Source organism: Ornithorhynchus anatinus, chromosome 2 (assembly GCF_004115215.2).
Source record: "Ornithorhynchus anatinus isolate Pmale09 chromosome 2, mOrnAna1.pri.v4, whole genome shotgun sequence".
Lineage (NCBI taxonomy): Eukaryota > Metazoa > Chordata > Mammalia > Monotremata > Ornithorhynchidae > Ornithorhynchus > Ornithorhynchus anatinus.
In genome coordinates this window covers 88,454,575-88,515,522 of record NC_041729.1, presented here as the reverse complement: position 1 = coordinate 88,515,522, position 60,948 = coordinate 88,454,575, and the positions used below count along the sequence as shown (strand labels likewise).

General features: G+C 43.6%; 2 protein-coding genes and 3 non-coding genes across 5 annotated transcripts in view; 1 reads left to right on the top strand and 4 right to left on the bottom strand.

Annotated features, from left to right (window-relative positions):
• The first annotated feature begins 215 nt into the window (after positions 1-215).
• SLC35D3 (solute carrier family 35 member D3) lies at positions 216-7,204 on the top strand. The gene is made up of 2 exons (XM_029083407.2): positions 216-666; positions 5,226-7,204. The coding sequence occupies exons 1-2, from the start codon at positions 231-233 to the stop codon at positions 6,044-6,046; spliced, it is 1,257 nt and encodes a 418-aa protein (XP_028939240.1). The 5' UTR covers positions 216-230; the 3' UTR covers positions 6,047-7,204.
• Positions 7,205-15,078: 7,874 nt separating this feature from the next.
• LOC114809360 lies at positions 15,079-15,216 on the bottom strand. Its single transcript, XR_003757147.1, has one exon. It is a non-coding gene; the product is annotated as a small nucleolar RNA SNORA7 (small nucleolar RNA).
• A 31,746-nt stretch (positions 15,217-46,962) lies between these two features.
• LOC114809363 lies at positions 46,963-47,095 on the bottom strand. The gene has a single exon (XR_003757150.1). It is a non-coding gene; the product is annotated as a small nucleolar RNA SNORA7 (small nucleolar RNA).
• A 265-nt stretch (positions 47,096-47,360) lies between these two features.
• The window catches only part of IL20RA (interleukin 20 receptor subunit alpha), a 19,793-nt gene continuing 6,205 nt past the window's right edge, over positions 47,361-60,948 (bottom strand). The window contains exons 3-6 of the mRNA XM_029050323.2: positions 57,411-57,586; positions 56,314-56,458; positions 50,579-50,718; positions 47,361-49,178 (exon numbers count right to left, since the gene is read on the bottom strand). Coding sequence (XP_028906156.2) covers positions 48,384-49,178; positions 50,579-50,718; positions 56,314-56,458; positions 57,411-57,586 — 1,256 coding nt within the window. The 3' untranslated portion in view covers positions 47,361-48,383. The remainder of the gene's footprint in view (positions 49,179-50,578; positions 50,719-56,313; positions 56,459-57,410; positions 57,587-60,948) is intronic.
• Positions 51,214-51,351, bottom strand: LOC114809748. Its single transcript, XR_003757526.1, has one exon. It is a non-coding gene; the product is annotated as a small nucleolar RNA SNORA7 (small nucleolar RNA).

Below are 60,948 nucleotides of genomic sequence, written 5' to 3'. Positions count from 1 at the left end.
CTCTCCCCCCCCCCCTTACTCACTCTCAGTGCCTTACTCACTCTCACTGCCTTACTCACTCTCCTCTTCCTTCCTCCCAGCCTCCCTGCCCCCCTCTCCTCCTTCCCCATCTCCCTCTCCATCCTCCTCCTCCTCGCCCTTACTGACCGCCACTGACCTCCCCCTCCTCCTCCTCCTCCTGCCGGCCTCCCTGCCTCCGGCGGCCCCCGGCTGGGTCCGCGGGGCGGAGGATGCCTCTCTGCAAGGGCCGGCTGCTGGGCATCTCGGTGGCCATCGCGCACGGGGTCTTCTCGGGCTCCCTGAACATCCTGCTGAAGTTCCTCATCAGCCGCTACCAGTTCGGGTTCCTGACGCTGGTGCAGTGCCTGACCAGCTCGTCGTCGGCGCTCAGCCTGGAGCTGGGCCGGAGGCTGGGCCTGCTGGCCCTGCCCCGCTTCGGCCCCGGCCTGGCGCGCCCCTTCGCCCCGGTCACCGTGCTGGCCACCCTGCAGTCCGGCCTCACCCTCTGGGCCCTGAGAGGCCTCAGCCTGCCCATGTATGTCGTCTTCAAGCGCTGCCTGCCCCTGGTCACCCTGCTGCTCGGAGCCCTGGCCCTCAACGACGGGGCGCCCTCGCCCGGGGTCTCGGTGGCCGTTTTCATCACCACCTGCGGGGCCGCGCTGGCCGGTGAGAGACGCTGACCACACCTTTCCCTCCCCCCGGACCCCTCCCTCTCACCCCGACCCTCCCTTCCCTGCTCTCCCCCCTCACCTGTGGCCGGACTTGGGGTGGGGAGGGGGGCAGCAGAGACCAGGGGTCACTCCAGACACCCCCCCCCTCCCCAGGAGACCCCTAGGAGGACGGGGGCGGGAAAGCCAGAGGGGAGAGGGAGTCAGAGAGGAAGGGAATTCCTAACCACAACGACAACGATGGTCTTTCCTAATTATTATGGTTATTATGGTATTTCTTGAGCTCTCACTAGGTGCCGAGCACTGTTCTAAGAGCTGGGGTCATGATAATGACGACGGTGTCTGTTAAGCTCTTACTCTGTGCCGACCACCGCTCTAAGAGTTGGGGTCATAACAATGACGACGGTATCTGATAAGCGCTTACTCTGTGCCGACCACCGCTCTAAGAGTTGGGGTCATAACAATGACGACGGTATCTGTTAAGCTCTTACTCTGTGCCGACCACCGCTCTAAGAGTTGGGGTCATAACAATGACGACGGTATCTGTTAAGCGCTTACTCTGTGCCGACCACCGCTCTAAGAGTTGGGGTCATAACAATGATGACGGTATCTGTTAAGCTCTTACTATGTGCCAAGCACTGTTCTAATGCGCCGGGGGGGAATACAAGATCATCAGGTTGTCCCACTTTCTAAGAGCTGGGGTCATAATAGCGATGACGGTATCTGTTAAGCGCTTACTATGTACCAACCACTGTTCTACAGTGCTGGGGGCAGGGGGAGAGAGAATACAAGGTCACCAGGTTGTCCCACCTAAGAGCTGGGGCAATAATAGTGATGATGGTATTTGTTAAGCGCTTACTATGTGCCAACCACTGTTCTAAAGCGCTGGGAGGGAGTACAAGGTCATCACGTTGTCCCACATGAGGCTCACAGTCTTCACCCCCATTTTGCAGGTGAGGTAACTGAGGCACAGAGAAATTGACTTGCCCAAGGTGACACAGCTGACAAATGGCAGAGCCGGGAGTCGAACCCACGACCTCTGATTCCCAAGCCCGGCCTCTTGCCACTGAGCCACGCTGCTTCTCTAGATGCAGGGTGATCAGGTTGTCATTCGTGCATTCATTCAATTGTATTTATTGAGCGCTTACTGTGTGCAGGGCACTCTTCCAACGGCTTGGAAAGTACAATTAGGCAACGGAGACAATCCCTACTCTACAACGGGCTCACACTCTAGAAGCGGGGAGACAATATTGGCACTTTTTAAGCTCTTACTATGTGCCAAGCACTGTTCTAAGCGTTGGTGTAGATACAGACCAATCAGGTTGTCCCACGTGGAGCTCACAGTCTTAATCCCCATTTTACCAGCGAGGGAACTGAGACACAGAAAAGTTAAATGACTTGCCCAAAGTCACACAGTAGACAAATGGCGGAGCCGGGATTAAAACCCACAACCTCCGACTCCCAAGCCCGGGCTCTTTCCACTAAGCCACGCTGCTTTGGGGCTCACACTGTTAATCCCCATTTCACAGATGAGATCACTGAGGCCCAGAGAAGTCAAATGACTTGCCTAAAGTCACACAGCAGACAAGGGGAAGAGTCGGGATTAGAACCCACGTCCTCTGACTCCCAAACCCGGGCTCTGTCCACTAAGCCACGTTAAGCGCTTACTCTGTGCCAGGCACTGCTCTAAGCAATGATACAAGATAAACAGGCAGGACACAGTCCCTGTCCCACATAGGGCTCACAGTCTTCATCCCCATTTATACAGAAGAGGAAATTGAGGCACAGAGGAGTTGAGTTGAATTAATTAATTAATGATGGTACGGGTCGGACACGACTCGACAGCGTAAGGCAACAAGACAACCAAGTGTTGAATGCTTCCTCCGTGTCAAGCACAGCTCTAAGCGCTGGGGTGGATACAAGATAATCGGGGTGGACACAGTCCCTGTCCCACATGGGGCTCACAGTCCTCATTCCCATTTCTACAGATGAAGGAACTGAGGCACAGAGAAGTTAAGTGGAATTAAGTAATGATGCTATGTGCTAAGCGCTTACTATGTGCCAGGCACTGGTCTAAGCGCTGGGGTAGAGACAAGTTCATCAGGTTGTCCCACATGGGCTCACGGTCTTCATCCCCATTTTCCAGAGGAGGGAACTGAGTCCCAGAGAAGTGAAGTGACTTGCGCGAGGTCAACCCGCAGACAGGTGGCGGAGCCGGAATTAGAACCCACGTCCTCGGACTCCCAAGAGAAGCAGCGTGGTTTAGCGGAAAGAGCATGGGCTCTGGAGTCAGAGGTCGTGGGTTCTAATCCCGCCTCCTATGCTTGTCAGCTGTGTGACTTTGGGTAAGTCACTTAACTTCTCCGTGCCTCAGTTACCTCATCTGTAAAACGGGGATTAAGACTGTGAGCCCCATGTGGACAACTTAATTACCTTGTATCTACCCCGGCGCTTAGAAGAGTGCTTGGCACATAGCAAGCGCTTAACAAATGCCAGCATTATTATTATAACTAAGGCAGGATCTCTTCCGGGGAAAGGAGAAGGGGCAGGCTGACAGCCTCAGGGCTAGTGGGAGGAAGAGGGAGGGGAGGAGGAAATGGGGGGGAGGGGGTTTGGGGGAGGGGATTGGTCGGGAAGAAGGGAAAGGGTTGGAGGTTGGAAGAGGAAAAACTGGGAGGGAAAGGAGGGGAAGAGGAGGATGACTGGGAGAGGAAGCTCCAGGGGGTCCGGGGCGAGGGGCTGGGGGTCTAGAAGGGGGAAGGGAGGAGCTGGGGAAGGGGAGATACGGTGGCACAAATCCAGTTTTTAGTTTCCAGAACCAAGTTTCTGAGCCCCCGACCCCAGCCCCATTTCCCAGGGGCCGGGATGCTGGGGGCTCAGGGAGCTGGCAGGCTGGGGGCTCAGGGGGCTGGCAAGCTGGGGGCCCAGGGGGCTGGCAAGCTGGGGGCCCAGGGGGCTGGCAGGCAGAGAGCTCGGGGGGCTGGCAGGCTGAGGGCTAGGGGGGCTGGCAGGCTGAGGGCTAGGGGGCCTGGCAGGCTGAGGGCTGGGGGGGCTGGCAGGCTAGGGGCTCGGAACTTGCAGCCTGGGGGCTCAGGGGGCTGGCTGAATCCAGGTGCCCCCTATCCGCTTTGGGGCGGGTACACAGGCGAGGATGGCCTTGCCCTGGGAAAATTGGCTCGGCCGGGCTCCTGGCTCCCGACTCCCAGCTCCAGGCATCCAGCCGAGAAGGGAAGGAAGGGAAGCGGGGCCGGGAATGGGGGATTGGGAGAGGGAGGAGAGTCTCCCCTCCCCATCACTAACTCGGACTGGCTCCACTTTGTACACCAGCCTCCTCCTCAAACCCTTTTTCCTCGGCTCCCCGGGAAACTGGGTGGATGACCGACCGGCCCTTAATAAAGGGAGGAAACTGAATAATAATTACTATTATGGTATTTGTTAAGCGCTTACTATGTGCCAAGCGCTGGGTAGATACAAGGTAATCAGGTTGTCATTCATTCAATTGTATTTATTGAGTGCTTACTGGGTGCAGAGCACTGTAATAAATTCATTCATTCATTCAATAGTATTTATTGAGCAATTACTATGTGCAGAGCACTGTACTAAGCGCTTGGAACGTACAAATCGGTAACAGATAGAGACAGCCCCTGCCCTTTGACGGGCTTACGGTCTAATCGGGGGAGACAGGCGGACAAGAACAATGGCAGTAAATAGAATTTGGAGAGTAAAATTCAGCAATGAAGAGAGACAATCCCTGCCCAAACCAAGCTTAGAGTCTAGAAGGGGAAAAGCCCACGTGGGGCCCACAGTCTTAAATCCTATTTTCCAGAGAAGGTAACTGAGGCACAGAGAAGTGAAGTGGCTTGCCTTAGGTCACACAGCAGACAAGTGACAGAGCCCATATTAGAATCCAGGTCCTCTGACTCCCAAGCATGTGCTCTTTGCACTAAGCCACGCTGCTTCTCTACCCTAGTCTCCGGGAGACTTTTCCTCATCTGCCTTCTCCTCACCACTCCCTTCATCTCCCCAGAGCCTCTCTCTCTCTCTCTCTCTCTCCTCTCCCCTTCCCTTACAAAACCCATCCAGCCCAAGCTGCATCGCTCCCCTCCTCTTTCACTGATTCATACATTCAATCATATTTATTGAGCGCTTCCTGCATGCAGAACCTGAATTGAGTGCTTAGGAAAATATGATAATAATAATTACAATATTTGTTAAGCGCTTACTATGTGTCAGGCATTGTTCTAAGCGGTGGGATAGATACGAGATAATCAGATGGTCCCATGTGGGGCTCACAGCCTTAATCCCCATTTTGCAGATGAGGGAACTGAGGCACAGAAAAGTTAAGTGACTTACCCAAGGTCACACAGCAGACAAGTAGCAGAGCTGGGATTAGAACCCGCGTCCCCTGACTTCCAAGCCTAGGCTCTTGCCACGAGGCCATGCCGCTTCTCTACAGCAATAAAGAGAGATAATCCCTGCCCACAATAAACTCACAGTCTAGAGGACTTGGTCGGCTCTCTCGGGCCCGATTCATCAAACCCTTTTTTCTCCCGGCAGGAGCTGGGGATCTATCGGGAGACCCCATGGGCTACGTGACCGGAGTGTTGGCAGTGCTGGTGCACGCGGCTTATCTGGTGCTCATTCAGAAAACCAGTGCAGAAACGGACTACGGGCCGCTGACCGCCCAGTACGCCATCGCCGTCTCGGCCACCCCCCTGCTCATCATCTGCTCCTTCGCCAGCATGGACTCCATCTACGCCTGGTCCTTCCCCGGGTGGAAGGACCCCGCCATGGTCTGCATCTTCGTGGCCTGCATTTTGATCGGTTGCGCCATGAACTTCACCACACTACACTGCACCTACATCAACTCAGCCGTGACCACCAGCTTTGTCGGGGTGGTAAAAAGCATCGCCACCATCACCGTGGGCATGGTGGCCTTCAACGACGTGGAACCCACCTCTCTCTTCATAGCCGGAGTGGCGGTCAATACCTTCGGCTCTCTCGTTTACTGCGTGGCCAAGTTCATTGAGACCCGAAAGCAGAGCAACTATGAGGATTTGGAGAAAGAGGCCGGAGAAGATGAGGAGAAGGAGCCCGGTGGCTATCAGCCGCCTTTTGTCTTGGAGGGGTTGTCCCTGGAGAAGGGACCCAGAGAGGCGGCAGGAGGGGAGGCGGCCGGTGGGGACAGCCAGCAAGGAGAAGAAGAGCAGAGAGACAGCTTGGCCATAGTCAGCAGCGGCCAAGAAGCGGTCGGTCCTGAAGGGGTTAACAGGAGCTCATTAAAGGATGCCTACCTTGGAGTATGGAGGTTAGTTAGGGGGGCTAAATACCTGAAGAAGGATTACTTGATAGAAAATGAGGAGTCCCCCAGCCCTTGACATGCCCCCTTTTAAGATTACAGTTGTATATTTTCATGAGGGAGTCATATGTTTTAGCTCAAGTTAGGGGTCTTTAGAAAGGAGAGGCCCGAAGGAACCTACCTATAAAATGCAAATTTTTCACATCTGCACTGACAAAACTGGTACCCCTCTAAATTATTTAAGGAGATTTCACCTGAGTTATCACCCGGAGATCATCTCCAAGAGAGGAAAGGGTACGAGAACTCTGATTCACCAAGTAAGGTCGTCGTGCTGGTTACAGGTTGCCGACATTATTTTTTTCCCTTAGGAATAAGCAGATCTGCATGCAAAGCCACCTATCACCAAGGTAGAGTACGCACATAATGTTGTCACATCTATCTGGAGAAGTTTGAGGAATAGAGAGTGTGGCTACACTCTCAATAATCTGCTGGTGAAGAGAAACACCGGTCGGTAAGATAGCGTATGATTTGCACTGAAAGTAAGACTTTTTTATGTTTTCAAATTACCTATCTAATAAAAGGAAAAATTTATCTTGAAATATCCTCAAATTTTAAAGCCATAGTTTGCAATTGACCATGAACAATTACAAAAAGATGTTTTCAAAACTGATGTTAGCTCATTACTTTGTAATATTGGCTTTTAATCCCACTTTGTTTTGGGATCGTTACCCTCCGTAGTCAACATTTTCTCTAGCAAACACGCTTAGTTGGGTCGAATTTCAACTGACACGATAAAGGACACACAATCCCGTGTCTTGTATTGCTCACTGGAAAATATGCTGTAGAAACCTCTACACCTCTGTTCATACTGGAATGCTTTTCCACATGCAGTGTGGAAGAAGTACGAGCCTGCTGCTTTAACTGTTAAAATGGATATATTTAGGAACTCCGGTTTTAAGTGTTTGCTATCTAATGCCTGCTGTTCTAATTTCATTTATTCTGCTATAAACCGGGGTTTATATTGTATCCGGTCTTCGAGAACCACTAGGCTTGGGAATTCCCCTGAGTGAAATTGGACATTTATTAAATGCAACATGGCTTTCCAATGAAGGAGACTGTTGTAAAGGAAAATAAAATACTGCCTCGTGCTGAGGTGTTTTAATTGCATTCACAGAGGACTTCAATTAATATGGAGAATGAGATGTGGTAATAAACAGAGTGTGTTGATTTGCAAAAACCTCAGGATTTTCTGTTTTATTGCTCCTATAGTCGTTACACGGTACGTTTCCTTTGGTGGCATCTAGCCCATATGTTGTACATGTGTTTCCTTATCTTGACTTAGGTTAACTAGCAATCCTAAACGATGTTAAACATGAGAGCAACTGCATATATAATTTGTGACAGTGAGAAATACGAACATTGTGGACTTGCAACAAACAGCAGCTGTGAAGTCTTCAGTGACTGTTTTATTGGACGGTAACTTCCGTTACTCTTTTGACTTGTACTCTCCCAAGTGTACAAGGTACAGGCTCTGCACACAGTAAGCACTTGATAAATACAGTTGATTGACTGACTGATTATGAATTCACTGCTACACTTTGTCTCAAATGCCAGCGTTTCCAAGTTACACTGGGGCATTCCCATGTTCTTTAATTTCTATTCAAAACATGAAATTACAGTGCAGATGACATTAAAGTACAGCCTTTGTGACGATTTAAGCTAAACTAGCTGATGAGCCAGTGTAATTCTGATATTTTTTAGCCAACCCGGTTGGCTTTTATGTACAAAAAAAGGTGAACTGGACAATGATGGCATTTAAGCTCTTACTATGTGCAAAGCACTGTTCTAAGCGCTGGGGAGGATACAAGGTTATCAGGTTGTCCCTTGTGGGACTCATAGTCTTAATCCCCATTTTACAGATGAGGCACAGAGAAGTTAAGTGACTTGCCCAAAGTCACCCAGCTGACAAGCGGCGGAGCAGGGATTAGAACCCATGACCTCTGACTCCCAAGCCTGTGCTCTTTCCACTGAGCCACACTGCTTCCCTACAAGAGACTGGAGGTATAGGAGTACTTGTAGAACTGCAGTTATAAATAGTAGAATTTGGGGGGAAATGTCTTCTTTAAAAAATAAACCTGAATTTTAATGTCACTTTGCCAGGGGTGTTTAGGAAAGTTGTAAAAGTGAGAATAAATGCAAACCAGGCCAATAGAATTAGACCTTTGACAGTAAAGTAAAACCGATGCCAGAAAAATGGGTTTAAAGTACACAGTTACAGCAATACGTTAATAATTAAAAACACACAATCAATATCTGCCTTTGTGTGAAAAGTGAATTATTTCCTGGGAAAAGGGAGCCAAGGACTTAGGTGAGAATATGTTAGTCCATTTTGAATGATCACCTATTCAATATCCACCACTAGTTAGACAAATCCTTCCAAAATAATATCACTGCAGCAAAAGAGTTGTGAGTTGAGGCAGCTCAGTCGTTCAGCTAAACTACATAAATAACTGTTTAATCAGACCAAGGTTTTAACCTCCAAATCCCAGATCCAGTATCTTTTGGCTTTATCCTCCAGTAGATATATTTCTCCTTAGTTCTTTGATGCTTCTCTTTGGTTTGCATCACGGGGCTTCCGCACATATAGATCAGACAGTGAAATTGGGCATCAATTAGCTCCCGCATTCATGCTTTATGAGCTAGCTGGAGGTCATGGTTAAGAGACTCACTTCACACCTGCTCATTTCAGTAAATCATGATCCGGCCATGGTTGCCTCAGTTATCCGTCTACATTAGGGGAGAGGTTTTTATCTGTCTACATTAAGGGGAGAGGTTTTTATCCCTCTACATTAAGGGCAGAGGTTTTTAAGCGTTGAAGGATTTGGGAACAAAATGCCTTATAGTTTTAAGTAGCTCAACTAACTCGAACACCACAATGGCAACTTGGCCACCTACCCATCAGATGGATGTTGGATGGATTGATGATAAATGGATAGATGGTAATAACATCAGATCTCAGGAAGACGTCTATAACAACCAAGAGCAATCTTCATACCCCAGGTAAACCTTTTCAAGTTGGGGAAGAAAATGGCTAAACAAAAAAAAAATTCAAAAATATTCTAAATTGTAAGTCCGTTGTGGACAGGGATTGTCTCTATTGCTGAATTGTACTTTCCAAGCTCTTAGTACAGTGCTCTGCACACAGTAAGTGCTCAATAAATGTGATTGAATGAATGAATGAAGACCACCCAAGCCATCCTATCTCTGGGTTTAAAATGTCCCACATTAAAAATATCACAGAACAATAACAGTACTTTTTTTCTTAAAAATCTCTAGTAGGAAACACCATAGTTCCTTTGAAAGAACATTCCAATTTGTACATATATACACTTTAGTTGATACTTTGTTTCCTCAAAAAAAACCAAACCACTCCATGCCAAAAAACCCTTATCTCACTACATCATTTTAAATGTTAGTGATTTTGTTTTAAACTAAGTTAGAAGAAATGGAACAAATTTCTAGTTTTGGATGAGATGAGCAGATTTTGAAATGGTATTCTATACTATTGATACTTCAGTCTTTTCATAATTTGAGATATTTTATTCTGTCTGTGTCCTTGATAGTTCATATATCTTCATATGTATACATATTCATGCATACAATCTATTATATGTATTGAGCATTTAGTACATGCGGAGCACTGAACTGAACTCCTTGGCATTGCATAGCACAAGACTTAGCAGACACGCTCCCTGGTCAAAAAGAGCCTACAGTCTAGAGGGAGAGACAGACAGTGTAAGTAATTTGTAACATATAATTTAAAGATTCATGCAGAACTGCTGTGTGGTTGAAGTGGGGGGGGGGGTGAATGTCAAAAGTTCAGAGGTCACAGATCCAAATGCATAGACACAAACATAAGCTCTTAACAAGTACCATCATCATCATCATCACACAAAACCTTGACTGTCCAAACAACTGGTTATCCAAACTGAGGTTAGGTCAGGTAAATAAAAAGTTCTAACAACTGTACAGAACTGAAGCAAATGCCTGTTCACCGTATCCAAACCTAATTTTGCTTATCTGAACTCTGATGATATGAACTAATTTGAGTCCCAATTTCTATGTGATTTTGTCAAAGCACACTCTCAAACATGTTTCTTTTGGAAAACTAACTCGAATAGACACCAACATGGTGTAAAACCATCATCAGTGGTATTTGAGCTCTTGCTATGTGCAGAACACGTAATAATGTAATAATAATGATGGTATTTGTTAAGTGCTTACTATGTGTTAAGCACTGTTCTAAGCTCTGGGGGGTTGGTTACAAGGTGATCGGGTTGTCCCAAGTGGGGCTCACAGTATTAATCCCCATTTTACAGATGAGGTAACTGAGGCACAGAGAAGTTAAGTCACACAGCTGACAAGCGTCGGAGCTGGGATTAGAACCCATGACCTCTGACTCCCGAGCCCGGGCTCTTTCATTCATTCATTCAATAGTATTTATTGAGCGCTTACTATGTGCAGAGCACTGTACTAAGCGCTTGGAATGAACAAGTCGGCAACAGATAGAGACGGTCCCTGCCGTTTGACGGGCTTACAGTCTCCATTGAGCCACGCTGCTTCCCAAGTGTACTATGCACTTGCTAGAGTACAATACAACAGAGTTAACAGACACATTCCCTTGCCCACAGTGAGCTAAATCATAGAATACTGGATCTGGAAAGCACCCTGAGAGACCATCTGGTCAAACACCCTGCCTCCGGGCAGGTACCCCACCGCACTTATGTACAGATCTGTAATTTATTTATTTATATTAAAGTCTGTCTCCCCCTCTAGACTGTAAGATCACTGGGGACAGAGGGTATGTCTGTTATACTGTTGTGTTGTATTCTCCCAAACACTACTCTACACACAGTTAAGCGCTCAATAAATACAATTGGTAGTACACAAGATTATCTCCACTGTCTTCATTCTTACCAAACCAAACTCTAGCTGTGCTGCATTTCTGACAATAATCCCTCACTCATACTGATCAAAGAATGGAAACCCTTCCCTCCCCACATCAGATAAGACCACAGTTCTCCCCATATTCAAATGCCCCTTAAAATCCTCCTTCCTCCAACAAACCTTCCCAATTTATTTCCCATGTCGCCCCTTATTTATATCCTCCTTAGAACTCATTTGTATACGCCTGCTGAATTAACTGACTTTGTAGTTGTAAATATTCTTCTGTTGGTCTCACCATTTAAAGTGTGAACTCTTTGTGGGCAGGAAAGATGTCACTTTGTTATCCTGTACTCCCCAGGCACCTAATATGATCCTCAGCATCGTTACACTCAATAAATGGTATGACTCTTCCGTCTACCACTACTTTAAAATTTAAGTAATTTAACTAATTTAAAATCTGACTCACCACCGATGTAAAAGCACATCATGGTATCAGCCTCATCTCAGACAATTTAATGATCTTTCCTGAGGCTGGTGTCCTACTCACTAGATGATGTCCTTCTAATGTTCTCAGATCTTTTCCTGAACTTCACTAAATCGATCCTGGACTACACAATTAACACAAGTAATTTATGGATCCAAAATGTACTCGACGCCCAAATAAGATAAATTCAGTCGTGTGTGTGTGTGTGTGTGTCTCCAAAGCTCTCCCTACCGATGCTACAAGGCTGTTGGTGTCTAGTGGCCACGGTGCCTGTCTGCACACATATTTATGGTTTGACTATGGCCTAATCTACTATGTGATTTCATACAAACCAGACTGGTTGTAATTCTCCACCTAAGAACATCCTAGGGCCTGGATTAGTGGGGGTTAACTCAGGTCAGAAGTGGAGTTCGAAGACACAGGTGTATTTGGGGAGCTTTCAAACTGATTGCCTAACTTTTCTAACTTTTCCAGACACCATTCTCTCTGTCTTTCATTAATAACCCATGGGCTCATGGATGTTAAAGTATTCCATTATAATACTGGCAAATGGCTGGTCCATTGTTTCTTAATGACTTTCCGTATGGAGTAACAGCTAATTCCCAGACGCTTAGTGAACACTGGAACCGATGAGTTTTCAGGTATATGGCTTTTAGAACTTGCAGTCTGGTGTTTTTTACTCGTTAATTTCTCCATTTTCCTGATGCGCTCATTCAGTAGGCAGATATTCTCCTCACATTAAAATGGGAAAAATGAAAAAAAAATAGGTTTAAACCCAACACTGTTCAGATAAGTCAGAGCTAGCTCTGAGAATAGAACTCAGACCCTCTCTCTGCCTCAAGTCCAGCAATCTAGACACCAGGCTGTACAATCTTTTTCACATAATTACCTTGTAATGAACATTCTCTATTTTATCAATATATAGGTATATTGGATGCTATAAGATTGATTCTAGAAAGGGAAATCGAAGTCAACTTGGCATTCTGCAAGTTTGGAAGAGCACTGCACCGTTTCAGGAGCTTTTTTTTCAGCTGACTGGATTTTGACATCTTTACAGAACCCTCTTCTTTGAAAATGAAAATGCTATAAATTTAGTCTGGTAGATAAGAAGCCACCAGCTCAGTCAGCCCAGGGTACAAAAGACATTGATGAGAAGAAGGCCAGGACGCAATCTGCCGAGAGGGCCATCTAATTTGGATAAGTGCACTTTGAGCATCCTCCTCCCGGCAAATCTAGATTCTCTGGAGTCACTTGCCAGGAGACTCATGTTTGATTAATTCAATAGAAATATTCATCCAGAAATAAACATTTACTATTGCTAAGATGCTCATCTTGGGAAATGATATCGAATATTATTAACCTTCCAGGCTGGAAGTGTAGAAATAACTCTTGCCCAAAATGAAGGGTGCAGGTGTTGGCCTCTCTTGGATTTGGTGAACGTTCATTTGGCTTGGAATAGCTAAAGCAGACCCACCCATTGTGCACTTTAATGCAGGTGTCAGAAAAACAGCCTCTGGGCAGATCTGCTCTGGGTTTCTATCCCAATTATGGAATGATGACAAGGAGGCTCACAGAGAGGTTACTGACTTAGAGCATAGCTGCTTGTGAGAAGCAGCATAGCACAGTGGATAGAACGGGTCCAGGAATCGAAAGGTCATGGGTTCTAATCCCAGCTCCACCACCTGTCTGCTGAGTGACCTTGGGCAAGTCACTTCACTTCTCTGTGCTTCAGTTACCTCATCTGAAAAATGAGGACAGACTGTGAGCGAGCCTCAGGTGAATGCTTCACAAATTTTGTTTCTGTTTGGGTCTTCTCTGCTTCAATTTGTCCCTCTAGAATATGAGGACCACAGCATATTCCAGACAGGGGATTTAGGAAATTTTACTAAGGATTCATGGCTGCATAAGTGAAAGAACTTGGAAATGGGCAGTGCATAATTATTTTTTCTGTCATGAATTAGAATCAAGTTCTTTAAATGTCCCCTTTCTTCAATTCCTCCAAGTCTGTGGATAATGATGCCTCCAATGTGGACTAAAGGACAGTTAGAAGAGCCTGCACAGCTCAGTGAAAACCTTTAGTTAGAACAAAATTAGTATTCATTCAATAGTATTTATTGAGCGCTTACTATGTGCAGAGCACTGTACTAAGCGCTTGGAATGAACAAATCGGCAACAGATAGAGACAGTCCCTGCCGTTTGATGGGCTTACGGTCTAATCGGGGGAGACGGACAGACGAGAACGATGGCGATAAATAGAGTCGAGGGGAAGAACATCTCGTAAAAACGATGGCAACTAAATAGAATCAAGGCGATGTACATTTCATTAACAAAATAAATAGGGTCATGAAAATATATACAGTTGAGCAGACGAGTACGGTGCTGAGGGGATGGGAAGGGAGAGGGGGAAGGGCAGAGGGAAATGGGGGGAAAAGAGGGTTAAGCTGCGGAGACGTGAAGGGGGGGGGGTAGAGGGAGTAGAGGGAGAAGGGGAGCTCAGTCTGGGAAGGCCTCTTGGAGGAGGTGAGTTTTAAGTAGGGTTTTGAAGAGGGGAAGAGAATTAGTTTGGCGGAGGTAAGGAGGGAGGGCATTCCAGGACCGCGGGAGGACGTGGATATAGAGCCCTTGGTTTCAACAGAATGGCAACTAAAGACGTACAGAATAACTGCCCGGGAACTGAATGGGGTTCAAGAACATTATTCTAGGAGTCAGAAATCCTGGCTTCTAGTCACTGGCAGCTGTGCGACCTCCATCAGGGCACTTAACCTCTCTGGGCCTTAGTTTCCTCAAATGTGAGTTGTGGAGGAATACCTGCCTCTTCCTACATCACAGGGATGTTAGGAGGATAAAATAATTAGAGAAGCAGTTTGGTGTAGCATGGAAAGAGCACAGTCTTGGGAGTCAGAAGGTCATGGGATCTAATCCCAGTTCCACCAGTTGTCTGCTGTGTGACCTTGGGCAAGTCACTTCACTTCTCTGGGCCTTAGATTGAGACTATGAGCCCCATGTGGGACAAGGGGGTGTGTCCAACCCAATAATAATAACGATTATTATTATTAAAATGGGATAGTTGTTGTGGAAGCAAAGCACTACGGGAAGATTAAAGCACCATACATACTACCGGAGGCATTATTATGATTACTTAGTAGGAGTCACAAACATCTCATTGAGAAGGACATGGTACTAAAATCTGCTAGACCATATCATTAGCTCTCTAAGAATTCTCTCAAGGCCAGAATCAGATTTAAGTCATCAAATCAATTAAGCGTCAACAATTCCAAAACAAGCTCAGGTTTCTAAGAGAAATTCAACACTGCAAACCAATAATACTTCGATTTATCACAATGTTCTAGGTAATTATTTTTGCAATTGAGTTATAATAATTATACTGAATTGAAATAGAATCAATATCATGTCAAAAGGCAAACTTTATGTTCTATTTTAAAATATGCAACTCCTGTCTAATGCTGTCGGTTCATCTCCGACCCATAGCGACGCCAAGGACCCATCTCCCTGAGAACGCCCCCACCTCCACATCTACAATTGTTCTGGTAGTGTATCCATAGAGTTTTCTTGGTAAACATATGGAAGTGGTTTACCAATGCCTCCTTCCATGCGGCAAACTTCAGTTTCCATCCTCAACTCTCTCCCTTGCCGCTGCTACCCAGCACAGGTAAGTTTTGACTTGTAGCAGATTGCCTTCCACTCACTAACAACTGCCCAAGCTAGGAATGGAACGGGCATGCCTCTGCTTGACTCTCCCTCCCATAGCTGAGATAGGTAGAGTCCTAAAAACTCTCCAGGTGCAACCTTGAGAGGGGAAACTATGCAATATTAATATTAATCCATCCCTTATCTGAGAAAGGTCAAATGTTCCCTACTCACTACTTTAAAATTCAGGGTTGGGTGGTCATTATTATCCTTTTTATTAATTATTTACTATTTGTCAAGCACTATTCTAATCTCTGGGATACATGCCAGTTAATCAGGTTGGAGACAAGCTATCAGTACTATTAGTCTTTTGTTCACATCTTTCTGTGGATTTTAAAAAAGGACAAATATATTCTATCCCTGGTTGTCACTTAGCCTCCCTTAACCTATAAATGTTATGAAAAATAAACATGCTTCATTCGCTTACTGTTTACTGAAAAAGCATGACATAGTGGGTAGAGATGGGCCTGGGAGTCAGAAGGTCATGGGTTCTGATCCTGGCTCCACCACTTGACTGCTGTGTGACCTTGGCCAAGTCACTTCACTTCTCTGTGCTTGGGTTACCTCATCTGAAAAAGGGGGATTGAAACTGTGAGCCTCACAGGGGACAGGAACTATGTCCAACTTGATTGGCTTGTATCCACCCAAGTGCTTAGTACAGTGCCTAGCACATAGTAAACACTTTACAAATAACATTACTATCAAAAACATTTAGACCATGTTTCCCCACTCTTCAACAACTCCAGTAGTTGCCCATCAACCTCTGCACCAAGCAAAAACTCCTCACCACTGGCTTTAAAGAACTTAATCTCTTTGGGCCATCTTACCACACATCGATACTCTCTTACTACAATCCAGCCCGCACCCTTTGTTCCTTTAGTGATAACCTCTAATGTTTAGTACAGTGCTTTGTACACAGTAAATGCTCAATAAATCCGATTGAATGAATTATCATTATTCATTTCATGTTTTTGCTGTACTTTTGCTATTGCCAAACATATCTATATTTTCCCTCCTGCTCCACTGTTTGCTTAAAAGTCATATCCGCTCATCTCCCCAATTGATTACATGATCCTCCAGGGCAAGTATCATGTCTTACTTTTACTGGCCATTCCCAAGTACTTCATATAAGTGCTCAGCACACAGTAGGTGCTCAGTAGATATTGCTGAATGAGTGAATGAACTGCACGCCGATAGACAGAAATCTTAGAAAACTCTGTAAAGTTCTCTGTCCCCAGGCAACACAAACCGAGTCAGAACAGAGCAACAAATGCAATTTAAAACACTGAATAATGCTGAGAAACGGAGCCTTGAGTTGATGATTCCCTGGGGCTCATCTATAGCTGTTATAAAAGTTGTGGGAGGATGTTGATTTCTCTCGGCGATGTTCTCCCTTAATGCAATTAGATGGTTGGTTCGTTTTTATCTGCTGGAATGTTTCAACTGGGAAAAGTGCCTGAAGTTTCTGGATATCCTGGTCCTAGAATAATTTTTAAGAAAGAAAACCATACTAGTGGCTTATTCTTCACCTTCAATATGCCACATGAGACCAGACAACGAGATGTAGAGTCAAGAAATAGTATATAAAGCCAGATTAAGTTTGGCAATGGCAAACCACGTTTCCACATAAACTTCTAAAGGTGAAACATCCGAGGCCTAATTGGAAAGAATAGGAAGAGTTTTTTTCTGCATTCAGTAGAAATCAAGCTGGAAAAAAAAAACTCTCAGTTTGGAAGAGAATCGAGTCCTCCCTTTAGCAGCTGCATAGGTATGTCATTCTTCTAGGCTTTTCCTAGAAAGTAGAGGCAGGAGAAGCTTTTCTGAGTTGATACGTATTCTGGGATCTTTTAGGAGGGTGGGACACTTGAGCATGTGCTTTAATGATGGCACATACTGCCACTTTATTGGGGGTTTGGGACAATGCTTAGTTTGGTAGATTTGAGTCCCATCACAGTCCAACTGAGTTCTGGAGTGGGGCTCGTCTTTGGAAGGTCTGGTGTGACCCCATCTTGGACCCAATTCAGAGAATCCATGAGGGGCCAGAATGATTTTGGGTCTCCCTGATGGAATAAAATTAGAAGGCATAAGAAAACCAGAAAGTGACCCAGCCTGCCAGGGCCCATCTGAACCAGAAGTATCCTGAAATTCAACCACATGGGAGAAGGGAGGCATGTAATACTGTAAGTTTGTTGGGAGCAGTGGAAGTGTCTACCAACTCTGTTAAATTGTATTCCTCCAAGCACCCAGTTCAGTGCTCTGCACACAGAGTTCAATAAATAGCACTGATTGATGTGGTATGGCTGGGGATGAGGCAGACTGGCCTGTGAATCTGTGACTCGAGACCCTGGCATTAGTTCGGCTCTCTCTTAATATGACTCAAAAACCCCCCGACACTTCACCCATCATATCCAGTGCTGCGCAAGAGAGCAGAGACCTTGTAATGCTCTGCTGCTGAAGTGACCACAGTCCATGTTCAGGACCTGCCCTGAGGGGTCAGTTCCTTCCTGAAGCTTTCTGAAATGTAGACAATGAGAGAATCTCCTCATCTTTTCACAATCGCCCCGGCTTTCCCCGCTTGACAGTTATCCCAAAATGTATTTTATAAAATCTCCAAGTTTTTCTCCTTCTGGAGCAATATTGCCTTGAAAAGAAAGGCCATGGGTAAAAACAAAGTGCAGCGATACCTAGGAAAAATAGAACATAAAGGAACAGCCCAGCAATCTGATTATAAAATTCAACTTGAGAGAAAAAACGGGGTGGGGTGGGAGGTGGTAATTTGTCTGAGAGCCCAGGTACATTTTAAAGGAACCAAATATGAGCATCTGGACTACACATGTAAATCTCAAAGCCTACACTGGATCGCAGAGCTGAATAGTAATATTGCATTGACAGAGCATGAAAGCATCTCTTTCCTTTGAAGTCAGGTAAGTGCTAGAAATAACAGGCTTTCAACTTCAGGTCCCCTTCTTCAGAGAGCTTGGCTAATACAATATAAGGATCAGAATCCAGATCACATGAGCAAAACTAATGATTGAAGTTGGATTTCTGTGCACAGATAAAAATCACCAAACTGTCAATTCAGACCAAGGCCTCAGAGTCACAAAGTTCAGACCAGAGGAGAATGTTTTATTTAGTTCAAGTTTTATGATCAATCATATTTACTGAGCATGTACTGTGTGCAGAGAACAGTACTAAGCACTTGGGAAAGCACAATATAACAGTTGGTAGACATGTTCCCTCCCCCTGACAAGCTAACAGTCTAGAAAGGAGGAGAGACATTAATATAAGCAAATAAATTAAATAACAGACATATACATAAGTGCTAAGGGGATGAGGGAGGAGTGAATAAAAGTTGTAAAACCCACTGCAAGGGTGACCGCAGAAAGGAGGGCTTAGTGGGAGAGGGCCCCTTGGAGATGTGCTTTCAATAAGGCCTTGAAGGTGGGGAAAGTGATCATCTGTTAGATATAATAATCATTATTATGGTATTTGTTAAGCGTTTACTATGTGCCAAGTACTGTTCTAAGTGCTGGGGTAGATACAAGGTGATCAGGCGGGGCTCATGTGGAGCCCATTTAGGGTTCACAGTCCTAATCATTTTACAGATGAGATAACTGAAGCACAGAGAAGTAAAGTGGCTTGCCCAAGGTCACAGAGCAGACAAGTGGCAGAGCCAGGATTAGAACCTGTGACCTTCTGACTCCCAGGCTCTCTATCCACTATGCCATGCTACTTCTCATGAAGAGGGAGGGTGTTTCAGTCCAGAGGCAGGACATGAGTAAGGGGTTGGTGGCGAGATAGTCAAGATAGAGGTACAGTGAGTAGGTTGGCATTGGAGGAGTGAAGTGTACGGGCTGGGTTGTGGTACGAAAGCAGTGAGATAAAGTAGAAGGGGGCAGGATGATAGAGTAATTTAAAGCCTATGGAAAGAAGTTTTTATTTTATGCAGAGGTGGGTGGGCAACCACTGGAGGTTCTTCAGAAGTGGGTAAATAGGGACTGAATGGTTTTGAGGATAAAATATCTAGGCAACATAATGAAGTATGGACTGAATAATAATACTGTTGGTATTTGTTAAGCTCTTACTATGTGCAGAGCACTGTTCTAAGCTCTGGGGTAGACACAGGGGAATCAGGTTGTCCCACGTGGGGCTCATAGTCTTAACCCCCATTTTCCAGATGAGGTAACTGAGGCACAGAGAAGTTAAGTGACTTGCCCACAGTCACACAGCTGACAAGTGGCCGAGCAGAGATTCAAACCCAAGACCTCTGACTCCAAAGCCCGTGCTCTTTCCACTGAGCGATGCTGCTTCTCCAAAGTGGGACGGGACAGAAGGCAGGGAGTCTGAAGGTGGGATAAGTGCTTGGATTAATTTAATAACTGCTTGGATGGAGAGGAAGGGGTGGACTTTGGAGATGTTTTGAAGGTTGAACTGACAGGGTTTGGTGACAGATTGAAAATGTGGGTTGAGTGAGCAATATGATTCAAGGATAACGTCATGGTTACAGGCTTGTGAGACAGGGAGGATGAGTAGTTCTGCCTCAGTTCCTTCACCTGTAAAATGGGGATTAAGACTGTGAGCCTCAGGTGGGACAGGGACTGTGTCCAACTTGATTTGCTTGTGTCTACCCCAGCACAGAGTAAGCTCTTAACAAATACCACAATTATTATTACTACAGTGATGGGAAAATTAGGGAAAGGACAGGGCTTGGGAGGGAAGGGAAGGCATTCTGTTCTGGACACCACAATTATTATTATTACAGTGATGGGAAAGTTAGGGAAAGGACAGGGCTTGGGAGGGAAGGGAAGACATTCTGTTCTGGACACCACAATTATTATTATTACGGTGATGGGAAAGTTAGGAGAAGGACAGGGCTTAGGAGGGAAGGTAAGACATTCTATTCTGGACATGATAAGTTTGAAACGTTGGATGGACATCTAAGTAGAGATGTCCTGAAGGAAGGAGGAAATGCGAGGCTACAGAGAAAGAGAGGATCAGGACTGGAGATTAAATCTACATTAAATGATAGAGGGAAGTTATAAAATCATGGCCTAAGGACCCAGTCCCAACTTGGATTTTTGGCTGTGAGCAGGTACTGTCAAGCAGGACATCTGATTGACCCAGGAGTCCTCCTGACTGAAAGTGGCTAGTTGAGCAGGCACAGACATTACATGGTAAGTTCCTTGAGGGTAGGAACCTTATCTTTTACTATTATTGAATACTCCTAAGAATTGCCCCTACTTCAGTGTTCTGCACACTCAGTAAGCCAAATTCCTTCAATCAATATGATTCATTGAATGCTGATTGTGTGCAGAGCACTTTATTAAGTACTTGAAAGAGGAAATACAATTGGTAGATGTCCTCTTTGTCCTCAGGGAGCTTAAATACGGATGATAATGAAGATAACGAGAAGCAGCATGGCCTAGCACGCGGCCTTGGAGGCAGGTCATGTGTTCGAATCCCATGCCCACCTCTTGTTTGCTGTGTGGCTTCGGGCAAGCCACTTCACTTCTCTGTGCATCAGTTACCTCATCTGTAAAATGGGGATGAAGACTATGAGCCCTGTGTGAGACAGGGACCGTATCTAACCTGATTTGCTTGTATGCACCCCAGCGCTTAGTACAGTGCCTGACAAAGTAAGCCCGTTGTGGGGAGGGATTGGCTCTATTTGTTGCTGAATTGTACTTCCCAAGTGCATAGTACAGTGCTCTGCACACAGTAAGTGCTCAATAAATGCAATTGAATGAACATAGTAAGTCCTTAACAAATACCATAAAAAAGAGGGGGACTCTATATTGCCCCAGTCACTCTGATGCCCATTTCTTGGAGGTTGGGTATAGCTATAAAGCCTCTCCTCCCCTTGGGGGCAGTCAGGGTGGAGAGATCTAAACAAGACTTGAGAAAGGAAAGGCCTAAAGTGTCATCAGTCAGGTATGTGTCTGCTGGTGCTGGAGTTTCCCAGCTGGCCTCTGAGGGTACTGTGCCTGCTCAGGGAGATCAAGTCATAAGGGATTTCCTCCCAGAAAACCCACTTGAAAAGTAGGTCTTTCTACTTGACACTTCAAAAGGGGACTCTGCCCAAGATTTGACTCAGGGGATCCTCCCTGCTGCTGACATTTCATTGATACTTGTAGGGAGGCAGTTGGGAAAAAGTCCGGTCCAGCTCTGTGTCCACAATTTCATTCATTCATGCAATATTTACTGAGAGCTTACTGTGTGCAGAACACTGTACTAAGCGTTTGGGAGAGTACGATATAACTATAAACTGACACGTTCTTTGCCCACGATGAGTTTATGGGACTCCATCAGTGCAAGGCTGAGGCCTTGAGCCCCAGACTCCCTGGACTCTAGTTACCTGCCCAACCCAGGCTGTAAAATCCCAGTTACCTCCCTAATTAGGCCTTTCCCAAAGGAAATGGGGCAGTCGGGCTGCCTTGCCTTCCTTACTTTCTCCTGGTTAACTCCATCCAGCTTGTGCACCCCAGCACTCCCAGGTAAGTGCTGCCATGGTCCAATACTCAATGAATCTGAGCCCCACAGATAAAAATAAAAAATCTGAGCAGATTCTGAGGATCCCCCAGAGCTTGTGGATGTGCACTGATGGATTGCATAGATGCCCTTCTTCTTTATAGCAAAGAGATACAAAAATCGATATTTACCCTATTTACAGGAAAAAAAGAAGCAAGTTTCAGGTTCCCTTACCTGGGAACCAAAATACCAACAAGTATTATACTAGAGTGATCTGATAAATAAAATCTAGGTGGAACTACAGTCTGACCTTTGCCTGCTCTTAAACCACCATTTCACCTGGGTTCTCCCTAGAAGTTGCAACATCCACAATTTATATTCTTAGAGTAGAAACCTTCCAACATAGGTTCGGTGATCTCCATACACCCCTATGACTTCCCAGTATAAGCAAATACAGACTAAGTGCCTATACAAATAATGTTTTCAATATTGACAATATATCACTTACAATTTTACATCTAGACACAAGCATATTCAGAAAAAATACAAGACAGAAAAAGTCCTTGTTAAATGTTTCTATCTCACCTCAGTGATATAAACACAACTGTCTCTGAAGTGAATAGTGAAGCTTTTAAATCAGAAAATGAATTGGAACTCCTAAAGGAAGGTGATTGTCTACTTTATGTCTGCTAATTTCACAACTTCTCTCTTCTCCCACAACACAATCAGTTTGTTACCAAATTTCATCCTAATGACAGTTCATTTGTAATTTGATAACTGCTATAGTTACAAATCTATCAGGATTGCTAAGCATGCCTCTGAAAATTTCTGAAAGCTATTTAAGCTGTCTGAGATATACAATAGGGCAGTTTCAACTTTTAAAATAATGTTTTCTCTTTGTTTTCACATCTTCAAATTACTCCCAAGTTATAGGATATGGGGAGTTGATTCTAGGACTCTTACCAAATGTTGAATTCTAGAGTAATTCCTATTTAATAATGAAACTGGATACATCTTTTGCAGCTCTTTCCTTTAAGCTGTGTTTTCCTTTCTTTTTCTTGAGGTGAGCAATTTGAGCTTCACTCAAGGAACTTGATGTTATGAGCGAAAGGGAGAGGAGGAGAACTTACTTTTGTGATATTAAGCGTTTACTATATGTCAGGAACTGAACTAAATGCTGGGATAGATACAAACTGATCAGGTTGTACATAACTCAGTCCCACATGAGGCTCACAGTCTTAATCCCCATTTTACAAATGAGGTAACTGAAGCACAGAGAAGTAAAGAGACTTGCTTAAATCCATACAGCAGACAAGTGGAAGAGCCAAGATTAGAACCCATGACCTCTGACTCCCAAACCCCTGCTCTTTCCACTGAACCACACTTCTTCTTATGCAGAACAAGATTTTAGAAAGATCATCCGAGCAGCAGAATGAAGGGGAGAGGCTGGAGACAGGGAGATCAGTGAGAAGGCTGATGCAGAAGTTAAAGCGGGAGATGATGAATGCCTGGGTCAGGGAAGTGGCTGCTTGAATGGAGGAATTGTGAGGTGTTTTGAAGGACAGCTAACCTCCTTTGCAATCTTGCATTCCCTTCTACCTCCGGAATGTCTCCGCATGGATATCTCTCTGGTATATAATATCACTATGTCTGAAACTGAAGTCTTCATCTTCCCTCCTAAATCCCCTCCTCCATTTAACTCTCCCATCACAGTTGACGGAATCAGTGAGCTTCCCTGTCTCCCAAGGTTGTAACCTATAATAGACTCCTCTTTCAACCGTCATAGTCACAATACTGGTCAAGGAATGCTGATAGATCAAGGAATAAAAAAGCAAATCAAGAAGACCAGCAGACCCCTTGTGTGGCTGACACATGGAAACAAGGAGTGCAGTGTTCGTTCATTCATTCAATAGTATTTATTGAGCGCTTACTATGTGCAGAGAACTGTACTAAGCGCTTGGAATGTACAAGTCGGCAACAGATAGAGACAGTCCCTGCCCTTTGACGGGCTTACAGTCTAATCGGGGGAGACGGACAGACAAGAAAAATGGCAATAAAAGTGTTAATCCAGAATGAAATTCTAGAGTGGCGGAGAACATCCAAGTTTCTTTTTGTTGACTTCTTATATCTGCCACACTACAGATTGAGCAGATCAGTCAATCAATTTACTGAGCACTTACTGTGTATGCAATACACTGTATACTTGGTAGAGTACAATATAACAGCCACATTCCCTGCCTACAACGAGTAGATATCAACACACATAGGTCTTAATTAAAACTAAAGATCAAGATGCATAATGCCCAGTGGTAGTGGAAGAAAGAGTCTTTATTAAATGCTTAATAATAATGATGATGGCTATTGTTAAGTGCTCACTATGTGCCAAGCACTGTTCTAAGCACTGGGTTAGATACAAGGTAATCAGGTTGCCCCACGTGGGGCTCACAGTCTTAATCCCCATTTTACAGATGAAGTAACTGAGGCACAGAGAAGTGAAGTGATTTGCCCAAAGTCACACAGCTGACAAGTGGCAGAGGTGTGATTAGAACCCACAACCTCTGCTAGACACAAAACAGTGGAATGAAAGTCATTCATTCATTCATTCAATTGTATTAATTGAGGGCTTACTTACTAAATGAGTGCAAAGTACAATTCAGCAACAGATAGAGACAATCCCTACCCAACAACGGGCTCAAGCAGCACGGTCTAGTGGAAAGAGCACCTGCCTGGGAGTCAGAAGACCTGGATTCTAATTCTGACTCTGCCAACTGTTTGCTATGTGACCTTGAGCAAGTCACTTCTCTATGTTTCAGTTATCCTGTTCTACCTTCTACTTTGACTGTGAGCCTCATGCGGGAGAGGGACGGTGTCCAACCTAATTATCCTGTATCTTCCCCAGCACTTGGAATAGTGTTTGACACATAACAAGCCTGTCAGCCAGTCAATCGATTGTATTTATTGAGCCCTTACTGTGTGCAGAGCACCGTACTAAGTGCTTGGAAGGGAAGGATATAATAATAAACAGATACAATCTCTGCCCAATGCCTAACAAATACCATAAAAAAAAAAGATGGGATCAGAAACAAAAAAGGACTTAATCCCAAGTAATCTTCGGAGGCAAATTTTTTTCTAAATACAGCTCTGCTGGACTGGATGTGGGCATGAGCTCCTCTCAAGGCAACCGACTCTCTCTGTCTCATTCTCATCACTTCTTGTTGAAATACTCCTCTCTGCCTGGAACTCCCTCCCCCTTTACATCTGGCAGATGACTGGTCTTTCATTTCCAAGGCTTTTCCGAAATCGTTATGTTGAGCTTCTCATCTTCCCTTCCAAACTCTCTATTACCCAAGACTTTCTAGTCACCATTGACAAAAACAAAATCGGTATCCTTCCCATCTCACAAGCTCACAATTTGTCATTATCCTTGACTAATCTGTTTCCTTCAACTCTCATATTCAATCAGTCTCTAAATTTCATTGATTCTGTCTCCACAATACCTCCAGAATTTGGTCTTCCCTCTCAATCCAAACTACCATACTGGTTCAAGCACTTGCTATATCCTGTCATGACTACTGCATCAAAGTCCTCACTCCCTTGATACCTGTTCCCCTTCCTACTTAGACTGTGAGCCCCATTTGGTACCTGAGTATCTTTTATCTTTTTGCAGCTGAGGGAATTGAGGCACAGGGAAGTTAAGTGATTTGCCCAAGGCCACATAGCAGGCAAGTGACAGCGACTGGATTAGAATCCAGGTCACCTGACTCCCAGGCCCCAGCTCTTTGCACGAGACCACACTGTTTTCCTTCAGTACCCGTTCTCCTTCCTATTTAGACTGTGAGACCCATGAGTGACCTAATTATCTTGTATCTATCCCAGAGTTTAATATGGTGCTTGTCACATACCCTACTGAAAGCTCACCTCCTCCAGGAGGCCTTCCCAGACTGAGCCTCCCTTTTTTTCTGCTCCTCCTCCCCTCCCTATCACCCCGACTCCCTCCCCCTGGTTTACCCCCTTCCCTGCCCCACAACACTTGCGTATATATGTACATACTTATTAGTCTACTTTTTAAGGATGTATATATATCTATAATTCTATTTATTTATATCGATGCCTGTCTACTTGTTCTGTTTTGTTGCCCCTTCTAATAATAATAATGTTGGTATTTGTTAAGCGCTTACTATGTTCATTCATTCAATAGTATTTATTGAGCGCTTACTATGCACTGTACTAAGCGCTTGGGATGAACAAGTCGGCAACAGATAGAGACAATCCCTGCCGTTTGACGGGCTTACAGTCTAATCGTGCAGAGCACTGTTCTAAGCGCTGGGGTAGATACAGGGTAATCAGGTCGTCCCACGTGAGACTCACAGTCTTAATCCCCATTTTACAGATGAGGTAACTGAGGCACAGAGAAGTGAAGTGCCTTGCCCACAGTCACACAGCTGACAAGTGACAGAGCCAGGAGTCGAACCCATGACCTCTGACTCCGAAGCCCAGGCTCTTTCCACTGAGCCACGCTGCTTCCTCTAGACTATGAGCCCGTTGTTGGGTAGGGATTGCCTCTATTTGTTGCCGAATTGTACTTTCCAAGCGCTCAGTACAGAGCTCTGCACACAGTAAGTGCTCAATAAATACAATTGAATGAATGAACATGTCACAATGATGGTTTATTCCCTCCTTCTCTAATTTATTTTAGTGTTGGCCTCCCATGATGGAATGTAAGCCTCTTGAGGGCAGGGACCACGTCTTCTAGATCTCTTACACTTTTCCAAGTGCTTAGTACAGTGCTCTGCTTATAGTAGGTGCTCAATACACACAACTGATTGACTGATTAGGGTTTTAGGGCTTCTTCAAAATCTTTCTATTTAGTCCAGTGACGCTGCTTACAACCCCTATGGCCACAAGGTGGCAGTAGCGTCCTCCAGACTTTATGAAGTTTTAAATAAATCTCGGTTTGCTCATTTTCCACGTGTTCATAATCCATCAGTCATATTTTTTTGAGAGCTTACTGTGTGCACAGCACTAAATGCTTGGGAAAGTACAATATAACTAAGCTGGTAGACGTGTTCCTGGCCCTCGACAAGCTTACGGTCTAGATGGGGAGACAGACATTAATATAAATGAAAGCACAGATCTGTATCTGAGTGCTATGAGGCTAAGGGAGGGGTTAATAAAGGATGCAAATCCTAGTGCACACGAGCAACACAGAAGGGAGTGGGAGAAGAGGAAATGAGGGCTCAGTTGGAGAAGGCTTCTTGGAGATGTGTATTTAATAAGACTTTGAAGGTGGGGAGAGTGATTGTGGGATTTCAAGAGGGAGGGAGTTTCAGGCCAGAGGCAGGGCAGGGGTGAGGGGTCAGTGACAAAATAAATGAGGTAAAGTGAGTAGGTTGGCGTTAAAGGAGCGAAATGCGTGGCCTCTGTTGAGGTAGGAAATCAGGGAAGTAAGGCACGTCAAAGTACTTGAGTGCTTTAAAGCCAAAGGTACGAAATTTCTGTTGGATGTTGAAGGTGGATGGGCAACTACTGGAGATTCTTGAGGAATGAGGAAGCATGTACTGAGCGGTTTTACAGGAAAAAAGTGTTTGCTTCTTCCTAACTTTCATGATGAGAGTGGTAATTTTAGGTGGCTTTCGCGTACTGAGAACCAGAAGTTTTATTCAGGTTTCTCCTTTAACTTCCCCAACTTGAACATTTCCTTCAACTTAACTGATCACTAGATTGAAGCTCTTCAAAGGTAGAGATCAAGACTTTCCTTCTTCTTTATCATCATCAGCGATATGTAATGAGCACTTATGGTGTGCAGAGCAATCCATCGATCAAGCAGTAGTATTTATTGAGTACTTACTATGTGCAAAGTACTGTACTAAGCATTTGGGAAAGTACAGAATTAGCAGATACATTTCCCATCTATAATGGGCTTAGTCTAGAGCACTATACTAAATGCTTGGGAGAGTGCAGTATAAGAGTTGGTAGACGCATTCCCTGCCCGCAACAAAACTGGAGTCAGCTCCAGACAGGAGGGAGGGAGAATCCTTGTCGTTGGCTGCAGGAGAGAGGAGAACTAAGCACCTTGAGTAGGCTTGAGAGGAATGAAAAGTTGAAGCAGGGGTTTAGTAAGAGAACAGTGTGACCAAATCTGGTGCATTAACATAATTGGCCTAATGCTGCGCACATGAAAATCATTACTAACCAATTCTAATGACCTCTTCACTAGCACTAATGAACTTATTTATACCCTCCTTTGCACTCATGCGTCTATGTATATTCAATTATTTATTTCAACCACACTAGTAAATATTTTCATGTTTGTCTTCTCTATTAGAATGTTAACTCCTTGTGGGCTGGGAACATGTCCCTTCTTTATTCTTTACTTCTCAAGCCACCCAGTACAGCACAACACAGTTACCTCAATTAGCCTGGCTTCTAGTAAGCTTAACAAATACCACAATTATTATTATATCCATCAAACCACTGCTCTTACCACCTCCAAAGTCTTTCTGAAATCACATCTCCTCCAGAAGAATTCCCTGATTAAGCCATGTCCCCTCGGTGGATCTTGCCCTATGTTATTTCAACATCTTCACATCATGGAAGTCCTTGGGCTCTCACACTTCCCCACTGAGCTTAAATACACATCTTTATACTCTGTTTCCTTTCATCTATAATTATTGTTTCCTTTTATCTGTAATTCACTTTAGTGTCTGCTTCCGCAGGCTGGATTTTAAGTTCGTTCAGTGGACTCTCCCATATGCTTAATACAGTGCTCTCCACAGAGTAAGTGCTCGGTAGATACGATGGATTAATTGATGTTGGAAAGTTGTATCTCCATATGCTTAAGTATTCTGGATCACCTGACCTGTAAACCACAGAGATTGCTGGAGCCCTACCTAACATCTTAATTATAAATCATGGGTGTTTCCTAAACAGAGAATTACCAGGCGTGGCATCCTCTTGTTATTCTCAACTGCATTAAGCACAAGGTTCTATTATTTCTAAAGAACAAATTCAGTTTCAATCATCTTCTACTTTCAGGGCGGAGTAGTTGAAATTCAGCCAAATGCTTTTTTTGTTTTTTTAAAGTACTGGGACCTAAGGTAATAATGCATGCTCTCAAATACATTCCAGAGAGATGAATATTTACATTCAAAAATGTACCATAGCTGAGGGACCATCCAGAATCACTTTGGGGGCTTAAGGGGATTCAAATATGCCCAATTAACCTAATTATAAGTATGCTCAAATATGCCTAATTAACATGTACCTACCGCAGAGTTTAGAATACCGACACATAGTAGGTGCTTAACAAAAGTCATTAAAAAAAAACATGATTTGCTCTACTTTACTCTGCATTCCTATTTTTCCATTAAAAAAAGTTCACACGCACACCCTGTTCTTTCAGGGGACAGCTCCCTTCATTATTACTAGTTATATTGTATTTTTTATAGTACTTACCAAGGCATAAAATGTGTGGCTAGATGCTTTAGTCATTTGCATCCCTGTGTTTCCCAACGGCTCTGTGAAATTACTTGGTATTATCACCCTCATATTGTATTGGTAGAAAAGGTGAGACACAGGGTCGAAGTATCTTACTCAGCAACCCAGTGTGAACACCTGAGGCTTCTCATTCGGATCCTACAGGCATCAGACCCAAGAGATGAAGAAACAATGTGGCAGCACATGAGAAGCAGCATAATAATAATAATAACGTTGGTATTTATTAAGCGCTTACTATGTGCAGAATACTGTTCTAAGCACTGGGGTATACAGGGTAATTAGGTTGTCCCACATGAGACTCGCAGTCTTAATCTCCATTTTACAGATGAGGTAACTGAGGCCCGGAGAAGTTAAGTGACTTGCCCACAGTCACACAGCTGACAAGTGGCAGAGCTGGGATTCGAACCCATGACCTCTGACTCCCAATCCCGTGCTCTTTCCACTGAGCCACGCTGCGTGGCCTAGTAGATAGAGCATGGGCCAAGGAGTCAGAAGGACCAGCGTTCTAATCCCAGCTCTGGCACAGGTCCGCTGGGTGACCTTGGGCAAGTCGCTTCAATTCTTTGGGCCTCAGTTCCTCATCTGTCAAATTCATTCATTCATTCATTAGTATTTATTGAGCGGTTACTATGTGCAGAGCACTGTACTAAGCGCTTGGAATGGACAAATGGGTAACAGATAGAGACAGTCCCTGCCCTTTGACAGGCTTACGGTCTAATCGGGGGAGACAGTGGGGATTAAGAGCATGAGCCCCATGTGGGACAGGGATTGTGCTCTACCTGATTAACTTGTATTTACTACAGCTCTTAGAACAGTGCTTGGCACATAGTAAGTGCTTAGCAATTACCATAATTACTATTATTACTGTTCCACTGTGGCACATGGGAAGTCAGCTTTGGGTAGACCAGCCCCTTCCTGATTCCAGTCTCTCCATCCTCCTGAGCATGGGCAGTTTGTGAGGCGGGCTGGGGGAGGAGGGAAGGAAGAGGGTTTTGAAGCCACCAGAATGCTGTTCCGGTGTTTCCTCCACCCCTGCTGCCTGGACTGAATCCTAACACTCCCTAGGAGCTCCACCACTCCTAGTGGGTCAGAGCCTGCTGGGCTCTGTTTCCCTCAAAGATGGTAAACTCACTGTACGCAGAGAACATGTCTACCAAATCTGTTATATGGTACTCTCCCAAACGCTTAGTACAGTGTTCTGCAAACAGTTAGCTCTCAATAAATATGATTGATTTTCCAGGCATTGCTGGAGTGTGGCCATCACCTCGGTCTGGGTTTGTGAGGGAGGCATCGAAGATGGGTGGTGAAATCAGAGGAGTAATCTCTGCTGTGAGTTGGGGGCTTGTGCCTGGGGCTAGAGCCAGGCAAAGATCCTCACTGTGGCCATGGACTTCCTCATGCCCTCTTCTTCCCTAATCAATTGATTGATCAGTACTCTTCATGAAACAGTGTGGCCTAGTGGAAAGACTGCAGGCCTGAGAGTCAGGAGACCTGGGTTCTAATCCCAACTCTGCTACTTGCCTGGGGCAAGTCATTTAACTTCTCTGTGACTCAGTTTCCTATGTACAATGGGGCTTAAATACCTGTCCTAAACTGTCCTGCTGAGATCTCAAGTTCAACATGTCTGAACCTCATTTTTCCTTCTCTTAAGTGCACAAAGTCGGCATTATCCTTGTTCCCTCCCCGAGCTCACATCTTCTAGACCGCACTGTGGGCAGGGAATGTATCTACCTCTTCTGTTATATTCTATTTTCTGAAGCGCTTACATATATTGCCCTGCACATAAGTGCTCAATTAATACAATTGATCGATTCATCTTACTATTTTCCCTCTCTGTAATTTATTTAGTTGCTTGTCCGCACCTCTAGATGGTAAGCTCCTTGTGAACAGGGATTGTGTCTGAGTCTGTCGTATTGTACTTTCCCAAGCACTTAGTTTAGTGCTCTGCACTCTGTTAAGCAGTCAATAAATACCACTGATGATTTATCATGTAAATACCGGTGGGGTGTTGCACTTACGTGCACTAGTGGAGAAGCTCTCACTGCACATGTTATTTGCTATTTTGATGCTATTGATGCCTGTCTACTTGTTTTGTTGTCTGTCTCCCCCTTCTAGACTGTGAGCCCGTTGTTGGGTAGGGATTGTCTCTGTTGCCAAATTGTACTTTCCAAGTGCTTAGTACAGTGCTCTGCACACAGAAAGCACTCAATAAATACGATTGAATGAATGAATGCACATGCTCATCTCTGGGACCTTGCATTCCAGGAGGGGTGGGGAATGTGAAGATTGCAGGCCACCCCTGGATGCTTTTCATTTATGTGGTGGGGCTCAACCTGTGCTGTGGTAAGCAGTTTAGAAGAAAGGTGCAGTTCAGGGTGTTTTCCCAACTGCCCGGAGTTGTCAGATAGTGTTGAATTTTGCTAACCTACCTAGATCTCTGGCTTGAGAGGCCAATACCCTGCTGAGAAGCTATCATGGCTCACCTCTGGCAGACTTTGTTTCTTTGAAAAGTAATTACTTCAATCCCGTAGGCAGTCTCCATCACTACCGTAAATCACAGAGAACTTGGCAGAAGATCCTTCCCTGTCCCCACTCTCCTACCCTGTCAGCTTTCATGGCTCGATTCCTGAGCTGCTACTCAACTTTTCTCTCTGAAATATGCCTAGCAGATCTCTGCCTGGAGTCCTGCAACCCATGGCTGCTAAGAGGGACCACTTCAGGAGATTCATGAAAACCCCGACCCTGCTCAGTCTTCTCCCGATATGAAGCATCTGCCTGGAGCTTTCCAAAGGTCCCTCTGCTCCAAGAAACTTGGTGGATTCTTGGCTTTCATCTCTCCCTAATCCAGGATCTCATCTGGAATGACATGAATTGGAGCAGCTCTTATTTTCTCTGGCAGGGCATCCATTTCATTTCTCATTTCTGCCATGACTATCAGAGTTTAAAACCTTCATGTGGTGAAATAGTGATAGCCATAAATCAAAGCTGGGATGGTCAACAATCCACCAGATTGCTAAATATATATGGGTAATGAGATAAACATACTTTAGGAAGGAGGTGGAAGGTGACTCTTAAGATTCAAGATAAACAATTCGAGTTCTGTACTGTTTGGGAAAGAGCTGCCAAATCCTTTCTTTGCAGGTGACTGTTTTTCTGGATTTCTCTTCTCCTTAGTGATCCCACCGGGACCTCTAGGTGAACATACAAGTCGAGAGGAAGATGGTCAGAAAAATGATCAATGCTGTAAAAGGCTCTTGGGTCAAAGCTGCATCGATTATCAATTATATCAATTATTTATAACACCTGAGGAGCAGCATGGCCTAGCAGAAAGAGCATGGGAGCTGGGAGTCAGAGGACCTGTGTTCTAAATCCAATTCTGCCAATCACGCTCTGTGTAACCTTGGACAAGTCACTTCACTTCTCTGTGCCTCAGTTCCCCCATTCTCCCTCTTAGACAGTGAGCCCCATGCTGGACAGGGACTTTGTCCAACCTAATTAACTTGTATCTACCCCAGCACTTAGAAAGAACAATGTATGACACATAGTAAGCACTTAATAAATATCATTAAAATTATATTATCCATAAAAAAGGGGTAATTTATTGCCATTGATTTAATGGCCTTTGAGAGCATTAACCTGATCAGAAAACATCTAATCAAACAATGATACCTAAACAATGGTATTTATTAAGCTCTTAGTATTCACAGAGCACTGTACCAAGCGCTTGGGAGAGTGTTGGGAAACACAATCCTTACCCTCAAGGAGTTTACAATCTAATGTTCACTAGGACATTCTTTGAGAAAGGTGTGTTGGAATTAGAAAATATCATTGCTAGTTTCCACATCTATGGAACTGGAATTAAAAAATGGGGAGTAAATTGTTTTTCAAGTCAAAACTAAGCCATTTCACTAAGAAAAAATTTCTTTCCAATGTCTAACTTCTCCAGGCTACAACTACCAAGGGTAACTCCATACATGATTTCCTCACTGTCTGAAGCATTAATGAGTGCCACTTTGGTCACTGTATGGTTCACAGATAAATATTGCTTCTTTGCAGAGTTCATATCTAGACCTGGGACTGGGAGTCAGAAGGACCTGAGTTCTAATTTCAGCTCTGCCACTGACATGCTGTGTGACCTTAGGCTAATCATTTAACCTCTCTGTGCCTTTGTTACCTCACCTATAAAATAAGGATTAAGACTGTGATCCTCATATGGGACCAGGACTGTGTCCAACCTGATTAACTTGTATCTCCCCAGTGCTTAGTACAGTGACTGCACATAGAAAGCACTTAACAAATACCACTGAAAAATGGAGAGAAAGAGAGAGCGAGAAAGAGTGAGAAAGAGCAAGAGAAAGAGAGAAAGAAAGAGAGAGAGAGAGAGAGAGAGAGAACATTGTGAAGCATCACAATGATACCCAAAAAAGTTATTTGATCCAAACATATGGACCACATCTTTTGCCACAACCACAAATTCCAGCAACTGATAGGCTAACAAGAGTGCATTGACCCATAAGAATTCAGGCCTTTGGGTCCACCTGAGTCTCCTCTGAGATATTTTCATGGCTAAGAGGGAAATCAAGAGCCTAACCTTCTTTACTTAAATGTTGAATTGTTTGCAATATATGTAGATTTGAAAGATTTCCTAACATCCAGATATTTATGGGTGTGCAGCTATGTATTTAGAAACACACACATACATATATATATATCTCCATAATTAAAAAATAGCATAAATTATTAAAAAAACTGTTCTCTATATTAGTTTTCAACTCCATAAAATATTATTGTTCTATCAAGTGTCTCTGCATCATTTTTTGCATTGCCAGAGCCAAGCATATCCAATAATTGTTCCCTGAGGAGCTGAGAGAAGAGGCCAGAAAATAGGTCCTTGTCTGGAATAGATTCTTTCTTCTTTCTTTTTCACCAAATGTTATCCTCCATGTTTTAGTCCCAGGCACATTGAAAGAAGCTTCTTCCACAATCAAGCAATCATATTTATTCAACACTTACTGTGTGCAGAACACTGTACTAAGCACTTGGGAGAGTACAATATAACAAAGTTGGCAGACATATTCCCTGCCCACAAGGGGCTTTCAGAGACTGTAAGACTGTATCTACCAACTCTAGTATTTTACTCTCCCAATCGCTTAGTACAGTGCGGTGCACACAATAAAGACCATCGATGGACTGAAAGTAGTAGTAAATTGACTGAATAGATTCATTGTTAATTCATGTACTTTTCCCCAGTCCTTTGCACATAGCAAGCACTTAATACTACTACTAATCTCATTCCCCACACTCCTGTCACAAGCCCAAGGGGTGATGACGACAGTGTAGCAAGGATAATATTTGCCCCTTAAAGGAATGAAAATCTGATTCTCCTCTCTTTCAAATGGATGGGGGAGGTTCATTGTAGTTGTAGCGGAGGAAAGACGTATTCAATGAGGCAGGGACCTTCTTCCTCCAGCCCAATCTCCACCCCTGAATAAATCACCACCTCTAACCAGGTAAAGGTGCTGAAGAAAAACCCCAGGGATTCGGGGATGGGCAAATCTTTAAGAGAGCACATGACTAAAAGGAAGGGGGTTATCTGGTTCACCAGCCCTACCTCCTGCCACATGCATCCTGAGCACTCTTCTGCCAGCTGGGCATCATGGATCTAAAGAGAAGCAGCATGGCTTACAAGAAAGAGCACAGGCTTGGGAGTTAGAGGTCATGGGTTTGAATCCCCACTCTGCCACTTATCAGCTGTGTTACTGTGGGCAAGTCACTTCACTTCTCTGTACCTTAGTTACTTCATCTATAAAATGGGGATTAAGACTGTGAGCCTCACGTGGGACAACCTGATTACCTTGTATCTACCCCAGCACTTAGAACAGTGCTCTGCACATAGTAAGCGCTTAATAAATACCAACATTATTATTATCTAAAGGCAATGCGAGGGGCAGGCAGGCCCTCCTTGGGTGCCTTCTGTTGACTCCTCTTGGTTTTGGTTTCCCTCAGATTTAAAAGGATCCAGGCTCACAGTCTGCATGTCTGTGCATGCTTGGGAACATTCCCGCTCGTGCCCAAGGACATCCAACATGGCAGTGGGACAGAGAAAATATTTCAAATATTGGCCTGGGGCCAAAGGTGTCTGGCACCATCACCTCGCACTCCTGTGGCTCGGTTATTTGTAGATTTTAAGGAATTGCTGCTTAGCTTGTTGGAGCTAGCACTGGGGAAGGAGACCAGGGAGCTCCAGCAAGGGACCTAGGGTAATCAGGATTTCTGAGATCAGTGAGAAGGGAATTCTACAAACCACTTTCCCTGAACCAAAAAGGGCACAGTGGCAACTACTCGTTAGGAAGGGTTTGTTCTATTCATTTTAGAGTTAGCAAGGGTAGTCAGATGGGGACGATGACCTGTGGCGACTGTGACTAGGTTTTCTTGTTGTTTCTGCTTGACTTTATTCGTCTTTATGAGGTACTTCACTCTTTCTCTTCTGGAAGTACCCAGGGGCTAAGGAAATGAGGAGTGGGAAGGTATACGGTTGGTGTACGTATTACAGTTGGACTTTTCTATGGGAAGAGGGAACATGAGGGTACAGAAATATAATCCCATCACAGGTGCAAAACGTACTTGGAAAATTATTCACAAGATCTATGTGCCGCACCTCCCGGAAACTCTTGCTCTATTCAAACCTTTTGCTGGGCACGCTTATGGCTAGCTTTTTATAGTCCTAGAGAAGCAGTGTGGTCTAGTGGATAGAGACTGGCCTGAGAGTCAGAAGGTCTGGGTTCTAATCCTGCCTCTGCCACGTCTGCTGTGTGACCTAGGGCAAGTCACAACTTCTCTGTGCCTCTGTTACCCATGTCTTAAATGGGGATTAAATCCTACTCCTACTCCCTCCTAGAGTGAGTGCCCCATGTGGGACAGGGACTGTTTCCAACCTGATTTAACTTGTACCTGTTGTAGCACTTAGAACAGTGCTTGGCATATAGTAAGAGCTTAACAGATATGAAAATTATTATTAATCCTGGGCACCATAGAGATCTATGAAGCACTCTGGCATCCCTAAAAACAAGATGGCTTAAGATATCCACAATCAGCCTTCGACTCTGCAAAACCCAGGAGAAGTGAAACCACCACTGTAAAGGGAAACTTACCAAGCCAAAAAGCCTAAAATAAAACCATGTGCGCTCTGGATCAGTGGTATTTGATGAGCGCTTACTATACACAGAACACTCTAAGAAGTGTTTGGGAGATGCATCTTAAAATTGGTTCCTTTAGAAACTAGGTTTCAATTTCACAGCTTTGCCCAACAAAGGATGAACTTACTACTTAATGTGCTTTCACTCCTAGGGTAAGTGTCTTTGGCAGTGGTGGCATATTTGAATATGAGGAACTATGAGTAGACATATAGATTGTATTCTCTAAAGGGGAGATTCTACCTTATTCTACTGAATTGCAAGAGGTGCTTTGGCCTAAAGTAATATTACCATTTACAAAAACTCAGTCAAGGCTTAGCCCTTTCCCAACTCTCTGCAGCTTCTCACGCACTCCAAGACAGGGCACATTGAAAATAAGAGGTAATCAAATCAAATCAAATGAACCTGAGCCATCTGTCATGGATGGCAGCAATTAGAACTTAGATACTGGAAATGGTTATAGCGTCTTATCTTCAGATTACAAGCCAAATTTTTCACAATTGGTGTCAATGATGTTGTTTACTTGGTTCTTTGAAAAAGATTTCTGGGAATGCTGATGTTAATGCAATAGCAGATCGTTTCAAGATACATGTTAAGCCCATTAGGAAAAACACATCTGGTTTCTTCTAACTGCAAAACACAGCTGCAAAATGGAAATTAATAAACATCATACCCAAGATGGCTCCACCCCAGCTCCCTGTATCACAGAGAGGTTATATATGAACTTTAGACCAAGGACTCAGAGTCCTGAGTTGTCCCTGGGGACCCTTTAGGGCAAAACGTTATTCCGGAGCCCAGAAAGAGCTGGATAATTCCCCATATCAATTATCAGGGGAGATTAATATTTTCTAGATTTTCAACTGCCTAAATCAGAAAAAAGCAGTCATAAAAAAGGACACAAATTAGTACAGACACCAGGAAATTAATCTGTACAGCCACAGTACTGTATTAATATTTCATAAAAATACCTCTACAATTCAGACTTTTTACTCATTTATCCCAAACTAGAGAAGTTCTAAAATATCAATCGTTGCCCTCTGCCAGATTCAAAAGTGTAATAGAAAACAGCAAACCTAATAATTGAATTCCAGTCTGAACTCCGTCTGGATCCACTGCCATCCGCACCAGTGGTATCGAAAACGCAGCAACGATAGGTTGGGATGAGGGGAGGAAGCAAGAGGTGGAAGTCAGAACGCTGCTGGAAGCAGAAAGCAGGAAACAGGAGGGGAAAGGGCAGGACCATTCCCACTCAAAGGGCTGGAGTGTAAACACCTGAGCATCCCTTGCACTCAGGCTGGGTTTCAGATGGGGTCGTTGCTCATTCTGTTTTATTCCAATTTAATTAGGAACAGAATTAATGTCTGTTTAGCCTGCATTTTGTGTCATTAAGCATGAGGGAATTCGTTGTACAATACACATCATTTTTTATGGCTTTGTTAAAAGCTTACTGTGTGCCAGGCACTGAACTAAGCACTGGGGTAGATGCAAGGTAATCAGAATGGACACAGATCCTCTCCCATGTGGGGTCTGTAGTGTTAATCCCCATTTTATAGGTGAGGTAACTGAAGCACGGAGAAGTTAAGTGATTTGCCCAGGGTCACACAGCAAACCTGGCGGAATTGGGATTAGAACCCAGGTCCTCTGACTCTCAGGCCCATGCTCTTCCCACTAAGCTTTGCTGCTTCTTGTTGCAGGATTATATTTGCTTTGTTTATGTCAAGTGATGGCACAGGATGCAAATGTACCCAATTGTGCCACAGAAAAATAATAAATATTGGAAAGTAGTATGGCCTAGTGGAAAGAGCACGTGCCTGGGCGTCAGAAGGCCTGTGTTTTAATCCAGCTCTTTCACTTGCCTGTTATGTGACTTTGGGCAAGTCACTTAACTTTCTCTCTGCCTCAGTTCCCTCATCTTCAAAACAGGGATTCAATACCTGTTCTCCTGCCTATTTAGACTGAGTCCCATGTGGGACCTGATTATGTCATATCTACCCTGTGCTTAGTACAGTGCTTGACCCATAGTAAGTGCTTCACAAATACCACCATTAAATATAACTCGCCAGAATAGATTTTCAAATTCAAGCAAGGCCTCTTGAGACTTGGGCATTGTATTCATTAGGTCACCAGCTTTTAGTCTTGATACAAGTGTTTGTCTAACTCTGGTGGATCAGAATCGAGACCAAGGAGAGTTTAAGAATGACTGTATATGCAGTACTTTTAGATGTTCAAGTTGTCACCCCTTTTGTAGCTATTTTAACATGTTCCTTTACCACTGTAATTTGTTCCTCACAAGTATTTGGAACTTGTTCTTGGCATCAAGAAGATACATTAAATTAGAAAGATAATGGGGCTCACTTTTCTACACAATTTAAAAGACTCACACTGACCTGTCTAGTGCAGGGGGAGCCAGCTATTCAGAGCACACCTTTGAAAATAATAATAATGATAATAACTGTGGTATTTTTTAAGCACTATGTGCCAGGCACTGTTCTTAAGCGCAGGGGTGGATACAGAGAAATTGGATGGAAACAGTCCCTGTCCCACATGGGGCTCCAACTCTTAATCCCCATTTTACAGATGAGGTAACTGAGGCACAGAAAAGTGAAGCGACTTTTCCAAGGTCACAAAGCAGACAAGTGGCAGACCTAAGATTAGAGCTCAGGTCCTTTTGACTCCCAGGTCCATGATCTGTCCACCAAGTCATGCTTTGATGACTCTGAGCAAGAGAGAAAAACAATTTGACTTTCAGGGTCCTATAAGAGGCTTTCTGAAACTGACAGTTTTCAGTCAGGTCTGCACAACCCTGGTGAGGAATTTCAAAAACAGTGCAACATCTTTTCTCACTCACCCAAGAAAGGCAGGACAGAGGGACCCCAGAAGGACAGGGACCATCTCTAATTTCCACCTTAAATTCCACCTAAGTGCTTCATAAATGTTAATCAATCAATCATATTTACTGAGCACTTACTGTGCACAGAGCGCTGTACTAAATACTTGTGAGAGTACAGTGTAATAGTTAGTAGACCCGAGTTTACAAGAAGCTTACAGTTTAGAGGGGGAGACAGGCATTAAAATATATTATAGATAAGTGCTGTGATTATCAGTTGCTTAAAGAGTACAAACCCAAATGCAAGGGTGATGCAGAAGGGAGAAGGAATAGAGGAAATCAAGAGTTTAGTTGGGGAAGGCCTCTTGGAGAAAATGTGATTTTAATATGGTAAGGAGTATGGTGGTTTGCCAGATATGAAAGAAGGAGGAAATCCAGAGGTGGGCAAGGGGTCGGTGGTGACATAGATGAGATTGAGGTAGATTGGCCTTAGAAGAGTAAAGTGATTGTGGTCTGTTGTGGTAGGAATCAGTGAGGTTAAGATAGAAGGGGGCCAGCTGACTGAGTGCTTTACAGCCAACTGCAAAATATGTCTGTATGATATGGTAGAGGATGGGTAACCATTGGAAGGTTTGGAGGAGAGGGGAGACACTGGGCTGAACAGTTCTTTTAGAAAAACGACCTGGGCAGCAGAGTGAAGCCAAGTGGGGAGAGACAGGAGACAGAGAGGTCAGCAAGGAGGCAATTATTATCACTAATAATGCTCATGCCTGTCCAGCTCGGAGGATGGACAGATTATAAGTCGAGACAGAGACTGAAGATAAAAGATTAAAATGGAGTAAAGACAAGTGCCTGCAGCTTTGGTATTTTTAGGATTTTAACCTTAGGGAGCTTCCCAAAATGGTGAGTCTCCTTGGTATCTGTGGCTCCAGGGATAGCCTCAGTTCAAGGTGTGACCCCTGCCATTGCAGGTAGCAGACAGCCTGCCTCTCTCACTCACCTCCCTCCCTGCTCCCATCACCTTCCACTTGGTTCTGTGCTGCTCAGAGGTCCAGTCCATCTTGTGCTCTTTGAGCTCTGGGGGACTCTGTTTTGCCCCCGTGGTTCTAGTCTACTATCAGTGTCTTTACTGACCAGATCAGGACTGCTGCTTCTTACTTGAGAGGAACTGGAGGAAAAAACAAAGATATCCCATATGACTAGGCTGTCCCGGTAAGGTATGGGTCAAAGCTGGGGAAATTAGCTCTGTGAGAGCCTGAAAATAAAGTGGGGGGAAGGGGAGTAAGTGGCAGAAGTTCTGACACTAAATCTCTACTCACAACTGTCCCTCTATACTGTAAGCTCATGGGGGACAGGGAATATGCCTATCAATTTGTTACACTGTACTCCCCCAAAGAGCTTGGTACAGGGCTCTGCACACAGTAAGCACTCAATAAATATGATTGATTGATTCATTGATTGACATCATACAACAGTGAGCTCACAGACCATCAGCTATTGTCACTGCTGCATCGCGTAGTGGATAGTTTTGATCCCCATTTTACAGATGAGGTAACGGAGGTGCCGTGAAGTGATTTGCTCAAGATCACACAGCAGACATGCAGAGCTGGGGATTAGAACCCAGGTCCTTCTGATTCCCAGGTCTGTGCCCCTCCACTAGTCTATGCTGCCCTACTGCTTAGCACATAGTAAGCACTTAGTATAGGCTTTTTCCATTATTAGTTGTAATATCATTAAGGATTGAAGGCAGTGGAGCATTACTAGTTCTATTTTTATAACGAAACTTTAAAAATGTTTTTATTTTTTAAGGAGCAACCTCAAAGTCTTTCCAGTTTATCAATTATATCAAGAGAGTCACCTTTCTCCCCTCCCAAAGAAAATTGGTTTCAGGGCTGGGCTGTATTTATCCTAATCATGGTTCACCCATTCTCCCAATAAATCCCCAAATCTGAGCCATATGGCTATCTTCTGGATCCAGGAAAGATTCCAAATCCATAGGAGAGAATGACAGGTTGAGAAACAAGAACTGCCCCTGAGGCCTAAATGAGGAAATATGTAATTGGCCTGCACCAGGCTGAGCAATATACTCAGGTGTTTCAGCTTGAAGGAATTCTGTGGTAAATCGCCCATCTAAGGGGAAGCAGCAGAGAAGTGGCACCAACCATCTTGAAAGGAGCCTTGAATATGGCAGTGGAGTGATTTTTGTCCTGCTAGGAGAAGGATTGGGGGAAGAAAAAACATGAATCATAAAAAGTTTTTTAAAAGTGGCATTACTAAGCACCAGGAGAGATACAAAATAATCAGATTGGACACAGTCCCTGACCCATTTAGGGCTCATAGTCTAAGAGGGAGGGAGAGCAGGGATCTTATCCCTATTTTACAGATGAGGGAACTGAGGCACAGGGAAAGTGATTTCCCAGGGTCAAACAGCAGGATATGGCAGTGGCAGAACCCTGATCTTAAACTCCCAGAGTCATACTTCCCAATGTATGAGGCCCAGTCATCCTCACAGGATTAAGTGGATTACACTCAATAATAAATAATTAATAACTAAGGTAATAATTAATAAAAAGAGCCCAAGTAGACAAACAAGTGCTCATCTGGCTCTGAGGTGGAGCATCAAGCCTGCCTCCTGCAGAGGTCAACAAGATCCCCTGTTCAAACTGTAAGCTTCATGTAGGCAGGGAAACTTTTTAAGAACTCTTCTGTATTGTATTCACCCAAGCATTCATTCATTCATTCAATAGTATTTATTGAGCGCTTACTATGTGCAGAGCACTGTACTAAGCGCTTGGAATGTACAAATCGGTAACAGATAGAGACAGTCCCTGCCCTATGACGGGCTTACAGTCTAATCGGGGGAGATGGACAGACAAGAACAATGGCAATAAATAGAATCGAGGGGAAGAACATCTCATTAAAACAATAGCAAATAAATAGAATCAAGGTGATGTACATCTCATTAACAAAATAAATAGGGTGATGAAAATATATACAGTTGAGAGGACGAGCAGAGTGCTGAGGGGAAGGGAGAGGGGGAGGAGCAGAGGGAAAGGGGGGAGAAGAGGGTTTAGCTGTGGAGAGGTGAGGGGGCGGGTAGAGGGAGCAGAGGGAAAAGGGGAGCTCAGTCTGGGAAGGACTCTTGGAGGAGGAGTGCTCTGTACAAAGTAAGTGCTCAATAAATGATTGATTGATTGCTTGAGAGGCCTCTCCAAGTCACCCAAGGATGGTTTTGAATGACTCTTAGCAAAGCCTTTTCCAAGAAAAGAGAGTAATCTTCCACCTTAGAAGCACCATCAAATATCTAAAAATAGACTTTCAGAAATCATTTGAAATGGGTAGATTTGCAGAGAAGCTTTCATCAAAGAATTTAATGGATCTGTCTGAATCCTCGCCATCCTCTGAGAGGGGTTGGCAGGATTGTCTGCTTTATTTGGAAAAGCTGTGAGGAGGAATCTTTCAGTGACAGAGTTAATATTTTTAGAAAAATGGCATGGAGGAGAATTCCTCAATTTTGTAATAAAGGATTGAAAGGAAATGGAAATAGTATTTGACATCATCTGTCATCTTAAATTTAGGCTAAATTGATTAGCACTGCAATAAGTATCCAATTTATCTAGACGAAAGTGTTCAGCAACGTTTTTGCAAAACAACTTATAATTGCCTGATTTATTGAGGATAAAGAAAGGAAAATAAAACCACAAAAAAGAAATGATGGCATAGTGTTCTCCCAAGTAAATTTACAAAGAATTATAAGTGAATGGAGCAATTGTGCTGTAGATGGGAGGGTTCCATTTGATTTATAGCACAGGTGTAACCAGCTGTGCTATCCTACAGACTATGTTTAATGTTCTCATTATATTTAATCTGCTGGAAAGCACACTGCCTTGGGTTGAACAAATATTGTTTTCCCTTGCATTTATTTACCTCAGACTCATTTGTAGCTCAGCACTGGTACTGTATTCAGTCCAGCTAAGGATTGGGCTGCAGTTACAAATGGCCTCCTGAAATATCCACACAACCTTTCCTTCCGTTTTGACGTAGCGTTCGGTGTATTAGTGTTTAGCATTCACCTCTCCCTTTTATTTTCCAAGCTCTCGACCATCACTTTTCTTTGAGGATATTTTTATGACCATCTCCCAGAAAGTCTGTGGATGTTTGATGGCTGCATATGAAATTAACAGCTAGTGAGGATTTCCTTGTCCTTGTGGTGAGGATGGAGAGCCATTGCAGTCTCGTCACTTGCCCTCATAACAAAAGCAGAAAAGGCCCAGTGTCTTTTTTGCAGTTGATTAGAACTTGTCTATTGCAGGGGATTTATGGGATGAGGAGATGAAGTCAGTATTGATAATTTCTCCGGTGGTTAAGTCCTGTCACAAAGCGAGGCATGCAAATTTCCATGTGTGGAGGAGATACAAGTGATAAAGTGTACTATTCAAAGTCAAGTTGCCACTTAGCAGCCTAGGTCCAACTTGAACAGCCTACAGGAAAATATTTTGGGGTATTTGAGGAATGTCTTGCCCTAGGTTGCAGCGCTGTGTGGGCCAGGCTTCTGATTCAGGAAGACTTCCCCAAATAACTCAAAACACACAAGTTGCGTTACCCAGAGAACACAGGTCTGGGAGCTGGACCTGGGTTCTAATTCTGTCTCTGCCACTTACTTGTTGTGTGACCTTGGGAAAGTCATTTAACCTCTCTGTGCTTCAGTTTTCTCATCTGTAAAATGGGGATTCCATACCTGCTTTCCCACTTACTTAGATTGAGAGCCTCTAGGGGACAGGGACCGTGTCCAACCTGATTATCTAGTATCTACTCCAGTGCTTAGTACAGTGCTTGGCATGTAGGAACAGCTTGACAAATGCCACAGTTAGAATTAATAGTCACCCTTAGCATTTATGTATTTTGGTCCTAACCTCAGTTCTTAAATGCAAATCTATATTTTTATTTGGATTTTTATTTGTAGGTTCAATGACATTCTGCTCTTTTACCTTGATGTAAATTTCTTATTACATCTTCTTACTGTTCAAATATAAGTTTTGTCTGTCTCCCCCATTATATTATGAGCTCCTTGAGGAATGTATCTTGTTTCTGTGTACTCTTCCAAGCACTTAGTGCTATTTCACACTACATAGGTGTTCAGTATATACCATAGTTGAACAATTTTTTTTGAAATGGTATTTGTTAAGTGCTTATTATGTGTCAAGCACTGTTCTCAGTGCAGGGGTAGATATGATATAATCAGGTTGGACACAGTCCCTGTCCCACAGGGCTCACAGCACTTAGTAGAGTGCCTGGCCCATAGTAAGTACTTAACAAGCACTATTAAAAAAAATCTGGCTAAAAGAGGTATTCTTTCTTCCACATTTCAAGATCAAGTTAAGAATATCTGCATCTGTTGTTTCTTTGGGTGAGTTTGGTATGACCTGAATTAAAACAGAATTTTCAGATTCAATGAGGAGTATTTAGAATTTTGAAGTGAGACTAGATGTATAGCCAATTTGCTGAAGGGAAACAAAATGAAATATCATTTTAATTATTCAATTAATCACATAAAACAGTAAATACTTTTCTGCACAAAAATCCATGTGTGTGTGTGTGTGTGTGTGTGTGTGTGTGTTTTGCCTCACAGACTCTACTTATCTAAAGCTGAAAATATACCCATTCTCCCTCCTGAATTATGAGGTTAGGAATGATTAATTTCTAAAGCTCTAGCAGAGCAAATACTATCATTTCTTCTAAGAGGAGTAAAAGGCCTTGGGGAAGGCTCATCTATAAATAATATTTTAAAAAAGTGGAAAAAATATTAAAAAGAATAAATCCTCAATTTGGGAACTCTCACTGTTTGTGGCAGAACACAAATTGCCGGTAAAGATGGTTCATTTGGGTCTCCACTCGACAGCCTCCTGTGCCACAATCATAAGAGTGATGATGACACATTTTGGTTTGAGAATGTTTAGTGTCCTAAACATTAGGGCCTGCTGGGTATACAGAGCATAACAAAGTGTCACACAATAAAACTTCATTTTCAAAGCTCTAGTTAAATCTGACCCCATTCAGACTATATTCAAAATCTTCTATTTTTAAGAGAAGCAGTGTGCCCTAGTGGAAAGAGTACAAGACTGGAAGTCAGGAGACCTGCATTCTAATCCTAGTTCCACCATTTCCTTGCGGTGTGACCGGAAGCAAGTCACTTAACTTTTTTGTGCGTCCATTTCTTCATCTGTAAATTGGGGATTAAATACCCCTGTGGGACAGAGACTGTGCCTTTGATTATCCTGTATCTACCCCAGTGCATAACACAATGCTGGGATATAGTAAGAACTAAATTTCACAATTATTATCATTATTATTATTAAAGCTGTGATTCAATAAGAATAAAATTTACCCAAATTTATGAAAGTAACCTTTTTGGATTAAACTCCATCCACTCAACACGATACTTCTTACTGATATGAACTACTGGAGATGTGACAGAAGAGAGAGTAAAAAAACCCAACAGTACGTGGTTGATTGATGCACTAATTTTAATTTATCTTTTTTAGATGCAAATATTCACAGAACCTTTTTTAGGCTCTTTTATGAAAAATAAAAATGACTTTCTACACAGTGCAGTAAGAGATTCCTTTTTGGACTCATTTAGGTAGTAGGCAAGAACATAATTATGGCAGTCAAATGATATTAAATTCTTCTTGGCATTAACATGTTAAGAAGAATAAAAGACTCACAAAACTTCAGAGAATGATCTTTAACTTAAAACCTTTTCAATGCCAAATGGCTCCATCTTGGGAATATTGAATGGGAAGAGAAATCTCACTTTTGAGGGAAGATAAATGAAATAAAGTAAGGTCCAGCCTTGAGGAGCCACCTTCCATCAAAACAGACATTTATCCTGAACAGCTGTTCCCTTGGGGAACAATCCACAATTTCTTTTCTCTATCTCCTCCCATCACTTGCCCTCTCTTAGGGAGGCTCCGCTAGTCTCTCCACCTGACTAAAATCAACATGATTTAACATTCTCAGATATACACAGAACCAAAATGAAAGAAGACTGGATCTTTACTCATTGGATTTCTAGTCTAAACAAAACATGTTTGCCCAAGAAAACCCCAGAGAGGGGAAGCAGATCCACCTATGACAATATTGATCACTTTTCTGCACACCTTCCTTCCCTTGAGACACACCCTATAGATTGTAAACTCCTTGTGGGTAGGGAACGTGTCTATCAACTCTGTTGTATTGTATACTCCTAAGCACTTAGTACAGTACTCTTCACAAAATAAGCATGCAATAAATACCATTGACTGACACCCAAACTGGTCTCACATGCCCTCTGCCCACCTTTCTACTTGTAAAGAGAGGGCAAAGCTAATTATTTGGGAAACAGTTAAAGCAGGGAGGAGGGAATTTTTAATTTTTCCATAGAGGAACAGTCCGTGAAACCTGTCACAGAACTTTTTACAATCTCTTACATAGTTTCTTTAGAGGAAAATTAATTTAGTTTGGTACTGATGGCAATAGCAGTTGTAATAGCACTTAATAATAATAATAATAATAATAATATTAATGATCACTTACTGGGTGCAGTGTTAAAGAAATGTGGTATTTGTTAATGGCTTATTATGGCTCAAGCACTGTACTAAGCTCCGGGGTCTTGTCTTATGCCATTGAGTCGTCTCCGGCCCATAGGAATACCATGGACACATCTCTCCCAGAATGCTCCACCTCCATTTGCAATCATTCTGTTAGTATATCCATAGAGTTTTGCTGGTAAAAATACAAAGTAGTTTACCATTTCCTCCTTCCGCACAGTTAACTTGAGTCTCTTCCCCTGGCTCTCTCATGCTGCTGCTGCCCAGCACAGGTGAATCTTGACTTGTAGCAGATCGCCTTCCACTCGCTAGCCACTGCCCAAGCTTGGAATGGAAATGCCTCTGCTTGACTCTCCCTCCCATAGTCGAGACTGGCAGAGAACTGGAAACTCTCCAGGAGTGACCCTAAGAGGGAAATAGCTCCGGGGTAGATACAAAATATTCAGATTGGACACTATCCCTGTCCCACATGGGGGTCACAGTCTAAGTCACAGTTGAAAAGCACAGAACAAAGAAGAGACATGTTCTTTGCCCATAAAGGGTTTGCATTCTTGTCTGTCCGTCTCCCCCGATTAGACTGTAAGCCCGTCAAACGGCAGGGACTGTCTCTATCTGTTGCCGACTTGTTCATCCCAAGCGCTTAGTACAGTGCTCTGCACATAGTAAGCGCTCAATAAATACTTTTGAATGAATGAATGAATGAATGCATTCTAACTTGGAGCTTACACTCTAATTGTGAAAAGCTCTTCTCAGTGCAAATGTGTACTTACATTTTTATCTGAAAATTTAGACTTATTGGATATGAAGGCAATATATGGAACAGATCAAATTAAAGTCACTCCTGTAGTCTTTCACAACGGAATATTTTTCAATTTAGGAGCCTAATGAAACTCTCTGTACTTTGCCATAGTATAGCCTAAGCGGAAGGTGCATGGAGCTTCTAGAAAGGAGGCCAGCATTGTAGTGGTGATGCTTCCAGCTTGCATTTTACTGCCGTGGCTATGCATCAGGGGTTTGGATGCATTGTGCTGTGCTGTGTGGAGAGTTGGTGGGCGGGAGGAAGGATTTTTTTCTAATCTCCACCTAAATGCCTGCAGGATGAGATCACACCCTTCTGCAGGCTAATGACACCCCACTCTCTGGCATAGGGGAAAAATCAGGTGCATTATAGTAAGCTCAACATCTATATGATCTAAAATCCTGCAAGCCCATTTGAGGTTTGATGGCTCAAGGCCATAGGTGGAATTTGGGTGCCCTACTTAGATCCCAATCTGAAGACTGAATGGCTGTTGATTATGCAGTTGGTTGGGAAGCTTTCCCAGTTGTCAGATATTTATTTGTGGACATTGTACTTACACATGAAATTACTCATGGCCATCCTCAAAACTGATTTCCAAATCAGCATTCATTTATAACATAGCATTCCAGAAGGATCATCCTGATAAAACTTCTGGGAGCACTTAGAACAGTGCCACTCATCAATAAGGTGATCAATAAATATTAACTGGTAATGAACTTCTTATCAAAATCAGCAAAGATACTCAACATATCTGATGCACATGCAGTGAAAAAAATACTGGCCCGGTAATACAAAAAAAGCTTCATTAGAGGAAAACTCTCCTAGATTGCTGGGGTTTTGGGTTCCTTTAAGTCACCAGTCTGGGCATCGTTGATTTCCAGAAGCTCTCATAAAGGATGATTGTTTATTCTTCCATCTGCACATGAAGATCCCACTCCTCCATGAATTGCATGAGATATGCTTCGTTTCCTTCAGCTGATTTGTTGGATGCCCGCTTTTCATACAGTTTTGATAAAAGCCCTTCTTTAGCAGGTCCGTCACCCTCATCAGGCTCACATTCTTCTGTGTGGGGTTTGAAGTTAGACAGGGAAGGGATGCACAACCTGCCAGTTTGGGGATCCCAGTCCACAACTATGGTCGATTCCTCATCCTCAGGCGCCTCCTCTGAATTGAGAGGTTCCTGAGCACCTGGCTTTGGGGTCCTGGCCTTCCGTTGCCCATCCGACTGAGGCTGACCTCGGTCGACCAAGGTTTCCCGAGGTTCAATTTGTTGATTCCCTTGTGTGAGCACATCCTCCTGTAAATTCAGCTCCTGGTCTTTCTGTGGAGGGCAGATATCTTCAGCCCTCACATCCAGCTCATATTCTACAATTCCCACATCCCTTTGCCTGGAGGGGCAAAGCGATGCGGGTTGAACCGGAGATAGCCAATTTTCATTTTCCTCTCTCTCATTCAGAATTTCCACTGCCTGGGAAGCATAGCCCAAATGTTTTACTTTCAGGTCCTCTGCCGGGGAATCTTTGTCCTCCTGGATCTCAGCAGGAGTAGGATCAGACAGGTCCTTTGCCTTGTCCTTATGGTTAATATCTTTCTGAGAAATCCTAGAATCATCCACAATATTCACAGTGATAAAGTTAACCAGTATTTTTTCAGCAGGCACAAACAGTTTCTCGTCGTATCCGTTTCCATAGATCAATATCTGAAAAACAGGGACAAAATGCTTTGATCCTTATCACTTTTTTACAATAACTGAACCTAACTGGAAACTAGTTGTCATGGCACATTATTCTTGGAAACCCACTATTTTGAAATCAAGGCAATTGCTGCTCGGTTCTGAACCAAAGACCTTTCACTCCAAATAGGAACCCTCACTCCACATCCACAGTGGCCTGCATTAGAACCCCAAAAGTCTCTCTCCAAAGCTCATCAAGGAATATAGAATGCAAGAGGATTTGCAAGAGACAGGTGATCATTTGGGCAGCTATTCTGCAATTCATCTCACCTCACAGAATATTTCTGTGTGATGATATTGGTTTGTGGCTCAGGTAGGGATTAGAGAAGGACTAAATAAGAGCATAAAATGAACACTGTTTCTTTGTGCTTCTTCTGAATCATTCATGGAAGGCCTTGATCTTTTTTTATAAATTTTGTCCTTGGCGTATTCTATAGATAGGGAAACAGCTGTCCAGAAAGATAAACTGACTCATCACCAACTAGTGTAGCCTCTCTTAAGCTTACATTAGACTCTCCTTTCTTCTTTGGATCAGTAGCATCAGGAAAGATAATAAGCATTTTACCTTCAGTGACCTATTAGAAGTGGGCTAACCTGCCAGTCATCTTTGCACTATTACATTTCATTTTATAGAAATAATAAAGTATGACAGAACCTCATTGTGGTCAGGAAGTGTGTCTACCAACTCCGTGGTACTGCACTCTCCCAGTGCTTACTACACAGTGCTCTGCACACAGTAAGCACTCAAAAAAATGCAATGATTGATTGAAACTTCCATTTTCTAAATCTGCTCTTTAAAATCTTTATTAGTAACATAATGCAGTGAAGAATATCATACTGTGTACAACTCCACTAATTAAGACATTTGGAGAGCTAACTGTAAAGTTTGACTAAAAGAGCAATATGAAAACCAGAATTGAAATATTTTCCCACCCCAGACATAATTTTTGTGTACTACTAAAGTGAAAACACCAACTGCAGAGATATATGTCCTTCAAAACCCTAATGAACAGCATCTGGAGTAATATCTAGGAGTAGTTTAGTAGAACATAAATATTTAGGACCATTTTCTTCTATGCTTGAACTTTTCAAATGGCTTCTCCTCCTTTTCAATTAGTTCAACTAACAATGAATTTTTGGTCACTCGATCATATTCTAGGCTTAGTAATAGTTCTTGCATCAGTGAGGCTTAGTCATTGCCAGACAACAAACACACTTAATTCAGAAAGGTTTTTTTTTCATTTAGACACTCATGCCGGACTTTTGGGTCTGGGTTCTCGGCTCCAATTTCTTCTGTTCACTATTCCTTGGAAAGACGCTCAGTTAAAATAATGATTCCCTCAGGAAGGATGGATATGGGCACTCACCAAGTTTGGAGGGTGTTTCTGCTTGCCGACACGTATGTATCTGTACATGTGGTAACCCATCACCGAGATGATAAAGGCTGTAACGATAACTGGCAGAACATACCAAAACATGATCTTTGCGGTCAACTCTGAAGCTTGGTCTGTTGAGAAGAAGACGGTGATCATGATGCTGCTTGATGGAGTGATCAATGGAATATCTATCACCTCACCAGCACACAGACCAATTAATTCTTGGTTTTATCTGTGTCCCAAAGGACAAATATAGATACGATCATCTCACAGAGGGTCTTTCAGCTGCTACATTGAGAAATAACTCCCTAAGATCGCTTGAGCCATGCCTGAAATCGAATGCCGCTGGTGCAGCAGAGAAAATGGCAAACTTATTCATCAGTCCAGGTGAGGGGGGTCTGGTTTTGTCTTATGTCGTCGAGTCATTTCCGACCCGTAGCGGCACCATGGACACATCTCTCCCAGAACGCCCCACTCTGCATCTGCAATTGTTCGGGTAGTGTATCCACAGAGTTTGCTTGGTAAAAATATGGATGTGGTTTACCACTGCCTACTTCCGTGCAGTAAACTTGAGTCTCCACCCTAGACTCTCCCCTGCTGTTGCTGCCCAGCACGGGTGAGGTTTGACTTGTAGCAAATTGCCATCCACTCACCAGCCACTGGCCAAGCTAGGAATGGAATGGGTATGACTCTGCTTGACTCTCCCTCCCATAGTCGAGACTGGGAAAGTACTAGAAACTCTCCAGGTGTGACCCTGAGAGGGGAGGTGAGGGGTAGAACTCCTCAAATCAGTGCTTGGGAGAAGATGCCAATTTTGCTTCCCTGGCTTACAGCCCTGCATGCCAAAGCCTTCCTTCTCCACCTTATGTGAGAGCTGGAGCCTTAGAGCTAGCATAGCCCCTGTTGATGATCTTCCAGGAGTCCTCTGGAGGTGGGAATGGGGAGAGAGAGCAGGGAGTCTGAGTTTGGAAAAAATGGCTGGAGGTGTATCTCTGGGTCAGGGTTGACTTTAGTCTAGGGCATCTTTGACCTTCTGCCCTGTTCTGACCCATCAGGCCACCCAACTGCTGCTGGTGGCCCCCTTGGGAGGTGTTCCGCACAGAGTAAGCATGTAATAAATACCACAGTTATTATTATTAGAAGCAGTGGCTATGGGACTCGGAGAGAGGCATGTGAAAGGCTGGATGGGCTTTCTGAGGTTCTTGGGTCTGCTAACACTTGAGGCTCTGTTCAGTGTGCCCAGCCTAAGGCCAGGGCTCATGAGACCAATAGTGAAACCTTTTTTTTCTATGGTATTTGTTAAAAAGTCACTAGGTGCAAGGCACTATACTGTTAGGGTAGACACAAGATAATCGGGTTGGACGCAGTCCCTGTCCCACATGGGGCTCACAATATTAATCCCCATTTTACATATGAGGTAACTGAAGCCCAGAGAGTGATGTGACTTGCCCAAGGTCACACAGCAGCATGGCCTTATGGAAAGAGCAAAGGCCTGAGAGTCAGAACATGTGGGTTCTAATTCTGGCTCCATCACATCTGGTGTTTAACCTTGGACAAGTCTCTTTACTTCTCTGTGCCTCAGTTACCTCATCTGTAAAATGGAGATTAAGACCGTAAGCTCCATGTGGGATAGTCCAACCCGATTATCTTGTATCTACCCAAGTGCTTAGAACTGTGCTTGGCACATTGTAAGCGGTTAAATACCACAATTATTATTATTATTTGGTAGAGTCAGGATTAGAATCCAGATCTTTCTGATTACCAGGCCCTTGCTCTATCCACTAGACCACTGGGACTAAGCCCCAGGAGACCATGTTTCATACCATGTTTCCCCACTCCTCAAGAAACTCCAGTGGTTGCCAATCCACCTCTATATCAAACAAAAACTCCTCACCATTAGCTTTAAATCACTTCATTCATTCATTCATTCAATAGTATTTATTGAGCGCTTACTATGTGCAGAGCACTGTACTAAGCGCTTGGAATGAACAAGTCAGCAACAGATAGAGACAGTCCCTGCCGTTTGACGGGCTTACGGTCTAATCGGGGGAGACGGACAGACGAGAACAATGGCAATAAATGGAGTCAAGGGGAAGAACATCTCGTAAAAACAATGGCAACTAAATAGAATCAAGGCGATGTACAATTTATTAAAATAAATAGGGTAAAGAAAATATATACAGTTGAGCAGACGAGTACAGTGCTGAAGGGACGGGAAGGGAGAGGGGGAGGAGAAGAGGGAAATGGGGGGAAAAGAGGGTTAAGCTGCGGAGAGGTGAAGGGGGGGTGGTAGAGGGAGTAGAGGGAGAAGGGGAGCTCAGTCTGGGAAGGCCTCACCTTAATCACCTCGCCCCCTCCTACCTCATCTCGCTACTCTCCTACGACAATTCAGCTCACACACTTGGTTCCTCTAATACTAACCTTCTCTCTGTACCTTCAGCTCATCTATCTCGCAGCCTCATCTCGCCCGCATCCTACCTCTGGCCTGGAATGTCCTCCCTCCTTATATCAGATAGATAATTGCTCTTCACCACTTCAAAGTCTTATTGAAGGCTTTTTTCCAAGAAGCCTTCCTTGACAAAGCCCTCCTCTCCTCTTTTCCCACTCCCTTCTGTATCACCCTGACTTGCTTCTTTCATTCATCCTCCCTCCCATCCCCACAGCATCCCCATACAGTATTTATGTATATTAATGTCTGTTTCCACAGCATCCCCATACAGTATTTATGTATATTAATGTCTGTTTCCTTCCTTGGACTGTGAGCACATTGTGGGCAAGAAATGTGTCTGTTTGTGGTTATATTGAACTCCTCAAGCACTTAGTACAGTGCTATGCACACAATAAGCACTCAATAAATATGACTGACTGAATGAATGAATGAAAGGAGAGTCCCTGAGTCCTGTCCCCTCTGTGCTTTCCACTACTGTGGCCTCCATGGGAAGGGGACTTGGTTCAGGCTTTGTCAGATATTTCTAGGAACAGGCACTGGCAGAAGTAGATGCAGAGAAAGGATGGGTCTCTCTGTCCTTTTTTCTTTGCCCAACTCAGTTAAGGAGGACCTGAAGGATAAAGAACAGGAGTCAGCTAAAATTAGCTTACTCATAAGCAATGTCTTGCATTGGCATGTGACTAGGGTGACCGAATGTCCAACTTCTTCCAAAAAAAAGAACAGGAAATGGTCAGGACCTCAATTTTAGCTCTTCTGAATGGTACATCAAGTTGCCTAAGGAGCCCTAAAAATCAAGGTAAATCTGAATCAGGCCAGAAAGGATGTTACGACTTTAAGGACTGAGCTCTACGAGAAACCCTGGGAAGTATTTAATTGAATCTGTTCTTAGTCATTCTGCCAACTGGCTAAAAAATCTTCCAATGGCAACTCACTCGATCATCTGGACACTGAACAAGCTGTGAGTAAACAATGTCCATTTTTGCTTAGACAAAAGTGATTTCTTCAAATCTTTCTTCAAATCTGTTTTTTTTTTTCTTAACTTGGCCTTCTGTGCTGTTGATTTAGCCGAAGGTCCATAATCCTTATTTTTAAAGGAAATGTGATGGAGTCAGGAACATACTAGGGATTCAAAACACCCAATTCTCCCACCACACTGAAAATGATTAGCCTCCATATGTTCTGCTGTTGCTTTAGACCAGGGCATGCTAAACATGGAAAGTGCCAGGCTTGGGGGAAAAATGAGCAAAGGTTCTGTAAACAGAAGAAAAATAATCATACTCCTACTGGATCACAGCATTCTGTGGCACCAAAAGATAATTGGAGGATTGAATGGAGTGATGACCTCTAGACTTTAAGCTCATTATGTACTCTCCCAAGCGTTCAAAAAATGCCATTGATTGATTGAGCACTTACTGTGAGCAGAACACTGTACTAAGAGCTTGGGAGAGTACAATATAAAAGAGTTGGAAGGCACATCCCTGTCCACAAGGAGCTTACAGTCTAGGGGAGGTCTTTACCCTGTGGTTTTGGGGGACAGGGATGATAGTCCTTATCTGCATACTCTCCTTAGCATGGACAATAGGACCCCCAGTGTCTTTAATCCCGTGTTTCTACCCCAGTACAGTGAGCCGGAGCTGAAACATGGCCAAAGAATGTGTGTGGGCCAGGAGCAGCCTGAGAAGAGGCTCTACAGCTGAGAAAAACCAACTGTCCAAAAAAGCCAGATGGAGAGATTCATTCATTCAATCGTATTTATTGGGTGCTTACTGTGTGCAGACCACTGTTCTAAGAGCTTGGGAGAGTACAATATAACAGAGAGATGCCCAAGTAGAAGAAAGATTCCTAGGATTCATCCATGAAAGTCCAGTCAACCCACTAACGCTTCAGCACTTCTGCATATTCTGAAATAATTTTTATACGTGCTTTTCTGCATGTTCTCTGAAACTTTTGTGGGGTTTTTTGCTTCACCGGTGGCTTTTGTTTCTTCCTATATTGCACTTTCATTTCAGATTTTAATTTCTTTAGAGGCAAGAACAAATTTTATGGTCTTCCTTTGATATTGCCCCATTCCACTGAGCCACCCGGGCTGTGCCTACAGTCAGGGCTGGGCTGGCTCTCAGCAAACAAAGCAGGAAATCATGAGGAACATCAGTCCCAGTCCACACAAACGTAACTCCTCCTCATATCTCTTTCTTCAGTTCTTCGGTGGTATTGGGAGAGGTGACGGGCTGAAACCCAGGGCCTCTCCCATGCCAATTAATCTTTCTCTGGCATGAATAAATACATAGCAGAGGTAGAGGGCATTTTTGAGGGCAGAAGTTATTTCCCTCCCATTATTAAGGGTCTCCTTTCTAGTTCCTACCTCTGGCTGCTGACAGCTCCATCCCCTGACTCAACCGCATGACTGTGGTCAGAAAACCAACTGCTATGTTGAAGGAGAAATGATTACAATAATTTTGGAGCCAGGTAGTCCCTGAGCAATGGCATTTGTTTAATTTTTACAGGTGTCCAACAAATAATTTGAATTATTATTATTATTTCAAATAATAAGTAATCACTTAGCATTTATCTAGTGCTTACTATGTGCCAAGAAGTGTGCTAAGTGCCGGGGCATATTCAAAATAATATATTGGACACAATCCCTGTCCTATTCAGGACTCTGTAAAGGAAGAACAGATAGGCTCATTTTATAGATGAAAAAACTGAGGCACAGAGAAGTTAAGTGACTTGCTCAAGTTTATACAGCAGGTGAGTGGCAGAGCCGAGACTAGAAACCAGGTCTCCTGATTTCAAGTCTCATGCTCTTTTCCATGAACCAATCAATCATATTTATTGAGCACTTCATGTGTGCAGAGTACTCTACTAAGCGGTTGGGAGATTATAGAGAAGGAATGTGGCTTAATGGAAAGAGCACAAGCTTGGGAGTCAGAGGTCATGGGTTCTAATCCCAGCTCTTCCTATTAAAGGCTATGTGATTTTGGGCAAGTCACTTAACTTCTCTGTGCCTCAGTTACCTCATCTGTAAAATGGGGATGAAGACTGTAAGCCCCACGTGGGACAACCTGATTACCTCGGATCGACCCCAGCGCTTAGAACAGTGCTTGATACATAGTAAGCACTTAACAAATACCATCATTAATATTATTATTATTACAATATAACAGAGTTGGTAGACACATTCCCTGCCTACAAGGAGTTTACAGTCTAGAGGGCCACATCAGGCCACATTTCCACCGAAGATTTCCTGCTTAAGGCAAGCTACCTTCTTTTTACATACCTTTCAAAGTTGTCACACACTGCTCCTCCGAAGGCTCACTAATTTGATAGGGAACTGAGATGCATGACCGCACGGTGACACAGTAGGTAGTGTCGGATTCCAGCCGCGTCAGGGATAAAGTATGATTTGTCACCTGTATGGACCACTGGAAGAAAAAAATAGCAAATTCAGTACAGTATGTGGAATACTAGATTCTAGCAGAAATAAATTACAAACAAGTATGGGAACTCCTAAAAGGTCTTGGAGGAAGTTATAAAACCACAGCTATAGAAAGTTTAGGTGCCTCTCAAAAAAATGAGACAATATCAGAGAACATGCCAATGGGACAAATGACTGCCTCAACTGTTTAGACCAGTTTCTGAGGAGAGTTTGCAGACTAATTTCAATTCAATTCAGAAGATAGTCCTGTCATTTCTAAATATTGCTAACTTACATAATTGTATGGGTAGGAACTGTTTGAACATCTATTAATCACACAGTACTAATTGATGCTCTCCACTGAGTATAGTTAGTTCTTCTATGGTGTGTGTTTCCATTACATTTTTTGGATAGTTTGCTATTAAATAATTAGGGAATAATCTTCCCCAGACATGCAGCTGCACAGATAAACTGTAATGCCCTCCTGGAAGAAATGGCTTTGCGCATGCACATGATATCAGTCAGGGGATGAGGAAAATAAAGCGGGTTGTTGTGAATGAGTTCTTTAGGGCTACAGTCCCACATTACAGAAGAACTAACTGCATTTCTTCTCAATTCATGTTAATATCGATATTCTCTCTGGGTTTAGCCAACAGGTTCTGAGGGGTCTAGACTCTTGAAGCGTTATTCCCGGAAAATCTCTCCACATCAACAATGAAAACAATTGCAGTATATCATCAGCATTGTTGCACACCCTATCAAAGCAGAGTTGGGTCTCTAAAGAAGAAAATCTGCAAGCAGTGTGCTCTGTAATATATTTGAGCAGAATACTATTATATATTTTTTAATTATGCAAACAGTGACCAGAGTATGTATGCCATTTCACTGTTGTCTGAGGGCTGACTAAGCATGTGACAGATTAAACAGATTCTTCGTTCCACCCTTACTTTTCAGCTTACCCATTTGTTTGAGTTTCTGTTGCAGATAGACACATCATATTTCAGGCTGGAGTAAATCTGACTCATAGGAATTGAACTGTCCCCTGGATTTTTCTTCCATTTCTCTGGAGCAGTCAAAGTAATTGAAATGGACTTGTCACCAGAAGACACAGCAACCACTGGTGGGCCAATAAGTGCTTCGAAAGGAAAAAGATGTACATCTATTCTATTATACATTTCAGATACAAACATCACTGTAACTATAACTACAGGGGCAAACTATCATTCAAACACAGGATATTTGAATGCAGAAGTGCTTAGTACAGTGTTCATTCATTCAATAGTATTTATTGAGCGCTTACTATGTGCAGAGCACTGTACTAAGCGCTTGGAATGTACAATTCGGCAACAGATAGAGACAATCCCTGTCCAACGATGGGCTCACAGTCTGCATACAGGAAGCACTCAATACCACTGATTTTGATAAAACAGAGTACTTACTTTATGTACCTATAATGACCATTTCTGAATAGCCTCTGAACAGTGCTTAATCAATAGTCAATGATGACTGAACCTCAGAGAGCCTTAATTTTCATAACACTCCTTGGGGCAGGAAGGTCAGTGACCGGTATTATAATTTGAGTATTAAAAGCAAAGAAAAACCCAGGATCTTGTGGAAGTTTGCCCAGGTTGAGGTGAAAAGAGTAGGGCAAAACCCTGGGGTTTTGTCCCAGAATCTACAGGAAAGAGTTGGTACTTGAAAACAACTTGAAAGGTCCAGGATAGCAGCCCAGAGTACAGCTTTGTACAGGGTGGCCAAGATATAGAAATATGGGCTTGACCCTAAGCTTTCCCATAGTGGGTCTGCTTAGAGGTACAGAGCAAGGTAGGGATGTGTTTTTGACCTAACTTGTATGTATAGTTCAGCTCTTTTTAGAAAATAGCTCAGAACCCATGAGGTTCCAGGACAAGTATAGACTCCAAACTCCCAACCCCTGGGTCAGGCTGCAGCAGTTCTTTTCTTTTTTTAATCGTACTTGTTAAGCACTTACTCTTTGCCAAGCACTGTTCTAAGCACTGGGGTAGATGCAAGCTAATCAGGTCGGACACAGTCCCTATCCCACATGGGGCTTGCAGTTTAAGTAGGAGGGAGAACGGGGGAACTGAGGCACAGAGAAGTGAATTAATAATAATAACAATGCTGGTATTTGTTAAGCGCTTACTATGTGCCAAGCACTGTTCTAAGCAGTGGGGTAGACACAGGGTAATGAGGTTGTCCCACGTGGGGCTCACAGTCTTAATCTCCATTTTACAGATGAGGGAACTGAGGCACGGAGAAGTTAAGTGACTTGCCCAAGGTCACGCAGCAAGCGACTGGCAGAGCTGGGATTAGAACCCAGGTCCTCTGACTCCCAGGCCTGTGCTCTTGCCACTAGGCCATGCTGCTTCTCAATTGATATAAATAATTGATATAATTGATACAGCTATGACCCAAGAGCCTTTTATAGCATTCATCATTTTTCTGACCATCTTCCTGGAGAAAGGCCCAGCTCCATTTGACAGATGAGGTAACTGATGCATGAAGAAGTTAAGTGACTTGCCCAAGGTCACCCAGGAGATATGTGACCTGGATTGGAATCCAAGCCCCCTGACTCTGTGGCCCAGGCTCTTTCCACTAGGATACTTCTCATTTGGTCCTTCCTGAGCATCTGGAACTAAACAGATACGAACTGCCAAGCCCCACTGCCTGCCTAGGAAGCCTCTCTGATGTGGTCACCCCTGGGGGGGTCAGCAGTCAACTCCAGGAAGCCACGGGAGTGGGGGTTGCTCAAATTGGCTCCCCCAGCAAAAACCTGGATTCCTGCCTCGCCCTTCCCCAGCCAGATGTGGTACATTCACTTTGGCCCCAGATTTTCAGTCAATGCAGGATTCCAGTACAGAGTAGGGAATCTGTGATAATTCCCAAGCACAGAAAACCTACTGAAAAATCTGAGAAATTTTATCTCAATTTCAAATTTATTTGGTAATAAAATCAACCCATTAATTTATTCTTGGGATTCTCTGAGAAGCAACATGGCCCAAGGGAGAGAGCATGGGACTGGGAGTCAGTGGACCTGGGTTCTAATCCCAGCTTTGCCACGTTTGCCGAGTGACCTTGGGTGAGTCACTTAACTTCACTAGACTTCAGTTGCCCCATCTGTAAAACTGGGATTAAATCCAATTCCTACTACTTAGACTGTGAGCCCCTTGTGGGACAGGGATTGTGTCCAACCTGATTAACTTCTATCTGCCTCAGTGCTTAGAATACTGCTTGGCACATAGTAAGTGCTTAACATTGTCATTAGGAAAGAGGCCTCATATCTTCATTTCCAGTGTGGTGACAAAACTAATCCAGTGCTCTTCAAAGGGGCTGACATCTCGCCCATGTCCTGCCTCTACCCTGGAACACCCTCCCTCTTCATATCTGACGATCATTCTCCCCACCTTCAAAGCCTTTTATTGAAGGCACATCTCCTCCAAGAGGCCTTCCCTAAATAATCCCTCCTTTCCTCTTTTCCCATTTCCTTCTGCGTCACTTTGACTTGCTCCCTTTATTCATCTTCCCTCCCAGCCCCATAGCACTAATGTAGATATCTGTAATTTTATTTATTTTTAATTTCTCCCTCCCACTTTAGACTATAAGCTTGTTATGGGCAGGGAATGGTGTCTGTTATACTGGTAGACTGTATGTTCCCCACCTCTTAGTACTGTGCTCTGCACACAGAATGTCAGGGGGTTTGAACACCTAATGCCCTCCACCCAGCCCTTACCACCTCTTTACTTTTTTCCAGCCAATCTCTCTGCTCCCCCGGGTCTACCTTTTCCTTATCATCTCATTGCCCATCAGCCCCTTCCAATTAGCACCTCTCCTCCTCCCTGTTCACAGCCTGGAATTTTTGCTGAGCTCCTTGTTTTATTCATGCAGGAGGGGTGATATGATGTAACGTGGCCTAGTGGATACACCCTGGGCCTGGGAGTCAGAAGGTCATGGGTTCTAATCCCAGCTCTGCCACTTGTCTACTGTGTGACCTTGGGCAAGTCACTTCACTTCTCTATGCCTCAGTTACCTCATCTGTAAAATGGGAATTCAAACCGTGGGCTCCTCGTGGAACAGGGGTTAGGCCCAACATAATTTGCTCCTATTCACTCCAAAGCTTAGTACAGTGTCCAACACATAGTAAGCGCTTAATGAATACCATAAGTATTATTATTATTATTTTAGAGAATCTTGGGGAAGGAAGCAATTGGATGAAAGTGGTAGGGTCTTACATGGCAGGTAAGAAATGACTCACAGCTACAAAGCACTTATGTATGTATCTGTAATTTATTTATTTTTATTAATGTCTGTCTCCCTCTCAAGACTGTAAGCTCATGGTGGGCAGGGAATGTTTCTGTTTATTTTATATTGTACTCTCCCAAGTTCTTAATACAGTGCTTTGCATACAGTAAGTGCTCAATAAATACAATTGAATGAATGAATGATTGAATGACTCTCTGCAAAGTTGCTGTAATCAGAGGA

What these genes read in the sequence shown, in the direction of transcription:
- SLC35D3 (XM_029083407.2), top strand. Translation starts at nt 231, where the DNA reads ATGCCTCTCTGCAAGGGCCGGCTGCTGGGCATCTCGGTGGCCATCGCG. An exon ending in CTGCGGGGCCGCGCTGGCCG is followed by an intron (nt 667 to 5,225) that starts GTGAGAGACGCT and finishes TTCTCCCGGCAG; the next exon opens with GAGCTGGGGATCTATCGGGA.